At 40.8% G+C, this 72,089-nt stretch overlaps 1 protein-coding gene across 2 annotated transcripts; it reads left to right on the top strand.

Moving 5' to 3' along the window:
• The first annotated feature begins 17,465 nt into the window (after nucleotides 1-17,465).
• On the top strand, nucleotides 17,466-68,638 carry TMEM121 (transmembrane protein 121). 2 transcript variants are annotated; one of them, XM_039326115.1, is made up of 3 exons: nucleotides 17,466-17,903; nucleotides 62,786-62,862; nucleotides 64,841-68,638. In XM_039326115.1, the coding sequence occupies exon 3, from the start codon at nucleotides 65,548-65,550 to the stop codon at nucleotides 66,484-66,486; it is 939 nt and encodes a 312-aa protein (XP_039182049.1). In that variant the 5' UTR covers nucleotides 17,466-17,903; nucleotides 62,786-62,862; nucleotides 64,841-65,547; the 3' UTR covers nucleotides 66,487-68,638. The 2 variants fall into 2 exon arrangements, with proteins under 2 accessions (XP_039182049.1, XP_039182048.1); XM_039326114.1 differs by lacking the exon at nucleotides 62,786-62,862.
• The last annotated feature ends 3,451 nt before the right edge of the window (nucleotides 68,639-72,089 follow it).

Genomic DNA, 72,089 nt, shown 5'->3' with positions numbered 1-72,089 from the left:
CAAAAACCACACAGGATGTCACCACCACACATCCACGTAAAAAGCAAACCCAAAACCACACCGATGAGGCACGACCACAAACCAGAAGCCAGACCACAGCTGCATCATTAGCCACTTTAAACCCCTCCAATCCATACATGAAGCAAACTGACACCACCATGAAGATGAGGCACGACCACGAACGCGAAGCCAAAAAATAGCAATGCAGTTCACCATTTTAAACCCCCCTGCAACTCAGACTAACCTGAGCACAACAAAGCCCCCACCCAAACAGAACACTTCCCCAGCCAATCAGAACACAGCCAACTCCCCAGCCAATCAGAGCACAGCCAAGCTCCTAACCAATCAGAATACACCTCCATCCAATCAGAACACAGCCAAGCTCTCATCCAATCAGTTCATATCCCCACTGGCAGTTAAAAGGAGGAAACAGCTACAATCACACATTGCTCCTAGAAGCACGAAGCCGAAAGCACCAGCCTGAGGATGGCGAATGGGACTTCGTCGAAACGTCACCAAGACACTTCCAATTTTACGTGGGAGAAAACCCGAATAACCAAAGACCTACATACAAACACCCGCGAAAACCTCAGAAAATATATATATATGTTTTAGGTAATAGGTCCATATATATATATTACACCTTGACATTTTTTAACTGCTATACTGCAGTTTTACTTTTTACAATCTCTTTTGCCTTGCGGCCCCCAACTAGGAGCATTAAGCAGGCTCAAGTCGCAACTGCGAAACATTACAAATCCAAATTTCTTTTTCTGACAAAGAATTAAAGAATTAAATTGGGAGACTAAGATGGCCAGTTCGAGCTCATTCTGCTCTCGTCAGTTAGCCACACCCTTTATGGGATTCGAACCTGGGCAGTTTACATACTAGGCAGTGATTTAACCACCAGTGTACAAGATAAATAGTGGGATAAGGAAAGGTACAACTTTACTTGTAATTTTAGTTGTTAAGGTTAATGTTATACAATGATATTATAGTCATATATATTGATTTATAGTTAGAAGTATTATATATATTCTTTATGCAAAAGTGGAGAAATATTATTCAAGTTATAAAAATGACAAGTACTGTAGCTACAACTAAAGTTAGCAAAAAAAACAGTTCCAAATCCCACAAATATAATGGCCCCTCCTTCAGGCCAAAGAATCATGTTGGGGAAAGAAAAAGAAAAAGTAGAATTGGCAATGAACCCACAGAGTTTGCAGATAACACTACAAACGATTCAAGAAACAATGATGATGACCCAAGAGGCAATAGCAAATAATCATGAAGAAATGAAAATACATCATAAAGAAATTAAGAATGATATTGGAAAAATGAGAGATGAAATTAAAAATATGAATGATAAAATAGGTAATATACAACAAACAATGATGGAAAATGAACAAAGAATTCAAAAAGTTGAAACAAAAATGGAGCTTGTTGATAGTAAAATAGAAGGGATGATACAGAAATCTGATCAAGCAAATAGGGAGTTGACTGAATCTATTGCTTTTCTGAAAATGAACAAACCTTCGTTTTGTTTAAGATTTCAAAATATTGTTGAGGAAAAGGAGGAAGATTTGGGAGAAAAAATGGCAGAGATTTTGGCGGTGATTTTAGGCAAAGAAAAATTGGAAGTAAAAAGAGATATGGATGAAACATATAGAGTATACACAAATTATGCACAAAGGTATAGATTGGCGAGAGAGGTTCATATAAGGTTTACTAGAAGATCAATAAGGGATGGAATATATAAAAAAATAAGAGACGAATCAATAATGTATAAGGGTAAAGAAATAATTGTATTAAAACAAATACCACGTAGTATACGAAATCAGAGACGAGAATACCAATTTTTAACGACTCAATTAATTAAATATAAAGTCAAGTTTCATTGGTTAATACCTGAAGGCATACTTTTAACTTGGCAGGAGAAAAAATACAAGATAGATACACTTGAGAAAGCACAGGACTTTTATGAGAGTTACTTTTCACAAGGAGAAGAACAAGAAAGTAGGGAAGAGCCGGAGAGTAAAAGTTATGATGAAGATCTATTAGAGGAAGTTGATTGAGAGCGAGAAATACAAAAGTTACAAGAAAGAGAAAGATTAGAAAGAGAAGCAAAAGGAAGACTTATAGAGACAAGAAGTATAAAACAAAATAAAAACAAAAAAATAGGTCAAGTTAAAAATGGGAGACGTAATTAAGCTCTTGTCTATAAATATTAATGGATTAAATATATCAAGAAAAAGAGTTTAGACGTTTAACAATTTAAGGAAATTGGATGTAGATGTGATGTATCTTTAGGAAGTTTACATAAAATAGGATTATAGAAAATTACTAGAGAAAGTAAAATTTAGAAACATTATACATAATATTAGCATAAAACAAGAAAGGAGGAATTATTATATATGTCAAAGAAAAATAAAATTAAATAAATATACTTGGATGAAAAGGGGTGAATTTTAATGCTGGAAATAGTATTAGAGTAAAAACAGTATATGCACTAAATAATATGAGAATATTTGTATGATCACCATGCTTAGATGGAATTCCGGTCGAGTCTTATAAAAAATATGAGTGTTACTACAATGAATAATGTTGGATTTCTAGTAAGTAGTAGAATATGAAAGAAGGAAAATGTAAATAAGAAACAATGGGGCAATAAGGACAAATATTTCAAAGAAGAAAGAGGGGGGAAATGTAAAGAATAGAACAGTACTGTTACAAACTGCTGTTAACAAAAAAGGATATATTACGTGTGTATGTGTGTAATGTTTGTTGTGTTGTGTTTTGTTTTGTTTTGTTGGTCTGAAATAATAAAAAATACCAAAAAAAAAAAAGAAATTGCAAGAGCTCGAGCCAGACTAGAGTCCCTACTGCGTTAACAGGAAACGACATCCCGAGGAACCTCCCCCAGACCTGACCAAAGAGGAGAATCTTGACCACCAGCTGTGCCAGCCTACCAGGGAGCCAGTAATGTATCACCTGAAAGACAAGAAACCCTCTAACAAGTAAGCACACAAGAAGTCAGGTCCCCTCAGCTCAATGTAAGGGCAGAGGAATTCAGACCAAACCAACAAGGTCCCTCGCACGTGACATGGCAAGATACCCTCAGCAGCCAACACGCTGAAGAAAGTTACCAGCCAGACCTGGCACAGACCCCCACTCCCGGAAACGATGCACCACCTGCACCTAGCTACAGCCCATATGCAGGACCAATGTATCCTCCAACATTCGGTGGAAGAAGCTTGGACATGGCATCCAGAGGTGTGCAAAAATTCTATGACAAACCAGGGAAGGACTATTTATTGTGGAAGCAACTTTTCAAGCAAGCCCTCTGTGATGAAAGGTTGCACCTTGGGGAAGAGCTCGGGCTTATGGCAGCATGACTGGGACCAGAATCCTTAAAGGTAGTGGATGCAATCTTCATATCACGTTTGAGTGACCCACCCATTGCCCTTCGAGTAGCCTGGGAAATGCTCAACAAGCACTATGGGGCACCTTCTTTGACACAGTCCTCATTCCTCAAGGATCTCTACGATTTCCCTGTCATCAATATCAATTATCCTAGTCAGATCTGGAGATTCTCCAACTTACTAGAGCAATTACAGGCAGCACAAAAATGTTGCACCATGCCAGGACTTGCCTGCCTTGACCAGTTCAACACGCAGAAGATTATCATCCAAAAATTACCATGGCAGTTGAAAGATCAATGGTGCAAATAATTCCGGTCCTACAGAAAGCAGGACCCCAGCAAACCTCCACCTTTTGCCATTCTTACAGATTTTGTTTCTGATCAATCAGAACTGTACAATGACCCTTATTACCTTGATGTCAATGACAAACATTTTACGTTGTCAAAACAGACCAGTCACAACTTAGGCACTAACAAGGGTCCTTTCCAAGCCACAAAGGACAAAGCGCCTATTTCAGTATACAAGACAGAGATCACGAACCAGCCAACTGGTTGCAGACGCGCAACTGCCAAGGAGTATTTATTCCAAACCTCGCCTGTCTGAAAAAGGCCTGACTTGTCCAATTCATAAATCTTCACACGCTCTAAACAATTGCAGAGAATTTGGAAGAAAGTCCCTGGATGATCAAAAGGCCCTGCACAAGGAGCTTAGGATATGCTACAAGTGCTGTGACTCTATGGATCACATGGCCAAAGATTGCGCAGTTAGGGTGAAATGCCACCTGTGTAACAGTGACAAGCATCTGGCGGCCTTACATCCAGACTCTAAGAAGCCCTCTGAGGAGCCACAACAAGCAATCTCGACTCCTCCCAAGGAGACAGAGACTCAGCGTGGTTCCACAGAGCACTTAGAAGCGTTTGGGGTGTACTACACAAATATATGTGGCGACTCACCGCGCCCTCCTTCATGTTCCCTCATCTGTCTAGCTAAAGTCTACCCTGATGGGCGACCAGAAAAGGCTGTAAAGATGTATGTCATACCAGATGCACACAGCAAGGTCACAATAGCTAAGCCTGCATTTTTTGACCTCTTCAGCCTCCCGAGTGTACTAAAGCATTTCACAATAAATACGTGCACAGTACCAATGCACACAGCGGGGAGGAAAATCACTGCTCTATGCATAGAATCGATAGATGGGCGTTCACAGTTCCTGTTACCATCATTGTTGGAATGGGAGACCTTACCAGATGTTCGCAGGGAAATTCAACACCAGAAGCGGCAAGAAAAATACCTCACCTAGTGCACATAGCCGATCTAATTACTCCCCTAGTTCCTGAAGCTGAAATCCTACTTATAGTGGGACGAGACGCCCCGGAGTCCATTGGTTCCGATGAAAAACTCAAAGGTACACCAGGCACCCCAGTAGCCATTAAGATGGAACTCGGATGGGCCATTGGAGGGTCAGTCTGTATTGATAAGCTGCGAACTCCAACCCAGATGAATATCTCAAGAACCTCCATTCTCAGCAATGGAAAAGATTCCCACCTAAAACCACACCAAGAACACTTCACGCTTGCGACAACCAAACCCGTTTTGCAAGCAATAGTGTTCCAGACCAGTGAAAGCCACAATGATTCAGCCTTGGCCATAGTGGACAAACAATCTCTCAGCTATGCACGTTCTCCTAAGGCACAACATATTGGGACAGACCGCATCTGCCAGAACATAAACAAGACTGGGAGTCATGGAGTGCACTCCTAAGATGTTTCCAAAGCATACATGTGCGGCACATGTATGTCTCCAGCTCACTCGCCACCGTACAAAAGAAAGAATTGTACACTTCTTCAGATGTGTCAACAAAGGTGAATGCAGCCTTAAGATACATCACAGTCTACAGCGGGGAGAGCCACACTTACATCATTTTGATTGCAACCGTAAGATATATCAGAGTCTACAGTGGGGAGAGCTGCAGTCTCGGCGTTGTCTTTGGAAAAGCGAGACTAACAATACAACAAGGCCACACCGTACCAAAGTTAGAACTCTGTGGTACCATATTGGCTGTAAAGCTCACCAACGTGACAGCAAAAACGATAGTCCTTGAGCTACAGTCCACCACCTTCTACACAGACAGCAAGATGATGTCAAGGTACATCTGCAAACAAAGCAGACACTTCTACGTCTATGTAGGCAATAGAGTAGAAAGGATTGAAACATCTCTAAGCCCTGAACAATGGCAACAAGTGCCAACAGATAAGAACCTTGTGAACCAAGTGAAGTGGCCCACCCTTGCCACACAATTGACAGAATTGATCTGGCTAAAACATCCTGAGTTTTTGGCTTGTCCAGACAGCCTGATGCCACAGAGACAAAAACACTATATGCTTCCAGCTGCAGATCAACATGCCAATGTTCAACCTCAGGCACCCAGTAAATCTCTCAGACAGGATGAGAAAACGATCGTCCATCTGCTTGTCCTCAATGGGCAAAGAGAGAGAGAAACCACTTTCTAGCCAATTCCTAGAACCAGCCAGTCTCAAACCCTCCTTTAAGTGGAGACACCTGAGATTGGGCATAGTATTGATCGTCCTGATCACTTGTCTTAGCATCCCAAGAACTAGCTTTGTAGGAGCCTGCAAGGACTTACAGACTATTGAAGGTATTCGTCATGACCCAGTGATTGACAAATGCCTGAAGGCCAAAAATTACCCTCCCCATGCATCTCACATGGGCAAAGTGTGGGAGCGCATGATTGGCGTACCCCGTAAAATCATGGACTCTATGTCATCAAAGACACCCATGCCCACACATGAAGTCCTCACTACCCTCATGACAACAGTAGCAGCCATCTTCAATGCTCCACCGGTGGTTCCAGATCCTTCAGTTCCTGAGTATCCTATGGTTCCAGCGCCTGCTGTTCCTGAGTTTCCTGTGGTTCCAGCTCCTGCTGTTCCTACGTTACCTGTGGTTCCAGCTCCTGCTGTTCCTGAGTTTCCTGTGGATCCAGGTTCCTTTGTTCCTGAAAAATTCTGGGTTCCAGTTTTTCTGTTCCAGAAGTCCCTTTGGTTCCAGTTTCTCCTACAGGAAGAAGACCTTGTCTTGCTGAGAGACAAGGATGCATACCAGAACTATTGGCCCATGGGACTTGTGCACTGGGCCCCACCCAGTTTTGATGGACTAGTTCACCAAGTTGAGGCCCAGATTGTGAAGCCACGAGAGTCAGATCGTGACTCAAAGATTCTTGCACCAGACTGACGATAAAAGAAGATAACTATATAAGATTACTGAATCAAATAAAACTGGACCTGGAAAAAAATGGAAAAACATTGCAATTGTCGATGTTAGGAAGAATTGCTATGGTGAAAATGAATATATCACCAAAAATATTATTTTTATTCCAAACAATACCTATAAAACTAGAGAAACTTTTTTGAAGACTTAAATTCCCTAATTTTGAAATTTATTTGGCAAGGAAAGAAAGCTAGAATCAAACTGAAAATGTTACAAGAAGCTAAGGAAAATGGAGGTTTTCGCTTGTCAGAGTGACCTTTATATTATCAAGCATCTATACTAACATGAGTAAAAGAATGGATAACTCTTAGAAATAAAAGGTTGTTATATTTGGAGAGACATGATTTACAACTTGGTTAGTATGCTTTCTTATGGTATGGGAAAAATAAAATTCATCAGTATTTTCAAAACCACTATATAAGAAATGAATTACTACTAACATAGGAAAAATAAAATGTAAAATATACTTGAAAATTCCAGGATGGCTTTCAACAATGGAAGCATTTGTACATCCAAACTTAGTCAATTTCGAGAAAATATGGACATATAAAGATATTCTAAATTTTGAAGGGAATTTAAAATCTAAACAAGAGATGGAAAATCAGGGTATTGATCTATCATGGTGGGCATATTTACAAATGCATATTAGATACGATAAAGATGTTAAACTGTACAGATTTTATAAAGAGCAGACCTTGTTTTATCAGACATTATTAACCTCTGATGAGAAATTAATTAAGAAAATCTATAACTGTTATTGAATTTGAAAATGGAAAATGAACAAGTTAAAAAAACAATGATAACATGAGGAAAGAATTTTGGATATAATATAGATTTAGAAAAATGGCAAAACTTGTGGGAAAGAAATTATAAATTGATAATGTCAACTTCTTATAAAGAAATATATAAAATGTTTTATAGATGGCACTTGCCATCAGCAAGATTAGGAAAAATATTTAAAAATATGTCAGATAGATGTTGGAAATGTAAACACAAGTCAGGAGTTTATTATCATTTATGGTGGATATTCTGGATCGTGTAACTCTATGGATCATGTAATTCTATGTAACCCTGACTAGAACATGTAGATCTGTATGTTAGAATATCTGGCATTTATTGGGTTAAGTGCTGTCTCCTTAAGAGATGGCTTATGGGAAATGTAGTTTTAGCTAGTCAGCTATATCATGTTAGTAGGTCAGTGGGAGGAGCCACCAAAGTTTATGACAGGATATCCTAGGCACAAGCCGGTTGGGAAAGGTTCCTTTGTTCATCCAGCCTCATGTCTCCTAGCCACACGGCTTGGAGGTCCTATGCCAACATGTGATGCTTATGCAGAAGAAGAGGGGAAAATCCATTATTAAATTACCTATGGAAATGAGCAGATGAGTAATATACAGAAGAAACAACCAACACAATTGCAAGTATTTCCTCTGAATAAACATATTTATCTGTTTTGTAATCATTTCTATTGAGTTATCCGTCTGTCCTAGATGGGACTAAAAGCAATCTGTTCTGTCTGGGTCAGAACAGTAATTTGATAGGATTAAATTTCCTCTAATCTCCTGCAACAGTTTAAAGGAAGAAAAGTAAAAGACTGTAAACGTTTTATATTTGTGCTAAATTGCCAGTATTTCTATCTGCCAGCCAACGTTTAAAGCAGAAAAGGAAAAGTTAATATTGGGTGCAGCCTAACTCTCAAAGCATTTCTGCTTACTGCATCATTGACAGAACTTCTTGCATGTTTAAAAACTGTGCATTTTCTGCAAACCTGCTGACAAATTCAAAACATATCAAAACTTCTGTTGCCTTTTGTTTAACGTTCAGAACGGGCGATTCAACCCCCTTTCTCACCTCCTTTCTGTCACCACCAGCCAAAGGCAGGCAATTAACTCTTCACTGCCTTCAAAGGGGAAGTGTCTCTCTCTCTCTCAGCCTGCCTAATGAAAATCAAGGATTTGAAATTTAAGTGTCTAGAAATATGTTGAGTCTTTATGCTTGAAGAATAACAAAGCAACAACATATCTGTTTCTTCTTCATGAGTTTGCTAACCAAAGAAGGCTGATTTCCTTTTGCAAAGACATTTTCCCCTTCTGGCCTCAGATGCCATAACAATAAAACCATTTGTTGCTATAGTAACCCAGCATTGATGAGAGGAGTGTTTGTTTGCTTGGAAGCGATCACAGAGATTACGGCCTATGTAGGTAAACCCAATGGAAAGATGTCTTTGTTCAAACAGCTTGCTACCAAGAATGTCGCTTTCTTGAATTCTGTGGGCAGCTAATTTGCTAAAGGAAGTGATCAGGTTAACAGAGAAGGCATTAAAGCAATTAATCTTGTCTTACTAACTCAGCGCTGGTGAGAGAATTTACCCCCTCCCCTTAGAATTCCAACTATGTCAATGAGAAAATAATATGTCCAGAGGTTCCAATAGCAATGCAGTAGCATCCCCTGGTGGCCAATTTGTACATGACACCTTCCTTATGCAATTTTCTTGCAATTTACATGTGGGATTACAACAACTTGATAATTAATTCAGTACATAGTGGGCTTATACCAAGCCAAGTTAAGAGCACCCCCTTGAGGGGAAAGAAGGTACTTCACTACACACACTTCTAACTACGCAGAGTGAATCTGATAGTTAAAGAGCAAGTTATCTAAATTCATCCCAAGCTATCTACACCCCCTAAAGGGCACAGAGTGAACTTCACCTAAAGTAATCACTCACTCAAGCTGATGACCCAGAAGTTCCAGCTTGAGGGAAATTAAGGAGAAGAACAGGCAGCAATTATCCTTGCTTATTATCACAGAGCTGATGACTAAGTAGTTCCAGCCTGCAACTTAACGACCAGGTGGGAGTTTGTAAGAGCTAGTGAAAGCTCTACATTCTCTCAGTGGCCACTAGCAGTAACATGGTAATAGGAGGAGATTTGGCTGGCCTTTCTCCAGCGCCACCTAGTGGTTAAAGGAGGAACTACATGCAAGCCTTTAATCATGTACAGAGAAACCCTCTAGTGGACAAAGGGTGAACCTCGAAGGAAGAGCACCCTGGTAGCTGACCTGCAGGAAGTGACCCTAGTGGTGAAAGCGTGAATTGCGCTGAAGTACCCACGAATGCAGACAGTTAACAGAATTGATCTGGCTAGAAATCCTGAGTTCTTGGCCTATCCAAACAGACAGATGCCACAGAGACCAAAACGCTATGTACTTCCAGCTTCAGATCAACATGCCAACCTTCAATCTCAGGCACCCAGTAAACGTCAACCAATCCGCTTCAAACTCCTGTCTAAGCAGAAGCACTTGAGATTAGGCATAGTTTTGATTGTCTTGATCACTTGTCTTAGCATCCCAAAAATTAGCCTTGTAGGAGCCTGCAAGGACTTATTGACTATTGAAGGTATTTGTCATGATCCAGCGATTGACAAATGTCTGAAGGCCAAAAATTGCCTTCCCCATGCATCTCACATGTGTGAAGCGCACATAGGTGAAGCGTGGGAGCACATGATTGGTGCACCCTGCAAAATCAAAGACTCTATGTTGATAAAGACACCCACACTCATACATGAAGTCCTCACTACCCTGATGACAACAGTAGCAGTCATCTTCAATGCTCCATCGGTGGTTCCAGATCCTTCGGTTCCTGCTGTTCCTGAGTCTCCAGCTCCTGCTGTTCCTGACTTTCTAGCTCCTGCTGATGTTCCTGAGTCTTCTGCTCCTGCTGTTGTTCCTAATTCTTCAGCTCCTATTGTTGTTTCTGATTCTTCAATTCCAGATGTTCCTGAGTTTCCAGCTGTTCCTGGTGCTCCAGCTCCAGCTGTTCCTGTTTTTCCAGCTACTTCGGTTCCTGAGTATCCTGTGAATCCAGTTTACTTTGTTCCTGAGAAATTTTGGGTTCCAGTTTTTCTGTTCCAGATTTGGTTCCAGTTTCTTTTACAGGGAGAAGACCTTGTCTCGCCGAGAGACAAGAACACATACCAGAACTATTGGCCTGTGGGACTTGCGCACTGGGTCCACCCAGTCGATGAACTAGTTTGCCAATCTGAGGTCCAAATCATGAAGCCACATGAGTCAGGTCGTGACTCAAAGACTCTTATACCAGGCTGATCACCAATTTGGTCCCGTTGCTGACAAAGACTGGACTAGAAGATTGAACCTCGAACCATGTATTCTGTTTATGCATTGTTTGATGTAACACTTGCTTATTTCTGTTATAATTGTGCATGTTTTTATATTTACCCTATAGTTATGCATGTTTGATATCATGTTTTACCTATTTAGTCACGTTAGTTAACAATGAGAATTGCATTCTTTAATGCTATGTCTTTTGCTTATTTCGGTTAGTTAGTAGTGGAAATTTAAATTTCCAAGCGGGGAGTATTCTGGATTGTGTAACTCTATGGATCGTGTAACTCTATGTAACTCTGATTAGAACGTGTAGATCTATATGTTAGAATACCTGGCATTTATTGGGTTAAGTGCTGTCTCCTTAAGAGATGGCTTATGGGAAATGTAGTTTTAGCTAGTCAGCTATATCATGTTAGTAGGTCAGTGGGAGGAGCCACCAAAGTTTATGACAGGATATCCTAGGCACAAGCCGGTTGGGAAAGGTTCCTTTGTTCATCCAGCCTCATGTCTCCTAGCCACACGGCTTGGAGGTCCTATGCCAACATGTGATGCTTATGCAGCAGAACAGGGGAAAATCCATTATCAAATTACCTATGGAAATGAACAGATGAGTAATATACAGAAGAAACAACCAACACAATTGCAAGTATTTCCTCTGAATAAACATGTTTATCTGTTTTGTAATCATTTCTATTGAGTTATCCGTCTGTCCTAGATGGGACTAAAAGCAATCTGTTCTGTCTGGGTCAGAACAGTGGACATGTGTTAAAGCAAATAAGTACTGGACAAAATACATACTTGGCTAGAAAAGATGTTTGGAAAACATGTAGATTTTAAACCTGAACTTTTTTATTAGATATAATGCCAAAAAGGTTGATAAATGAAGTATATACTTGATTCTACATGTGATAACAGCGGCAAGAATCATATTTGCACAACACTGGAAAAATGAAGAAATACCACCAGAGGAAGAAATAATTAACAAAATACTAGAATGTGCGGAAAAGGACAGACTTACTTTGAGGTTGAAAGAAAAAGAAGAAACAGAATACTTTCAAACTTGGGACTTATTTTATCAATGGCTGGAGAAAAGAATAAAGGATTAGGAATTAAATTTGTTTTAGTGAATGATAAACTCAGACAACACGTTTGTTGAATAAGTACTACTGAATTGTATGAAAAAATTAATAAAAATGTTATAAAAAAAAGAAAATGTAGATAGTGATTATAACCACCTACAAAAGCAATAGCAAAAGCACTTAGACTTATATACTACTCCACAGTGCTTTACAGCACTCTCTGAGCAGTTTACAAGTCAGCATATTGCTCCCAACAATCTGGGTCCTCATTTTACCAACCTCAGAAGGATGGAAGGCTGAGTCAACCCTAAGTTGGGTCTTGGGTCTGGCTAGTCTAAAGAAAAGAAGAAATAGGGGAGACATGATAGCAGTGTTCCAGTATCTGAGGGGCTGCCACAAGGCAGAGGGGGTCAGGTTTTTCTCCAGAGCACCAGAGGGACGGATGAGAAACAATGGTTGGAAACTGATCAAGGAGAGAAGCAACCTGGAATTAAGGAGAAACTTCCTGACAATGAGGACAATCAACCAGTGGAACAGCTTACCCCCAGAAATCGTGGGCACTCCATCACTGGAAATTTTTAAGAAGAGACTAGACAACCACCTGTCTGAGATAGTATAGATTCTCCTGCTTGAGCAGAGGGCTGGACTAGAAGACCTCCAAGGTCCCTTCCAGCTCTATTCTATACTAAGTTCAGGATCAAACTCCACTATAGACAGAGTTAGTCTGCAATACTGCATTCTAACCACTGTGTCACCACAGCTCTGCACTGTGACTTAGGAAGGAAACTGTATCTTCCTGATACAGGTGAATTTGGTGATGGTTATCTACACCTTGATTGAATCCAGGGTTATCTATTGTAATGTACTCTATATAGGGCTATCCTTGAAAAATTACCTCTAAAGCTGAAGTCAGGAAAGCAAAGGCTCAGCATGAACAAAGACTTGCAACAAAAATAAAAGATAATTTAAAGTTTCTTTCAACGTATAAATAACAAGAAAAAAGTCAAGGAAACAGTCAGTCTACTAAAGAGAGAAGGTGGCAAGAATGTAACAGGCAGCAGAGAGAAAGCAGAACTGTTTAACTCATTCTTTGCATCAGTCTTCATGCAAAAAGAAACTATAGCCCAACCTACCAAAAACATAATCATAAAAGACAGACTAGAAATAAAAATTAAAATAAACAAGAAAATGATAAGAGAACACTTCTCTGATCTAAACAAGTTCAAATCACTGGGATTACATCTCAGAATTCTGAAGGAACTGGCACATGTTATTTCAGAACCATTGAACCATATCTTTCAAAGATCCTGGAACACCGGGGAACTATCTGAGAACTGGAAAAGAGCTGATTTGGTTCCCATCTTCAAAAAAGGGGGAAAAAGCAGACCCAGGAAACTACAGATCAATCAGCATAATATCAACACCTGGGTAGATACTGGAAAAAATAATCAAATAATCAAAAAGCACAGCACAGCATAGCACAGGTTTGTTAAAAATAGATCATGCCAAACCAATCTTATTTCATTATTTGACAAAGTGACTAAATTAGTAGACCAGCAAAATGCTGTGGGTGTAGCATACTTTGATTTCAGTAAGCCATTCAACAAAGTAGACCATAACCTACTTCTTGAGAAGCTAGAAAAATGTGGGATAGACAGCATCACCACTTTGTAACTGGCTAACAAACCGTACTCAACTAATAGTTCCTAATGGTACTACATCTATATGGAAGGAAAGAAGCAGTTGGATACTATAAGATTCCATTTTAGGCCCAGTACTTTTCAATATCTTCATAAATGATTTAGTTGAGGGAATAGAAGGGGAACTCATCAGATTTGCAGATGACACTAAACTAGCAGGAATAGCCAACCCCCAGAAGAAAAGCTCAGGATCCAAAAAAATCTTGACAGACTTGAACAATGGGCCTTATCCAACAAAATGAAATTTAATATAGAAAAATGTAAGGTTTTATGCTTAGGCACGAAAAATCAAAAATACAAGTATAGATTAGGTGAAACCTGGCTCAAAAACAGTAACTGTGAGAGGGACCTTGGGAGTCCTAGTGGACGATCACTTAAATATGAGCTAGCAGTGTGCGGCAGTAGCCAAAAGAGCTAATACAATCCTTAGTTGTATAAACAGAGGCAAAGAATCAAAATCACATGAAATATAGTACTGCTATATAAAAACTTAGTAAAAACACACCTGGAATACTGCATCCAGTTTTGGTCACCACATTCCAAAAAAGATGTTGAGATTTTGAAAAAAGCACAGAGAAGAGCAGCTAGGATGATTAAAGGCCTGGAGACTAAAACATATGAAGAATGGTTGCAGAAACTGGGTATGACTAGTCTAGAGAAAAGAAGGAGTAGGTGACATCATATTAGTATTCCAGTATTTGAGGGGCTGCCACAAAGAAGAGGGGGGGTCAACTTATTTTCCAAAGCACCAGAAAGCAAGACAAGAAACAATGGATGGAAACTAATCAAGTAGAGAAGGAACCTGGAATTAAGGACAAACTTTTTAACGGTGAAAACAATTAATCAGTGGAACAGTTTGCCTTCAGAAATTGTGGATGCTTTATCACTGGAAGTTTTTAAGAAGAGACTGGACAGCCACCTGTTGGAAATGGTATAGGGTCTCCTGCTTGAGCAGGGGGTTGCACTAGAAGATCTCCAAAGTCCCTTCCAGCTCAATTTTGATTGATTGATTGATTGATTGATTGATTAGCTCTAAAAAAAACTGGGGCTGACTTTCTAAGGGTCCATCTTTTCCATTATGAACCAGCTACAACATCTGCAGAAAACTCCTTTTTCAGAAGCCCATCTTTCTAGTGTAGAAGGGGGCTCTGTACTAGGACATCTGAATCCCTTTCACAGTTACTATTGTTGAGCCAGGTACCATCTATTCTAAACCTGTGTATTTGGTTTTTCTTGCCTATGTGTAGGACCTTACTTTTCTCACCACTGAATTGTATTTTGTTGGATAGGGCCCAGTGTTCAAGCCTATCGAGGTCCTTCTGAATCTTAAGTCTATCTTCTATTCGCCACAACTTGGCATTGTCTGCAAATTTGAAGAGTTCCCCTTCCAATCCCCTAATCTAGATCATTTATGAAAATGTTGAAGAGTACTGGGTAAGACACAGCTTTCAGGTATCCCACTGCATGCTTTCCTCCATGTAGATGTAGTTCCATTGAGGAATCAGTGGGTGCTGAATGAGGTTGATCAGCCAGTTGCTAAACCTTTTTGTGGTGGTTTTGTCTATCTCACATTGTTCTATCTTACCAAGAAGTAATCAAATGCCTTACTAAACTTTAGATAAACTAGGATTACCTAGTTAACCTAGATTTTATTTCAAATTTGTAATCCTAGGTAATTAGAAATTTAGGCAAGCCAGGATTAAACAATGGTAGGCAAATAGACTCAATTCAGCTGCTTGTAATCTAAGCAAACTAATATCATAAGGAAGATTACAAGATTCTTACTTAGAAGTCTAAGCATTAGACCTTGCCCAGAGTAAAAGAAATTAAAAGATCAAATGGCATTAGCTGGGTTTCATTACTCCAAACTCAACATAATCAAGTCCTTAAATGGGGAAAAGTAAAGAAACATTAAACATAGTGCTAGAGTAAGCTTGTGTTTTGTATTTCTGTTGTGATGTACAGGAAGAAAAAGATTACAACTGGATGAACATAGTTTCATAAAATAATTTTTTGGACTGTTGGGCTAAGCAACCTACCATGCATAGATAAAGGTGAGCTGTAGCAAATAGTACCTTGTTAATATATGTACATCAGCTGTTTTTTTGCATTTCCAATGCATGTTGTCACAGGCTCTCCAGGATCTGAAGGATCTGAAGGAGAAATGTATATCAAGTACCCCTGGATGACTCTGACTTTCACTGGTTGAATGCACAGACTAAGTGCCTCCATACAATCATTCAAGAAATCTTCTTTCCTGATGACTGTGTGTTCTTAGCACACAAAGACAGTGATCTACAGTTGATGCTGAACAAATTCTTAGATGCTACTATATTCTTCAGCCAATTATCTTAAACACTAAAATATTTTTACCAACCCATGTCAAATATCAAGCCCATAAAACCAAAAATCACTGTTGATGATACCCAGATGACAAATATAAACAGCTTCAAATATTTGAGAAGCATAATCTTGAGTGATGACTCTTTGAACAAAGAAATTGACTCCAAGATCAGCAAGGCCAATTAAGCACTAGGACAACTGCAACTAAAGTGTTTAATCAACACAACATCTGTATCTCCACAAAGCTGAAAGTTTACAGCGATCTGATTATCCCTTTCCTCCTATATGGATATGAGTCCTGAACTCTGTAAGAAAGGCACATCAACGATCTGGAGAAATTCACATGTGTGCTTTCTGTTCTATCCTTGGGATTTGTTGATAAGAGCTTGTCATTAACCTGAAGGTTGTGGATCATGCAGAGTCCACCATCAGCCGCTGATTATCAGAGTGCAGATTAGATGAGCGGAACATGTCATCAGAATGGATGACTGCTGTTTACCTCACCAGTTGCTATATAGTGTACTGGAAGCTAGCAAGAGACTTCAAGGTCAACTACACAAGTGCTACAAAGATACTATGAAAGAAATCTTATGTCATTGTGACATCCAGCCAATGAAACTAGAACAGGGATGGGCATCTATGACAACTTTACGACTTGTGCACTTAAACTGCCAGGATTCCTGAGCCAGTCATTTACCCTTTCAGACTAGTGAGAAAATGTCAATACTTTTAAAATTTTAATGTTGAACAAAATGCATTAAAAGCATATTAGACAAAAAGGCAGAAATTAGTCTAAAACCCAGAGGAAAGGGCAATGCAATTATTTTTACTCACTGTATTTCCTGGGTATCCATTCCTTATTCTATCACCTTTTTGCACTATAGGGAGTCAGTACATTCCCCCCCCCCCCACACAGAGAATGAAATATTTTGGGGAATATTAAAAAAAAGGCAGGATAGAATATTTCCCCTGAAGGGGAAATGAAGAGAAAAAAATCTTAGGCAGAAACCTAAGGAGGCCACTCTTTACAGATGCAGGTTTTTTTCATCCATTCAGGAAGACTGGGGGCAGGAAGGCTGGAGCTGAGTGGATTAGAAAAACAAAGACTCCTAAAATCTACATTCCCCACCCAGCTTCAAGGATAGGACATGACCTCCAAGCCACAATGGGAGTCAGGCAACAATAATTAGAATACCAAAAGGGCACAAGTCAAAGTACGTTGCACAGGAACAGGCACCTCAAATACAAAGCCCCAAAGAAGGTATAAACCCACTCTCAACTCCATTTTGTCAGCCACCCCAGAAACATGCTGCTGTCACTGAAGTTTCTGGCAACTAAATAAAGAGACTTCCTTTCCAACATGCGGCCTGCCTTCAGCTCATTTCTACAGCATCCCCCCAGCTTGGAACAGAACCTGATTTTTTCTTCTGACAGCAGCTTGTCCTGATTTTAATGGAGTCCCCTTATCTCCACGCGCATTATTTCCCGGAGTCTGTCACCCACCCTTCCCGAAGGATATTCCTATCCTTCATTAGGGCATATCGCAGCTGTCGCCCCCTCCCCATCGTTGGCGTCATCCGAAGTTGCGATTGCCATCCTCTCCACCTGCGCGCGCTCCCGCCACTTCCTTTCCTCCACTCCAAATCTCCAAACCTAGCAGCCCCTCCTGCGCAAGCTGTGGCGGTGACGGCAGCTACCAATCTCGCCCCGCTCGTTTCCGCCGCCTCCCGTATTTGCGTGAACGTGGAGTCAAGAGGCATTGCCAGGCGTCCTCTCGAAAAGCCGGCGTGCTCTGGGGCGGGACGGGGGAGAAGCGATTCTTTCCACAGAGCTCGTTTATCTGTGCTAGGAGGGGTCTGGACGATTCCCCCTCTTCTCCATTTCATCTGGAAGCGTCTCAAGCGCGTCGCAGCAGAGGCAGGGAATTCACTCAGCCCCGAAAAATCGAGGTAAGGGTCCGATTATACCATAATCCGATGATGTGCTGTGCTCTTCTCCTTCACGCCCGCAGAGAGGATCTGATGAAATTCCAAGATGTGGGGACTCGGAATTCCTCCCGCCCCTCGATGCCGGCTCAATGCTCTGGGGAATCCTGAGCAGTGCCTCCTGGGGGGCAATCCAGTTAATCGTCTCTTTCCACCCGCTGCACCAAGGAAGGTTTCTACAGCTTACAATGCTGATGGGGAGAAGATGATTGAGCCCAATGGCACTGCCTTCCCACTCGCTCTGGCCTCCACCTCTACTTGCCAATTTTCGCTGGACAGCTGAGCAGACTGGGCCTGCCAGGTCCAATCCCAGCACTCAGAGGGTGAGACAGATGTACAAGCAGGCCAGCTTAGCTTCTCAGTCAAGAAACATCTGGTTTATCTTCTCATTAGCTCACCTGAACTGAAGGATGCAGAACAATCTCCCCCCCCCTCCCACCCACCCCTTTCCCTACCAGAAGAGGGAGAGGAGCAGCAGTAACATTCCTTCCCTCCATCAAGGCCCACAGAGCCCACACCATTGAATGAATTAGTGGTTAGTTCTCATAAGAACAGCTGACCACCTCTATCTGCTAGATTGCATTGTTTCCCTTGGTCCACTGCACCATTAGACCCACTGAACCTAAACGTCACTGCTTTGTTGGGGAGGAGGTGGGGAGGGCAGAAGGGAGACCTACAGGGGGAGGTACCTGCAGGTTTTCTGCATTCCATTCTTAGCAGTGCAAATGGGATCCATTTGCCATTATGCCTCTGAAAAGGGAGCTAGAGCAAGAGGCTGATCCTGAAGGGACAGTTGGTGCCTTCTGCATTTCACTAGATACCAGGAAGGCATACTTTTTCCTTTCTAATTGTTGAAAGTCTCTTGACCATCTAAAATTATTCCAGTTACTGACTGAACACTACTCTGAAGGAATAGATAAGTAGAAAATAGTTGTTGCCCTTTCTCTTAACTGTGCTTTTGCTTTTTGAGCAGCATAACATGCTTTCTTACTCTTTGTACATTTTAAATTAAAGATGCAGGCAACTAATCTGAGACAGTGTCAGCACCTATTGTTTGCAATCACTACTTACTCATGTGCATGTGTGGACATATAAGCAATAGCTCTTTTGTGCTGCTTGATCTTGGGGAAGGGAGAAGAACTGAAGAAGAGGTGTTACTGTTACTGTGTAGGGCACACGGAAATATTTTCACTTCCACATGTGTGTGCGCGCGCACACACACACATGATGCATTGTCTCTCAGGAACAGTTCAGCAGATGGATGAGACTTCTAAGAAAATACAAGTTCAACAGCTAATGATATGGATTCTCTTTTTGCCCTTCTGCAGAAATAGTCCAGATTTAGATGTGAGAGGAGATAGCAGTGAAATGCTTTTAGTATCAAGATCACATGAAGTATTATAAAACCCTAGTAAGACCATACCTGGAATACTGCAGCCAATTTTGGTCACCATATCACAAAAAAGATGTTGAGAGTTTGGAAAAAAATCAGAGAAGAGCAACTAAGATTGATCAAAGGCCTGGAGACTAAAACCAGTGGTGGGATTCAGCCGGTTCACACCACTTTGGCAGAACCGGTAGCTAATTTTTTGTTGCCCAGGCCCAGAATGGACTTCCAGAAGTGGCATCCACACAGGGAACCGATTGTTCACATATCTGAATCCCACCACTGACTAAAACATATGAAGAACGGCTGCAGGACTTGGGTCTGGCTAGTCTAAAGAAAATAAGCAATAGGGGAGACATGATAGCAGTATTCCAGTACTTGAGGGGCTGCCACAAAGAAGGCGGGATCATGTTATTCACCAAAGCACCATAGGGCAGGACAGGAAACAATGGTTGGAAACTGAACAAAGAGAGAAGCAACCTAGAATTAAGGAGAAACTTCCTGACGGTGAGGACAATTAACCAGTGGAACAGCTTGCCTCCAGAAATCGTGGGCACTCCATCACTGGAGTTTTTTAAGAAGAGGCTAGACAGTCACTTGTCTGAGATGGTATAGGTTCTCCTGCTTGAGCAGGGGCCTGGACTAGAAGACCTCCAAGGTCCCTTCCAGATTCTATTCTATTCTATTCTATTCTATTCTATTCTATTCTATTCTATTCTATTCTATTCTATTCTATTTCTCCTTTTCTCCGAGACCACTTACCAATGTTAAGGAAGGCCTTCCATGGGAAAGGTGGGTCAATACTGATTTCTTGCATAATAGTTGGACTCTTGTTTCATATTTAAGGCTACTTTATTCCTGAAGACAGGTATAATTTGGCAATTACATGAAACGGAAGTGAACAAAATATTCTGGGGCCCTTGCCAAACATCTAAGAAATATGTACAAATCTACAAGAGGAAAACAATACATGCAGTGAAGGTCCTTGTATAAACAGTCAATCCATATTTCATTATTGTTATTACTAATTTTTTGTTTATAGAAATAAAATTCTGTAGGAGACATATGTGTAAAACAAAATACAATCAACCAAATCAGACCCATCATTAATGTCCCAAACTGCCTTAAATAATAGCATAACAAGAAAATGAAATATATATGTGATTTTATAAAGAGTCGTATCAACCAAAATCTTTAAAACTTTGCCAATTGTAGAAATAAAAAAATGAGTCCAAGAGGAAAAGTAAATCTGGGTGTAAGGACCCACCCCACTTTGCATCTTAAGAAGATAGAACTCTTGGAATAATTCTTCCAACAGGCATCCTTTATTAAGAGAAAATGGTTGCAGGCATTCTAGACAGGACTTGGAGTCCAAGCTCTCCCATTCAAGGTTTTAAGGGGTTCCCCAGTAGCCCCACCCAATCACCCCCTTCTTCCAGCGACAGTCTCAGGCATTACGCTCCCACCCCCTTTTCCTTACTGCCGGCTGGATGGAGACTTCAGAGAGAACTACATGAAAGGTAATAGCCCCATTCTTATGGTTATTCCTTTTGGCAATATCCACATTCAGTCTCTTTGAAGTGTACTGAAGGAAGTGAGGGCCATAAAGCCCATTTGTTCACCCCCTTCCCTTCACCGTATGGCAGAATCCAAAGAAGGCATAGATAACTATAGTTATCTATAGTTGATAACTAGAGATGAAATATAATTGGATTCTGACATCCTGCCCCCTTAAAAAAAAGACAGATCCACCTGAAGGAAAACAAAACAGGTATAAAAGTTAGTCAGGCTTGTTAGGGTACTCTGTGTGAAACCTCTTTAATAGCTTCGGGGCTCTGACATGACGTTTATGGACCCACTTGTTTTGTGAGGCAGGGAGGTGTTTCCAGGCAACTAGGTACTGAGTCGCTCCATGATATCTCCTAGAATCAAGGATTTCCTTTATTTCAAAATGTTGTTTGCCCTCCACCATGATTGGAGGTGGTGGTGGGGGGATTTTTGGCCATAAAGGTGACTGATGCTCTTTTCAGCAAGCTGCAATGAAAAATTGGGTGTATTTGCCTGAGATTTTTTGGTAATTCTAATTCTACTGTTACTGGGTTTTTGATTCTTTTAATTGGAAAAGGCCCTATATATTTTGGTCCAAGTTTTTTACAGGGCTGTAGGGACTTTAGGTATTTTGTAGATAAGTACACCATTTCTCCTATAATGAAGGATGTAGGCTCAACCCTTTTTTTAATCGGCTTGTGCTTTGTATGCTTGCCTAGCTTCATCTAGTGCTTTTCTGACTATTGGCCAGGTGTTTTGTAATTGTTCCATCCATTCTTTCAGTGATGGAATCGCCGATTCCTGTGGGGTTAATTCTGGCATGGGGTTGAAACTTTGACCAGTGGCTATTTGAAAAGGAGTGTAACCTGTGCTGGAGTGGACTGCATTATTGTAAGCAACTTCTGCGAAAGGGAGTAGGTCCGTCCAATTTGTTTGCTGAAAATTAATAAAACATCTTAAATATTGCTCAAGTACTGAATGACAACATTCTGTTTGTCCATCCCCTTGTGGATGATGGCTAGATGTCAGTCCCTGAATGGTCCCTAAGAGGGGTAAAAATTCCTTCCAAAATGCAGACGTAAATTGCACTCCCCTACCAGAGATGATGTGTTGGGGTGCCCCGTGCAATCTGTAAATGTGCTGGACGAAAAGTTTTGCTAAGGCTTTTGCAGTGGGAATCTTTTGGCAAGGGATAAAGTGCACCTGTTTGGAAAACAAGTCCGTGACCGTCCAGACAACAGTATTCCCATTGCTTTCTGGCAATTCCACTATAAAATCCATGCCTATTTCCCTCCAGGGGGCTGAGAGATTTGCCACTGTTTGTAATAGTCCTGGCGATTTCCCTTGCAACCTCTTTGCAGTAGCACATTTTGGGTAGCTGGCTACATAACTTTCTATGTCCTTTTTTATTGATGGCCACCAAAATTGCCGTTTAATTAAGTGTAAAGTTTTTACAAATCCAAAATACCCTGCTGATTTTGTATCATGGCAAAGCTGCATGAAAGTGACTCTTTGGGTTGTTGGTATATATAACTTTTCCCCTACCCAAGGAAACCCGTCTCTCATTGTGCACACATTTTTGTTTTTCTGGAACCATTCATCTGTTTCCAAACTTTTTCTGAATTCAATCCCAGTTTGGCTGTCCAGTTGTGGTTTTAATTTGGCTTGGGTTCTTGTGGTTACTGGTGCTGCCAGTTGTGACTCTGCCATTATTGGTCTAGAGTCTGTGGTTCATGTGCTGTTATATTGGGGCATGTGCTGTTATATTGGGGCATGCGAGTTCGATCCTGATTGGCTCAAGGTTGACTCAGCCTTTCATCCTTTCTCCCTGGTAAATGTTTGAGCTTAAATTGGAACTGGTGAAAATGCTGGGACCAGCGGGCTTGTTTGGGATTGAGTTTCCTGGGTGTTTTCAGGGCTTCCAAATTTTTGTGATCAGTCCACACCTGGAAGGGGATTTTGTTGCCTTCCAAGAACTGTCGCCATGTGAGTAATGCCCAACGTATCCCGTATGCCTCCTTCTCCCATACGGGCCAGCACTGTTCTGTTTCCGTGAGTTTCTTGGATGTATATGCACAGGGTTGCAATACTCCATCATCGTTTTCTTGTAATAGAACAGCCACCACTGCCACATCACTTGCATCTGCCTGTATTACGAAGGGCTTATCCATGTCTGGGTGCCTTAGTACTGGTTCGGCAGAAAAAAGTCTCTTTAGTCTCTCAAACGCTGCTTGGCACTCCATTGTCCATGTTAGTGGCTGGCTAGGTTTTACTGAGGATGCTCCCTTCGTTTTTAGTAAGTGAGTGAAGGGCAGGGCAAATGAGGGGATGAATTGGCGGTAAAAGTTTGCAAAGCCCAGGAAACTTTGTAGTTGCTTTCTTGTGCGGGGTGGTGCCCAATCTAATACTGCTCTGACCTTCTCTGGGTCCATTTCAATTCCCCGGGGGGATATGCGATAACCTAGGTAGTTTATCCTTTCCTGGTGGAATTCGCATTTTGAGAGTTTGGCATATAGGTGGGCGGCTTGCAGCTTCTTTAAAACTGCTCTGACAAGGTTGACATGTTCCTCTTTTGTTTTGGTGAAGATAAGAATGTCGTCCAAGTAAACAAGGACCCTCTTAAACAGATGCTCCCTTAGAACGTCATTGATTAATTGCATAAAGACTGCAGGGCCCCCTTGTAATCCAAATGGCAAGACTTTGAATTGATAGCACCCCATGGGGCAGTTAAATGCGGTCTTCCATTCGTCGCCTTCCTTAATTCTCACGCGATAGTAAGCTTCCCTTAGGTCTAGTTTAGAAAAATTTTTCCCTTTCGAGAGGTGTGACAGCATGTCTTTCATGAGGGGCAGAGGGTATAGGTTGCTTTCACTGATTGTATTCAGGGCCCTATAATCCACGCATCAGCGTAAAGAGCCATCCTTCTTCCCTCTAAAGAGGACTGGGGCAGCCACTTTAGGCTTGGCTGGCTCAATGAACCCTCTCTCTAGGTTTTTTTTAATGAATCTTTCCATTTCCTCCTTCTCCTTTGGGCTCATGGAGTATAATCTGGGCTTCGGGAGTTTTGCCCCAGGCTTGAATTCAATGGCACAGTCTGTGGGTCAGTGGGGGGGGGAGCTCATCCGCCCTCTCCTCACTGAAAACTTCAGCAAGGTCTCTGTATTCCTCTAGTATTTCTGGTAGTCCCTTTTCCTCTCCCATGGATGCTTTTTCTATTCTTGATTCTGGTAGCTCCCCTTGGGATTTTAAGTCCATAGGGTCCCCCTTCGGGAATTTGATTTCTGTCGTCCTCCAATTTACCCAGGGGTTCCATTTTTTTAACCATTCCATCCCTAGGTTCATTGGGCATTCCATGCCTGGGGTCACCACAAACGTTATGTCCTCCTCATGTTTACCCAGGGAGAGGTGTATTGGTAGAGTGGCTAGGGTAGCTGCCCCCCCACTATGGATCCATCTAACTGGCCAAATGAGATTTATTGTTCCAGTCTCCTTGACGGAATGCCCAGATTCCCCACTAGTATCGGGCTAATGAGGCAGCGGGTGCAGCCAGAGTCTATTAAGGCTTTCACCTTCACGACTTTGGGCATGGGGGGAATTAATATAGTCACTGTCTTGAGTATAGGTGCGATATGTCCACTTACCAGGAGTTCGCCCTCCGAGCTGTCATCTGAGGCATCCACCGGTCCTGCGGTGTAGGCTGGAGTTCTTTCCCCCTGATGAGCAGAGGTGGGGGGGTTCCGCAATTTCCATCATTCTCATGGCAGTTTCTTTTGGCTTAGCTGAAGACTTTCCGGATTTGCTGATTGGGGATCTCTCTGGGTTGTGCTGGGGGTCTTTGGAGCGGCATTCTACAGCTCGATGTCCTTCTCTTCCGCACTTGAAACATCCCATTTGCTTCTTGGCTGTAGCCTATGGTTTCACTGGTTCATATGTCAGCTCAGGCGGGGAGCGGCTCCATTGTTTTCCTCGGCGGTGTCTCTTCAATATGTCGATCTCTGCTTCCTCTGCCAAGACGTACCATTCCTCAAGTTGGTGTGGGTCCCCTCGGGGCAGGCAAGCATCATATAGGTCATAATTTAGTCTGTCTTTGAAATGGCTAAGGAGGATGTCTTCTGGCCAGTTTGGTTTGCTGGCAATGGCCCGGAATTCTTGTGTATATTCAGCTACCGGGCGTTTGTCTTGCCTTATCGTTTTTATCCTTTCGCGGGCTTTGCAATCAGCCAGGGGGTCTTCAAATTGCCTTCTCAGAGAGGACATGAAATGGTTGAAGTCATTGAGCTCTGGGGCATTGGAGTCGTGCAAGTTCACCACCCAATCTGCAGCCGGTCCGTCAAGGGCAGATTGCACGATCTGGATGCGGGCTTTGTCGCTGGGGATGTCCTGCCCGTATTCCTCCATGTAGCTGAGGACTTGGGTTAGGAAAAAGCCCAAGCGTGTTGGCTCCCCTTTGAATTTCACCTCCAACGGCAGACGTCTTGGAATGGATCGGTGCCTCCATTGTTGGTGGTAGTGTCTTCCGTCCAGATCGCCATCTGTGGTTCGGTAGGGGGTGAGGACTACTGGATCAGCAGATGTCCCTGGGGCTGCAGGTTCCACTTCCCCCTCGGTGTCTCTCCCTTTGCGGCTCCAGGAGCTGGGGCGGCCGTAGGGCTCCTCTCCTCTCCTAGGGAGCTGAGAGTTCTCTTCATCAGGTCAATAGCTTTCTCTAGGATCCAGTCTGAGTACGGTGCCCAGCTTGCGTGCAGGGATTTCTCCATCTCCTGCTTCCATTCTGGTTGCCTTTGTTCACCCCCTTCCCTTCACCGTATGCCAGAATCCAGGGAAGGCAGAAATGGGGTTTTCTATAACTGATAACTAGAGATGAAATATAATTGGATTCTGAAGATTCTGGAGAGAAAAGGGTACAGTATGAGCAAACCTTTTGAGGGGGAAGAGTTCCACAGTTTGGAATCACAACCTTGAAGATCTTTCTCTCCATCCTCAATGTGAGAGAACTTAGGCCAAGGTTTCCATTTATCTTAAAGCTCAGATAAGCACAAAAACATGGGAAAAGAATCAAGCCTACAAATGCTTATTAACAAACAAACAACATAAAATCTATATTTTTAGTTATTTAATTAAAGTATAAAGTGAAATTTATATACTGTTTTCTTGTTGTACCTGGGAATTTGAAATTCCAGGAGCCATGGTGGCACACTAGTTAGAATGCAATATTGCAGACTAACTTTGTCACAGCCCGGAGTTCGATCCTGATTGGCTCAAGGTTGATTCAGCCTTTCATCCTTCTGTGATTGATGAAATGCCCACCCAATTTGTTGGGGCAATATGCTGATTTATAAACTGCTCAGAGAATGTTGTAAAGTTGGGGTCCTCAACCTCCAGTACGTGAGAACCCCCAATCCTTGGGAACTGGTCCATGCAAGTAATGGATGAGTGTGCAGAGCTATATTTGCACATGCACAGGATTAGGTTGCATAAGTAAAACCACCCCCTCAACCACCGCTTTCTCTGCTGCGACTGCCAGTCTATGGAGCCAGAAAGATTGGGGACTGCTGTTGTAAAGCACTATGGGGTGGTATTAAAGTCTAAGAGATTGCTGTTGCTATTTAAATTCTGTTGCAAGGATATACGGATGGACTAGAGGTCATTTACAGCATAACTAATTTTTGTTCAGAAAAAAATCCCATTGGATTCAGTTGTGGTTTTGATTATATAAAGAGACAAAATGCCTGTTTGTTTAAAACAAGCTATTAAAAATCTCTATTAAAAATATTAGATAGTAGCACAGAGAGTAATCAGTACTGGGCCAAAAGGTAAAGGTAATAGATTGAATCATTCTCTCTATACAGTGGATATAAAAAGTCTACACATTCCTGTTAAAATGCCAGGTTTTTGAGATGTAAAAAAAATCAGACCAAGATAAATCATTTCAGAATTTTTTTCCACCTTTAATGTAACATGTAAGCTGTTCAATTCAATTGAAAAACAAATCTTTTTGGGGGGAAAGTAACAGTAAAAATGTACAATAACATGATTGCATAGATATGTATAGCCTCTTATAAGTAGGGGTGTGACTGTGTTCAGAATTAACCAATCACATTCAAATGGATGGTAAATAATAGTCAGTATACACCTGCCATCAATTAAAGTGATTTGATGAAGCCCCTATAAAGTTCAGCTGTTCTAGTAGGATTTTTCTGACTTTTACTTAGTTGTCTTTTACAGCAAAAGCCATAGGTCTATAAAGAGCTTAAAAGACATCAAATGATCTCATTGTTGGAAGGTATCAGTCAGGAGAAGGGTACAAAAAAAATGTCAAGTCATTGGATATACCATGGAATACAGTGGAGATAGTCATCAACAAGTGGAGAAGATATGGCATAACAGTGACATTACCAAGAGCTGGATATCCCTCCAAAATTGATGGAAAAAAAACCCCCAAAAGAAAACTGGTTCGAGAGGCTGCCAAGAAGCCTACAGCAGCATTTAAGGAGATGCAGGAAGTTCTGAAAAGTAGTGGTTGTGTACTACATGTGTCAGTAATATCCCATAATCTTCATATATTTGAGCTGTAGGATATGGTGACAAGACAGAAGTTTTTTCTTACAGAGAAAAGCATCAAGTTTGGCTACATTTTGCAAAAATCTACCTCAAGATTGACAAAAGCATGTGGGAAAATGTGTTATGGTCTTATGAGACCAAGGTTGAAATTTTTTGGCCATAATTCCCAAAAATATGTTTAGCGCAAAAACAACACTGTGCATCACCAAAAGTACAATATACTCACTTGAAGCCTGGTGGTGGCAAGCATAATGGAAACCCATTATGCTTTGGGACTGCTTTTTTTCAGCTGGAACTAGGACTGTAGTGGAGGAAATTATGAACAGCTCCAAATATCAGTCAATTTAAGCACAAAACTTTCAGGTTCTGCTGAAATGCTGAAGATAAAGAGGGTTTTCACCTTTCAACATGACGACGATCCAAAAGAATGGCTTCACCAGGAGAATATCAATGTTTTGAATGGCCCAGCCTGAATCTAAATGGAAATCTGCAGAGTGATCCTAAGAGGGCTGTGCATAGGAGATGACCTCACAATCTTACAGATGTGGAGTGCTTGTGCAAGAAGGAATAGGCAAAGATTCCCAAGGCATGATGAGACATGCTGATAGGCATCTACTACAAAAGACTGAATGTTGTCATAAAATGAAAAGGTCTTCAACGAAGTATTAGTTTAAGGATGTGCACACTTATACAACCATGTAATTGTATGTTTTTTATTGTTATTTTTCCTCTAAAAGATCTCAGTTTATTTTTCAATTGAATTGTACAGCTTATATATTAAAAGTGGAAAAATTCTGAAGTTGATTTATCTTGGTCTGATTTTTTACATCTCAAAAAACTGATATTTTAACGGAGTGCATAGACTTTTTATATCCACAAATTACTTGAAAATAACACTATGTACATCATGAAATCATTGCACAAATGATGATCATGTCATTGATTTCTAATGCAAGTGCATCATTTGTGTAATGATGTCACAATATGTATAATCATTTGTCTCTATTATGGATGTCCATAATTCTAACTTTTACCATGTTTCACACATATATTACTTTTTTTCTTTCAATAATTGGACAGCAATTGTGTCAACATCAAATATCTGTTTCCTCATTGAAGACTTCCATGTGGAAATACCCACTTTTCTTTATAAGTCCCAATTAGCTCTGATTTTTAAATTTATATTTTTAAAATTAATTAATCATCATGTGTATTCATATCTAATATTTTTTTAGTTTTTCCCAAGCCCATCATGCATGGTAAAATGTCACTTTGTGATTTTCACATTTCCAACATCAATTCAAAATATCTTTATACATCTTAGATAACTTATGTGGTACATCATAATTGTACAGCAGAATAGAATAGAATAGAATAGAATAGAATAGAATAGAATAGAATAGAATAGAATAGGAAGGAGCCTTGGAGGTCTTCTAGTCCACCCCCTGTTCAATCAGAAGAACCTATACCATTTCACATAAGTGACTGTTTAGTCTCTTCTTAAAAACCTCCAGTAAAACCTCCATTACAGTCATAAGTCAAGGACCATCTCTATTACTTTATACCATAAATGTGAGTGGAAAGGAACGTACAGCATTCAGACAGAAGGGCAACTGAACAGTAGAGGGATACTAGAGAATGGGAAATGTATACAGTGTATACAAGCCTCTGAGTATAGTCTTACTCTACACTCCCTTAATTAAAAGGAGGATGCTGCACTATCAATAGTATTAATACATGATTCACCTGCTATTCTGTATATGACTTTTGTATGCAAAACAGGAAATAACATTGTTTTGCAGCAAAATATGGAGAGCTTGGTTAAGACTCTGTACGAGGGCAATTTGGAAAGAGAGAGGGAGAGGGAGAGTTGGTTGGTTGGGGGAATTCCCACTGGAGAGATGGTGTAAAGATCTTTCTTTTGTACAAGTTTATGGGAGATTAAAGTCCAAATCTTCTATTTAACTTTCTTGAACTTCATGTACTGAGGCATTTGCAGAGTCCGGACACATACCAGTACTAGTTATCTTTACTAATGGTACATTCAGAGACCATGAGCCTCCAAATAGAAAAGCTCCAGTTATAAAAAGAGAGTGACAGTTCTCTTGATGCTGCTTGTATGTATTCCTGAGTGCTTTGACTTAGTTCTGGTGAAACAAATGGTTAAACTACTGGTTCAGTGTAAACCAGTAAGCAGGATATACCTCCCGCTGACACACATTTGAAAACTTGTACTGCTTTTCAATATAAACCCTTTTCTTTACCTCATCTTCAGCTATTCAACCATTTTCATGAAACCTGTCATGAACTTCCTAAACATGAAAGCAAGCTGTCTGAATAACCACTATTCAGTATCTTCTGCTATTGTTTCAAGTTACTTGCAAGATTTATAAATTGTTAGGCATTACATAATTTTTCCAAATCTTCATGAATTGAAATTACCATGGATGGTTTTAGATGATTTGTTGTTAATAAATCAATGCTGATTGCAAATATATCACTCTGTTTTCTTCTGAATGTAAAATTATTATACAGTATACATGTGGTAATTACTTTCTGAGCACAGAACTGCTCGAATGGGTTTTTTAAATTCTTTTTCAATCTTCAGAAAACTTATACACTTCAGTAATTTTCTTCCTTTCAACAACCTAAGATTCACAATTATTAAATATTCATTGAAAAATTCTTTTTCTGTCTTGTTCTTTGTCATATTTTATCGAATTAGTATTTGCAAATGATGCTGAATAGAATCATGTTCAGAATGGGAAAGATTACATTTTAGAGCAGGGGTGTCAACTGCGGGCCAGTTGCATCATGCGGAAGCTGCGCCCAAGCAGCTCCAGCAATGCAAAAAAAGTCACGTGTCGTTGTTAGACACAAAAATAGTCACAAATTGAAATCCACTCTGAGTTACAAATAGAAAAGAAGTTTAAAAAAAATAACGGTTTGCAAAATGTGGATTCAGGAAGGCAATGCAATGTAGCCAAGCACTGAACCACACCCCAAATTCCAAAATCACATATTATTATACATCCTATCGCGACACCCCATTCCCTCCCCCATAGCCCCATTGGCTTAGGCTTTGGAGGTTACAATCTATCAGAAGTGGCTAAACAGAATACATTATACTAATAAAATCCCTCCCCTACTATCCTATATCCATTCTAGAGGAGAGATGTTTCCCATCTTCTACACCTGTTAGATCCAGTAGGGGTACCAGGCACCAGAAGGTACTTAAAAACAATTGATGGTGACTCACACTGGGCCCTATGGTAACTCCTGTTCTCCCCCCTTCCTCCACCTGAGGCTTGTATGTTCCCTATATACTCAAAGCATCTACTCAGGCAATTGATTATACAATAATAATTATAAAATATAAAATATGATTACATGATAATATTAAAAGCATATATTTTTATTTTTAAATTTCCTCCACATCGTGACACATCGCATGACGCGGCGATTTTGACACCCCTGTTTTAGAGGATTGAAGGGAAACAAGGAAAATATCTGAAGAAGAACTTTTAATCATTTTAAATTGACAGGTTTTAATGAATGTTTAAGGGACAACAGCAAAATAGAGACATAATAATGATTTTGATTATGTAGTTGGATTTCAGTTTTTACTGACCACATAGGTCATGGATAGGCAATTAATTTTCCCACGGGCCAAATGAGAAACTGGGACTGTTGTGCAATTTTCTCTTAAATTTTGTGCTTGAGTAAATTTTACATTTCTAACCCAAATTGTCTCCCATGTATCCAGTAAAATTGGCTCTTGGATATTTTGTGCCCATTTAATCATACAATCTTTAACTAACTCCATTTCAGAGTCCAATTCTATTAAAGCATTATAAATTCTTTTTATATGAAATCGACTTTGATCTTTAATCTGTTTTACCAAATTCACATCCTCTAAAATAATACCAACCTTTTTATCTATATTCCACCTCAATAACAATTGATTATAATAAAACCAAGAATATACAATATTTTCTTGCTTCAACTCAGTTAAAGGCTTTAATTGCCAATGCTGCCCAACCAAACTAAGTAATTCCTTATAAGAAATCTTATCCAAATTTACTCCCCTAGATACTCCCTCTATCACGTGTCCTGGAACCCCCCAAATTGGAATTTTATAATTTAACCTATAGTAATACTTTTTCCAGACAGGCAGCAAGGCACTTCTCAAAATATGGGTTTTAAAAACCTGATCCACTTTTTTTATCATAAATTAAATATGCGTGCCATCCGTATAATAAATCCCATCCCTCAAGAGATAGGATATTCTTATTTCTTAAGTTGAGCCAATCACTAATCAAGGTTAAAGCCACTGCATCATAATACAATTTTAAATTCGATGCCTTTAATCCTCCTCTTTCCCGTGTATCCTGCATAATTTTAAATTTAACTCTCAGCTTTTCCCCTGCCCAAATAAATTTATTAATCCCCTTCTGCCATTCTTCCAAATTGGCATCTTTTTTCAAAATAGGTATCATCTGAAATAAAAAAAGAAACTTTGGAAGTATATTCATTTTAACTGCCGAAATTCTCCCCAACAAAGATAATTGTAATTTTTTCCAATCATTTAAATCCTTTTGCACTTTTACCCATAATATCTCATAATTATTTTTATACAATTTAACATTAGAGGACGTTAAATAAATTCCTAAATATTTGACCTTTCTCACTATTTCAAAACCTGTTAATTTAACTATAATATCCTTTTCCTTCATAGACATATTTTTCGATAATATTTTAGTCTTATTATTATTTACCTTAAACCCAGAAACCTTCCCATACTGAAGTAAAATTTCAACCAAATCCCTAACTGAATCTGTCGGTTGAGATAATGTCACAACCAAGTCATCAGCAAAAGCTCTCAACCTATAATCATTCTTATTTATTTTTATTCCCTTTATTCTAGGTGACTCCCGAATTTTAATAAGTAAAATTTCCATGGTTAAAACAAATAACAATGGGGATAAAGGACATCTCTGTCTTGTACCCTTTTCAATTTTAAATGCTTCTGTTAAACCCCCATTAACTATAATTTGTACAGATTGCTGTTGATATATTGCCTTAAGGGCAAATAAAAATTTATCCCCAAAATTCATTTCCTCTACTACTCTGAGTAAAAATTGCAAATTTAATTGATCAAAGGCTTTTTCAGCATCTAAAAAAATCAAAGCCGCAGGGATTTGATTGTTCTTGTCCAAATACTCAATTAGATTAACAATTTGTCTAACATTATATTTCATATATCTTCCAGATATAAATCCAGATTGATCACTATGAACCAGTTGCTTCAAAACTTGCATTAATCTATTTGCCAATATTTTTGAGAAAATTTTATAATCTGTATTCAAAAGAGATATAGGCCTATAATTTTTGGGCTGGGTCAAATCTTGATCCTCCTTCGGAATCAATGATATGAAAGCCCTTCTCCACAATGGAGGTACCTCTGCTCCCAACAGAATATTATTAAAAAGTTCCTTCAATGGTTCTATCATTTCTTCAGATAACATTTTATAATAAATTGCTGTTAATCCATCTGTACCTGGAGCCTTACCAACTTTCAATTGTTTAATTGCCCAAATAATCTCATCAGAAGTAATTAAACCATTAATATCATCTCTTTGATCAGAAGTAAGTTTAGGGAAATGTGATTCCTGTAAATACTTTTCTATATCTAAAACATGTATGTTTTCACTGGCATATAACTTTGAATAAAAATCTAAAAAACTCCTTTTAATCAAATTTTGTTGATAAATTTCTTTACCTTTATAAGTTATTTTTTCTATAATCCTTGATTTCTGTTTCTTTCGTAGTTGGTAAGCCAACCACCTACCAGGTTTGTTCACATTACAAAATATGTTATGTTTCATATACTTCAAATTAATTGCAATCTGATCAGCTATTAACATATTAAATTGCTCTTTAAGCAAACTAATAGAAACCTTTAAGTTATTATCCAGTGGATTTAAGATAAGAGCCTTTTCCTTAGTTTTAATCTCTGATTCCAACTCTTTACGTTTCTGCATCTGTTTACATCTATACACATTATTCATATGAATCAAGACCCCTCTCATATATGCTTTACTGGCATCCCATACCATTGGCATTGAAGTACCCTTATGCATATTCAAAAGAAAAAATTCCTTTAAATAATCTCTGCATCTCTGTACATTCCCTTCAAATCTGAATAAATTTTCATTCAATCTCCAACTCCTTCTATTCCCGTCTTCAGTAGATAACTCCATCCATACAGGACTGTGATCTGACAATATTCTTAAGAATATCTTAGCATTCTTCATCCTAGAAAAAAGATTATTAGTAATTAAAAAGTCAATTCTGGAATACGACTGATACCTGTCCGAAAAGAAGGTAAAGTCTCTTTCTTCCATACTCCGTTAATGCCAAATATCTCGAAGTTCCAAATCATCCTTCAAGTCAAAAAAAGCTTTAGGTAATTTTGCATGATTAGGAGATTTAAAAGAACCCTTCTTATCTTTACTTGAATCTAAAACGCCATTCCAGTCTCCCATCATAATTACTGATTTATAATCCAATTGAGTTATTTTCTGATGTAACATCTTATAAAAATATTTTTGTTGTTGATTGGAGCATATAGTCCAATGACAAGACTTCTCTTGCCATTTAATAATAAGTCAATAATAACATATCTTCCTAGTGAGTCAGAATCAATTAACTTTGGTGATAAGTCTTTCCTCACATAAATAACTACACCTGCTTTTTTCTGCAGAGCAGAGGCTGTGAAATGTACTCCCAACCGGGAGTTAATCAAATATTTTTCATCTTTTAAAGCAATATGAGTCTCTTGCAAACATATAACATCATTCTTGTGTTGTTTCAAATAGTAAAATACTTTCTTTCTTTTCTGTGGTGAATTCAAGCCATTAACATTCCATGTCAGAAACTTTGCCATGTCTCATGGCTTGAAGCCTTTGGAACACTGCATTAAATCTGCAGTTGAAGACCTCTTCGGTCTTGTTCCTCCCACTGGCTCAGAGGTAACCATCTGTGTTGTAACACCAGAATCTACCTTTTGTTGTTCTTTTTCTCTACGTTTATGAGTTGCACGAGTCATTCTCTGTTCTCTTGGGTCTTCTCTTATCTCCAAACACTGTTGCATAGATTCAACCAACAACTCTTCTCCTGTTGGTGACCTAGCTCCTGCAGCCAACTGTCCTTCAAACTTACTTTCATTTCTTCTAGATCTTGGAGATGGTGGTGCACCTGCTTTCAGCACAGAAACAAAAAAATCTCTTGCTTTTAAAATTGTATTTAATCTATAACGTGTTCCAACATAGTTCACCACTATGCCAATAGGTACATCCCATCTGAATTGAATTTGCCACTTCTTGAGCTCCTCAGCCAAAAAAGCAAAATCCTTTCTTCTTCTAAGAATTTTGGGAGGTATTTCTTTTAAAATTATGACATCTTGAGCTGCAATTTGAAATCTTTGGTTATAAAAGGCTTGTATAATTTCATTACGAAGTGATCTTCTAGAAAAGTAGATAACCACATCTCTCGGTAAATTTCTCTGCTTCGCAATCCACGAATTAACTCTAAAGATTTTTTCAATATTTCTCAACATTTCTTCAATTCCACATCCTAAAATGGATGCCAGTTCTGCAGCAATCTCTTCTTTCAAATTCTCTTTCACATTCTCCTTCAACCCTCCTATTCTCAAAGCAAACTCCATGTCTCTATATTGTGACATTACAATTTCATTCTGTGCTGCATCCACATTATTTTTAACTCTTTCAATTCTTCCTTCCAATCTTTCAACATTTCCAACCACCTCATCCACATTACCATCCAGCCTTTCTACATGGGCCGCAAGCCCCTTAAGAGCCAACAGAATATCTTCCCTCATCTCATGATTTTTCTCCTCCAAAAGCTCTTCTGTCTCAGATCTGATCTTTTCTACAGCTTTTTCCAAAGAGTCCTGAACCACATTCTGTATATCTTTAAGTGTAAATGCTGGAGGTGGGGAAGGTGGTGGTGGTGGTGGCTTAGATTGCTGTGTAATCTGTGTTACTGGAGAGGAAATTGAAACTTTAGGCAAAGAAGAAATTGCAGGACGTTTTGAAGCCATTTAAAAGAGAAGAAGAAGAAAAGAAAGAAAAAAAAGAAATGAAGAATAAAGAAAAAAAGCCAATTCTTATAACAAGACAAATTAGAGGAATAATAAAAACAATTCCCCCATAAAAAAAAGCAGAGTCAATTATTTTAGCAAGTTTGTTGCCAAGTAAAAGTGAAAGGTCTCAGACAAGGAAGCAAAATTCCTCCGCAACGATTCCTCGGCCATTTTTTCCTTTCACTCCCTTTGTTAACATAATTAACTGGAGAAGATATTAATTCTTTCTTGAGTTAAAGTAGAAATTCAGAATCACAAATCAAGTCCTCCTGGACAACTCTGTCTGCTTTAAAAGTTACTCACAATTCTCTTTAAGCAGTGGATGTGAAGGCTGCGTCTGGCTTCGTTCCCGGAGAACAAAGGCTTCCTGGAATGCAGAGACTATCCAGACTCCGAAAGAGCTTCACCCTTTGTCTCCCCCCCCAAAAAAAGCTTTGGGAGAATAGAGGAGTTCAATTTCTGTCTGGAAATACTCACCTTCCTCCCTTTGCCCGGGAGGAAAGTTCCAAGCCACAAAACAGCTGATCGTCGCTGTCTTGCCAGCTTTTATACATTTCCAAGACAGGAGGCTAAAAAAAAAGCCTCCATCGAGGCAGCAACACCACAGGAAGTTTGTTGAATTAATAAGATGGTTGTTAAGTGAATCTGGCTTCTCCATTGACTTTGCTTGTCAGAAGATCACTAAAGGTGATCACATGACCCTGTGACACCGCAGCTATCATAAATATGAGTCAGTTGCCAAACATCTGAATTTTCATTCATGTGACCATGGGGATGTTGCAAATATCATAAATGTGAAAAATAGTCATGTCACTTTTTTCAGTGCTGTTGTAGCTTTGAATGATCACTATATGAACTGTTGTAAGTCAGGGGCTCCCACTACTGATATAAAAACATTGCAGGGGTACTGTACACTGGGGTTCTTTCTGCCTTAAATACTATTGTAATTTCTGAATTAGGTCTCTCAGAACAAGGGTTTTCATGACCTGATTTCACAGCCAGGTCCTCTTTCAAAACCTCAGCTGGCATTGCCAGGCCCCAGCAAGGAGAGAGAAACAGCAGCCAGCTCTAACTTGCCACCTAAGACATTGCAAGCACGGAACACAGCAGGAACCTCTACCATCCAGCCTGCAAATAGGAGGAAGGCAGAGGTGCAGAGAATGCTTGAATATGCCAAATCTAAATCTAGCAGGATTACTTGGAGAGAAAACTAAAGCATATCAAGGTCAATTCTGCTGTGGTGGAGTCACAGGAAGTAGCTTTGCTCAGAAAGGGCTGTTAGAACAATGTTATTGTGAAGGCCTCAAGTTAGCTCTCCCTGTGAGAATTTCCTGTTTCCTGAAATTCTGATCTGGTTGATACTTGGGTTACTTTCTTTTCAGCTTCTATATAGCTGATCTAATAAACAAATCTTAACATGTATGAATTTCAGTCTATGAACTAAGTAACAAAAGATAAATCTGGTACAAAGATAAATAATATTTCTTTTTGTGAAGCTCACATTGGGTCCTGAGAATACACAATGGAGCTCTGGAGAAATCTGAGTTTCATTCCCACAGTTGCTTTGCTCACATCCCAGAGTCAGGAGGAAGTCATTTAGCATAAATCCTCCTACCCCACAGTGTGCTCTTAGCACACCTACCAAACGGGTCTGCTGCATTGTTCCCACCCAGCTTCTCCCTGCACATAGCAAAGAGGACTATTTGATGGTTTTCCCTTGGCTGAAACTGAAATAATATCTACCATAGGATAACTCATCAGTGCAAAATGCATTCTGGGATGTCACATAAGGTTCTACTCCATTTTTTTTCCTCCCCCCCCCCTACAAAGGACTATCAACCTTTAAGGACCACTAGATGGGAAAAAAGAGTTCATGCCCATTAACTGTAGCCTGGTGGTCTTTGATTTGCACAGCTCAAATGCAGCTGCTACATAAGTGTTCTTGTCTTGATAATGATGTTCTCTTAGCTATGTTCCCTAAAATAAATTATGAGCAAATAAAGATCAGATATTTGGGGTACCACCTTGTCTAATATCCTCCATATGAATGGACAATGTTCTCAAATGTTGAACATTATATTTTTGAGGATGGTTAGTAAAACAGCAAAGGAGATTTGACTAAGGTCTGCATAATATCCCATACTACCGTATGGGTCAGAGGGAAGAGAAAGACAGAGAGAGAGGCTGGAGAGTTGTTAGACACAAAAATAGTCACAAATTGAAATCCACTCTGAGTTACAAATAAAAAAGAAGTTTATTAGACTTCAGAACAAAGTCTAAAAAAAATAATGGTTTGCAAAGCGTGGTGGATTCAGGAAGGCAATGCAATGTAGCCAAGCACTGAACCACACCCCAAATTCCAAAATCACGTATTATTATACATCCTATTGCGACGCCCCATTCTCTCCCCCATGGCCCCATTGGCTTAGGCTTTGGAGGTTACAATCTATCAGAAGCGCCTAAACAGAATACATTATCTCCGCCCCTGTTTGCTTACATTGTACTAATAAGATCCCTCCCCTACTATCCTGTTTACTCAGACCATATATGTACATGCTTATCAATTCTAAAAGAGAGAGAAATGTCTCCCATCTTCTACACCTGTTAGATCCAGTAGGGGTACCAGGTACCAAAAGGTACTTCAAAACAATTCCTAGATGGTGACTCACACTGGGCCCCACAGTAACTCCTGTTCTCCCCCCTTCCTCCACCTGAGGCTTGTATGTTCCCTATATACTCAAAGCATCTACTCAGGCAATTGATTATACAATGATAATTATAAAATATAAAATTTAATTACATGAGGATAATACTAAAAGTATATATATTTATTTTTAAATATTCTCGCTACTTCCAGTTTTTTCCACAATCCACCCTTTTTCTTTTTACCCATTCTTTAAAAATAAAACATTAAAAATTTTCCAAATTTCTTTGTATTTCTAAGGTCTTTTCATATTCTACAAAATTAGTTTCTTCATTGATTTGTGTAAGGTTATACATTTTTCTCCCTAGTGATTCCTTCTGATTACTGTGTATTATTCCTTCTACAGTACTTTGGACAATATTCTTAATGAGAGGGATGAGACAGGGTAAACACATTAATCCCATAATGATTATTATAAGCATGAATAAAGCTTGCTTCCAGTTTCTAAAAATTCCCCCTAAAAAGCCCCCTTCATCTAAAAGACCAGTCCAAGTCTGGACTGGAACATGTACAAGTTGTCTCATTTCAGTGGTTAATTGCTTCACTACTGTACCTGTTTCATCTATTTGTAAGCAACAATTACTTAAATTAAACTTCCCACATACCCCTCCTTCTTTAGCTAATATATAATCTAATGCTAATCTATTTTGATACACAGCCACTCTAAGCTTATCAGTAGTTTTTGCCAAAATATTTAAAGCAGTATCTATTTTTCTTCCAGCTAATTCTAATACAGCCTGTAATCTTATTATTCTGTTTAACATATAAATGGGAGTTCTATATCCCCAAGATCCATCTTCGGCCCAAGTAGCAGGCCCATAGACGCACACGATCTTTTCTGGTGTCCACTCATTTCCTCTCATTGTTTCAACATTACATGGAATATCTGAATCAATAGATCTTTTATAGCTATCTAAATGATCATAAATAGGGATTACCAGTGTCTGTTTAGTGCTTAAGAGTAATAAAAAGAAAGATGGTTTAATCCATCCTAAAACACATGATCCACCCCAGTTACCAGGCAAACTTTCATAGGCTTGGTTCCCACAAATCCAATACATATTATTTGGGGCTATCCATTTGCTGTTATCTGTTTTATTTAAATAAGTTCCCCATCCAGTGAAATTAAACTTTTCTGGTTCACTTTGATTCCCTACACTTGTCCATTGTTTATATTTACCATCCCAATATCCCAAACATATCAAATCTCCTACCTTTTTAGTTCCATTTCTCTTAAAACAGTTTCTTCCTATTAGATTAGTACTTAGTGTCCATATAATCTGTTGGTCATTTCCAGATCGCCCCATAATATTTCTTTGCTTAGTCATGTTGTTGAAGATCACTGGGTCTGCTTCTAATGCTTCCCATGGCCACTGTTGTCCCATATTAGTTCCTCCACATACAAAACAATTTTCAACGGTCAAGGTTTTGGCTATATCCTCAGCCATATCCATAAACAAGTTACTTGCTTTCTCACTAATATCTATTTCCTTTTCCAATTGTCTTAAAGTATTATAAACTGACCATCCTATTGTTTAACTTCCCCTGCATATATCTTTTCTTTCTTTATAGTAATATAAGTTGATGGATCTAATCCTGTACCATCTATCCCAAATCCATAACTTACTATTTCAGCATAGTTCTTAGTGATTTCCAACTCCATTGTATTAGTTCCGTATATTCTGTTAAATTTGGTGATACCACTACATCCTGGATAACCCCCTCCAGTGTAATCACACACACAACTCCACCCTGAACATTTAACAGATTCCCCCACAAGGTGACCATTGATTGGGGTTCCCATTTGCAAAGTTCAAATTAGTGGGACATATATATTTATGATTTTGTTTATATGCTGAGATCCAACTAGAGTCCCCATACTTTGTGGCGAGAGGAGATAAACTTAATATTGTACAGGTATCAAACCGTATTAAAGCCTTTTCTGTCCCTTTTTCTAATATTTTTGTGGAATTAACATATATTAATCTTCCTTCATCTTCAGGTCTCTGTCTCGCTCCTGTTTTAGCTAGACCTACATATGTACTAAAATTTAAATATGTTGGCATTGATGGATCATAACATTGTATCTTCTTGTCTTCTCCCTTACAAACCGAATATTGTGTGCTATTTAATTTACACATAGATTGAAATATACATCCCTTAGGTACTTGGGTATGATATACCAAGGTTTTAATTACTGCAATTCCTTTGGTGGCGTTCGTAATGCAGGCTTCACATCCTTCTGTTTTTGTTGCTCTCCTATATCGTTCTCTAGAAAGTGAGAGATAGGTAACCATGGACAAGTATACAACACTAAGGATTTGCATTTTAGTCACTCTCGTTGTTCGTCCTGGACTAGTTATCTTTTAAAGTATATAGTATATTCCTCAAAGGTTTCAATTTCCAAAATGTTCTTTACATCTGGTACATCTTACACAGTCAATACAATGGAAACAGCAACAACAATCAACATGGCATTTACAGTCACAGTATCAGCATATCAGGTAAAAGATTAAGTTCTTGTATCTCTCGAGGCTGTTGGGATTTGGGGCACAATATGGATATGAATTCGTTCCTGGTTCGGCATGCAATTACAACTCCTATAAGACAAAGAAAAATAGCAAATCCTAATCCCACCCAGTCATATAGATCTGGTTTGGACATTCAATTATTGTCGCTTGAGAGTGATCTTTAAAGGTTCTGGATTTGGAACACAGGTCCACTGTTCTTTTGGTTCAGCTACTGGTCCCTTCACTCATGTGTAATGGGTCCACCCTTTTTCTTTCGTCCGGACTGCAGTTTCAGAGGTCAGCAACCCTTGGAACGGTCCGTCCCACTTAGGTTGTAATTTTTCCTCCTTCCAACTTCGGATCAGGACCCAATTTCCCACACAGATCTTATGGACAGGAAACTCCAGAGGCGGCGTCTGCGCCAGCAATCCTTGCCTCCTGCAATGATAAAGATACTGGGACAATTTATGCACATAATTTCTCATCACTTTATCTCTGGTAGATAATGAATCCATGCAGATTTCTCCAGGTGGGAATCCCACCCCATATAACAATTCATATGGTGATAGTCCTATATCTTTCCTTGGCTGAGTCCTAATTCTTAGAAGAGCCAAAGGTAAGCATTTGATCCAGGGCATCTTTGTTTCCAAGATTAGTTTACTGATTCCTTCTTTTAATTTTCCATTAGCCTGTTCCACTTTACCACTAGAGGGCTCATGCCAAGGTGTGTGAAACTTCCAGTTTATCCCCAATGCTTCCCCAATACTTTGCAGGATTTTCCCAGTAAAATGACTACCTTGATCACTATCAATTTGGGTTACTAATCCATATCTTGGAATAATATGTTCCAATAGGATTCTAGTAACCGTTTTAACTGTAGCATTCACAGTGGGAAAAGCTTCGATCCATCCTGTTAAATGATCAATGATTACAAGAAGATATTTATAGCTACCCACTTTAGGTAGTTCAGTATAGTCTATTTGTACACACTGAAATGGTTTAAATGCTGGAGGTCTTCTGCCTGCTGGCTGCTTTCTTAAAGCCTGTCTGTTTATTTTTTTACAGACTAAACATGATTCCACCACTTGTGCTGCAATTGTATAAATCCCAAAGCAAGCATACAATTTCAAAATACAATCTACTAGAGCCTGTGCTCCCCAATGACTTCCTTCATGCAAATATGCTATTAATTCTTTAACAATCACTTTATTGATTACTTGTCTACCATCCGGTAGATACCAAACACCATCTTTTCCCTCCTGTCACCCTGCTTGTCATATTCACTCTTTTTCTTTATCATTAAATATTGGAACTTCAATCTTTGTTTTAACTTCTGGTATCAATGTGTCCATAATAATTTCATTGCTTGCTAATTTAGCTTCCTTATCAGCCAATCGATTTCCAATTATTTCAAAGGAATTTCCTTTTTGGTGTGCATTAACATGTACTACTGCAATTCTTTTAGGTTGTTCTAAGGACATTAACACTTGCTTAATTAATTCCTCATGCACTAGTTCTTTCCCTTTACTACTGATCATTCCCCAATCCCTCCATATTTTTCCAAAAGTATGGACTACACCAAAGGCATATCTAGAGCCTGTATATATATTTCCTATTTTACCTTGTAACAATTTCAATGCCTGGTTTAGAGCATATAATTTGCATGTTTGTGCTGACCAATTAGTAGGTAGGCTACCAGCCTCCAATAATTCCTTGGTGTGGCATTCACAATAGCATATCCATTTTTCCTAATCCCTGCCTCTACTCAAGATGACCCATCTATAAACAAAGATGCCCCTTTTTCCAAGGGACATTCCTCCAGATCAGGTCGTATTTTTGTTTGTATCTCAATTACTTCAGAGCAGAAATGCTCCAAATTCTCTTCACTTGTTTGCAATTTATTCACTAAAAATTGAGCCGGATTCACATTGTGATCCGTTGTCAAAACCAAATCATTCTTTTCCATTAAAATAGCCTCATATTTTAGGATTCTCGAATCAGTCAACCAGCGACCTGCTTTTTGCTGGAGAATTGTTCTTACTTGGTGAGGTGTGCTCACAATGAGAGTCCCCCAAAAGTTAATTTTCTGCTTTCCTGTATTAAGAGGGCCATTGCTGCTATAGCCTGTACACAGACTGGCCATCCTCTTACTACAGGATCCATAATTTTTGATAGAAATGCTACAGGTTTGCGTTGACCCTCCCAGGTTTGAGTCAAAACCCCATAAGCTATTTCCTCTTCTGCATTTACAAATAAATGAAAGGGTTTGTCTAGATTGGGAAGGCTCAGCACAGGAGCTTAGGTCAAAGCTTCTTTAATTTGCTTAAAATCTTCTTTTTCCTGATTTTCCCACTCCAAATCCCATGGTTCAGATTCAATCAATTTAGCATACAGAGGTTTGGTTAGGCTAGCATAGTTGTCAATCCATAACCTACAATAGCCTACCAGACCTAGGAATTTTCTCAACTCCTTTTTATCTTTAGGAAGAGGCTGTTTAATCACCCCTTCAATTCTATCCAGTGTTATTTTTCTACTGCCTTTACTTATCAAATGTCCCAAATACTTCACCTCTCTTTCAACATATTGTAGTTTCTTCTTAGAAACCCTCAACCCCTTTTCTCCCAAAAATTCTAGCAATTTATCAGTTGCTTCTTTGACTTGATATTGTTTCTTTCCTGAGATTAATAAATCATCTACATATTGTATCATGTATGTTTCTCCAGGGACCCGGAATTGTTCCAATACCTGTTCCAAAACTTGTCCAAACAGGTTTGGAGATTCCGTAAATCCCTGAGGAAGCACAGTCCATTGATATTGTTGTTTCCTTCCTGTAAAGGGATTCTCTCATTCAAAGGCAAATAATGGACGTGATTCCTCTGCTAAGGGGCAAGCCCAAAATGCGTCTTTTAAATCTACCACACTGAACCACTGGTGTTCAGGTGGAATGTGTCCCATCAAAGTATATGGATTTGGAACTACAGGGTGTCTAGTCCTCACAATCTGGTTCGGGAGCCTTAAATCCTGTACCATTCTATACGTTCCATCTGATTTCTTTACAGAAAGTATAGGTGTATTAAAAGGTGACATGGTAGGTTCTAATAACCCATCTTTCACTAGACCATCAATTACAGGTTGTAGACCTTTCCGACCCTCCATTGACAATGCATATTGTCTCTGTCTTACTACTTCATCTGGATTTGTTAACTCTATGTTTAGGGGTTCAATTTGCAAGCCTCCCCTGTTTCCTTCCCCAACCCACACCTTTGGGTTTATCCTCTTTTCATCTTCTTCTGTTAATACAAAAAGAGGATTTCTTTCTTTCTTAAATGTAATTGTAAGTCCCAATTTTCCTAACACATCTCTCCCTAGCAAATTCACACCTGCTTCTGGTATATACAATAATCTTGCCCCTATACTCTCTCCATTTTCTTGCCCAATTTGAATTTCCTCCAATTCTTTTACATAAAATCCTTCTCCCTTCACTCCAGACACTCTAACTTGATTCTGACTAATCTTCATGGTAGGTATTAAAGTTGACACTGAAGTGTGCACTGCCTCAGTATCAATCAAGAACACCACCTCTTCCTTCTCGGGTCCCACTTCTAAATTTATCAGGGGCTCGTTGTGGGACCTAAAAATAAATGGCCCCTGACACCCCTAGTAAAAACTATCCTCTTCTTCCCACACTGAGTAAACTTGCTGCTCTCTCTCTCGTTTAGGGCAATCTTTTTTAAAGTGGCCCTTCATTCCACATCCAAAACACGTTCTCTCCCTATTCTGGTATCTATCCCGAAATCCTCCAAATCCCCTTCCTCTATTCCCATTAACATACTGGTTCCTTTCATCCCTCCTATATCTTGTCTCAAAGGGACTCTTCTTATCCCCAAACTCTCTTCTAGGAGGTTTTTCCTGCTTCATCACTTGCTATACTGTTGCTACCATCGTCTTACTTTTCTGCCTTACTTTCTCTGTATCTCTCTGAACATACACTTTCTGAGCCTCTTTCAACAAATCATTTATTGGTTTGGCTGTCCAATCATCCAATCTCTGCAGCTTCTTATTTATATCAGGCCAGGATTTAGTCAAAAATTGAACTCTGACCAGTGGTATTGTAACAACCCACCCCACTTTGCATCTTAAGAAGACAGAACTCTTGGACTATTTCTTCCAACAGGCATCTTTATTAAGAGAAAATGGTTGCAGGCGTTCTAGACAGGACCTGGGGCCCAAGCCCTACAGTTCAAGATTTTAAGGGGTCCCCAGTAGCCCCCCCCCATCATTTTCCCAGTGACAATCCCAGGCTCTACATTTCCACCCCCTTTTCCTCACTGCCGGTGGAAGGGAGACTTCAGAGAGAAACAGATCAAAGCTGATGGCCCCATTCTTATGCTTAGTCCTTTTGGTGATATCCACATTCATCCTTTGAAGTTGTACCAAAGGAAGTGAGGGCCATAAAACCCCTTTGTTCACCCCCCTTCCCCTTCATCATATGACAGAATCCAGAGAGGGCAGAAATGGGGTTTTCCATAGTCGATAACTAGAGATGAAATATAATTGGATTCTGGCAGGTACATTGGCATCATCATCTGGATCCATCCCTGTATATTTACGCATACCATCTTTTAGTCTTTGCAAAAAGGCAGCTGGGGATTCGTCCCTCTCTTGTTCTATCTGCAATGCCTTGGTCATATTTTGAGCCTTGGGTATAGCTTCTTTCATTTCTCTGATTATAAGATTTCTCATGTCTTCCATATTTTGTCTTCCAGCCAAATCATTGTTATCGCAATTTGGTCTGGCCAGAGGAAGTTTTACATCTGCCGCTACCCCTCCCCCCCATTCGGGTGTTCCCTAGTCCAAATTGCTGCTGCTGCAGTTCTAATTAATTGTCTTTCTTCAGCCGAAAATAAAGCATTTAAAATAGCCATCAGTTCGTCCCAGGTATAAATGTTGGTTCCAGTAAATTATCCAACTGTTCAGCAGCCCCCAGCAGGTCCTCAATTAGATTTTTCAATTCCTTTTTAAATGCCCTTACTTCAGATGCCTTTAACGGCTCTTGGACAAAGCTTATTCTTGGGGCGTTGTTTCCATCTACCCCATTCGGCACTTCCCTTAAGGGGAAGGCTGAGATATCTGGATGCTTATGAAAGGGAAAATCCTCAATGTCCTTTTTACACTGCTCTATTTCTCTTCTCAAATTTTTATATTTTCTATCCTCCTTCTCTGGCTGTTGCTGGGGCCAGGTTCCAGTTCCTCCCACTGCCTCTTGAGGCATCGCCAGTGGGGGTTGAGCTGAGCCTGATTTGGATTATAGGGTGGTGGACGATAGTCCCTATATCTTGGTTTTGTTTTCCTCTAATTCTTTTTCCTCCGCTTTTTGTACCATTACAGGGACAATTGATAATGTATCTTCCCCAGAGATCCATTTATCTGGATTCCAAATTAAAGCATAATCCAACTCATTATCTAATGATTTGCACACTTTTCTCTGCACATAATCATATAAATTTTGGCACGTGAAATATCATTAGTTCCCATTCGCGGCCATTCTACTTTCTCATCCTCCCACCAAACAAAGCATATTCACCATATCTTCTTTAGTCAAATTTAATCTATCAATTATCCTATTATAAGGCGACTTACCCCAATTACTTAGTAGGAGTCCTAAAGGACTCCCTGTATCTATGCCCTGTATTCTTTCTAATTTTCTTCACACATTTCCTTTCGGGAACACTCCGAGAATTGCCCATACTGGTTTACTGTAGTGTTATCTTATCCTTACCAACCTAGTGAGACCACCTTTCGCTTCTCCAAGCTCCTGCTTCTCCCTTTTTCTCCACCAATCCTCTCATGAGGGTATGGCAAAAACTGAAGGGTCAGCTCCCACACCGTGTTGCTACCCCCTGTGGTACTTGGGACGTCTAATGCACTCCTCTCACAGATCTCAGATTCAAACAGTCCTACCCAGTCCTCCCCCAACTGCCTAGGTGGTTTTTTGTATCTGACCACCCCAGATTTTACTCACCTAGGTTTGTGCACGAAGTTACCTGGTTTTTCCTGAGGCCAGCAATCTCTATTCCTGGTTCCCTCACCCTTCATTTCTATTTGCAACTTCTATTTAGGTTCTTAGGGCTCTAGGGTTCGTTCAGCACTCAACGCTCCTGGAGTTTGAAGCTGGACTGTAGAACTCGACAGGGCATGCCTTCCACATCGTCCTCCAAGTTAGGGAGTCCCAAACGAAATCCCATTGAGTCCCGGGTTTTGGCACCAAAATTGTTAGACACAAAAATAGTCACAAATTGAAATCCACTCTGAGTTATAAATAGAAAAGAAGTTTATTAGACTTCACAACAAAGTCTAAAAAAAATAATGGTTTGCAAAGCGTGGTGGATTCAGGAAGGCAATGCAATGTAGCCAAGCACTGAACCACACCCCAAATTCCAAAATCACATATTATTATACATCCTATCGCGATGCCCCATTCCCTCCCCCATGACCCCATTGGCTTAGGCTTTGGAGGTTACAATCTATCAGAAGCGCCTAAACAGAATACATTATCTCTGCCCCTGTTTGCTTACGTTATACTAATAAGATCCCTCCCCTACTATCTTGTATACTCAGACCATATATGTACATGCTTATCAATTCTAAAAGAGAGAGATGTCTCCCATCTTCTACACCTGTTAGATCCAGTAGGGGTACCAGGTACCAAAAGGTACTTAAAAACAGTTCCTAGATGGTGACTCACACTGGGCCCCACAGTAACTCCTGTTCTCCCCCCTTCCTCCACCTGAGGCTTGTATGTTCCCTATATACTCAAAGCATCTACTCAAGCAATTGATTATACAATGATAATTATAAAATATAAAATATGATTGCATGAGGATAATACTAAAAGTATATATTTTTATTTTTAAATATTCTCGCTACTTCCAGTTTTTTCCACAGAGTCATATTGACATAGTGATTAGGGCACCAGGCTAGGAAGCAGGAACTGAGTTCTAGAGTCACATGAGGCATGAAAGTTGGCTGGCTGGCTGATCTTGGGCTAGTCTTTCTCTTTTAGCCCATGATGTCAGGCTTGGGCAACAAGTTGGTCAGTTAGTTCCTGTCACAGCCAAAGGACCAACACTCACTCACTCACTCTCACTCTCACACACACATATACAAACATGCATATATCTCTTAATTTAAGTCATTTTCTACACAACTAAATAGATAATTAATTTCATAAATAAATAAAAAATTATGCTATCATATGAATTTCATGAGAAAAATTTAAACTCAAGAACATTATCTCATATAATCCAGCAGTACACATTCTTTTTATGGAGTTAAATAAAATAGCACCATTAGTACATTACTAGAGATAATATTTTTAAAAAATGTTTAGAAAATTATAATTAGTAAGTTTGGCCTAGGAAGGGAACTGGATAGTAAGAAATGCACGAAGAGTTCAAAATAGGGGCTGGATATCCCACATACTCCATTTAGTTTAGAGAGTCCACTGTATACTGGCTTACAAGAAAAAAGTTGCCCCATTAATTTCTGAAAAAAATCACTGGGCATTGTATAATTGCTAGGAAGAAAGGGAATGTCTGTACAATGCTCCTTATCACTTTACTTGTACTTTTCTTTGTCTAGACAAGTGGCCCATTTCCAGACAGATTACTTGGCTGGAGAATTCACCATTTCTATTTTTAGTAAGTTTCTTCCAGAGCTTAAAAGTGGCTTAGAGCTATAATGAAAGCAAAATCACCACACAAGAGATAGATATCCTCAAAATGATTCAGTCCACTTAAACAGGTTTCTGCTTTTTCTCTCTATCCATTACTTCTATTCCTTAACCCAAACAAGAAATAAAGCTTTACTTTGGAAGAACTCCTCATCTGTCCCTCCTCCACAGAATGCAGATGTTGCCTACCAAGAGATGTCTCCACACACTGCCATTTCACCATTTCAGCTCCAAAAAGAGAAGAGGCTCAGTAATCCTTCCCCATTTTCATGGGAAGCATCTGCACTTGGATAGAGCAATTTCCCATACCAAGTGACTTTTCCCCCTTCCCCCTTCTCTTGGCCAAGAAAGATAACACATCAGGCAGCAGAGGGAATCAGATAGTTTAGATGAGCACTTTGAATGCTTGAAAACCATTTTTATTTCATAACATTTCAAAATCCATAATTAACTTCTAAAGTAATAAAGATCTTGCACAGAGCATTCCAGTCTTTAATTAGACCTCTAAGCAGGAAGGTTGATGGAAGCCCTTTCAAAAACTGAAGAACATGAAGTGATTCTAAAAGGAAACGTGTTCATTATCAAGTCTCCCATTTGTAATCTACCTGATATTACATGACTTTAGAGTAATGACTGCATTTTGTTAAAGAAACACTAACTATTACTGTTTTTTCCCGAAAGTAAGACCCGGTCTGACTTTCTTTTGGGCTCTGAATAAGCTCTAGGTCTTACTTTCAGGTAGGGCTTACTTTTACCAGTACCAGCAGGTTGTAAGTGCATGTGAGAGGGGAAGGACCTGCGCATGCGGTGGAGACACAACGCTGCGGCGAGAGCATGGTGGCAGACCAAGTACTGGTGTGGGTAGGCATGTGCCCTTTCCATGCCAGCCCAGCCCCTGAAGCTCCAGGGCAGTTGTGCTGGGTGGGGGCAGGAAGGGCATCAAGGTGGGGGAAACCAGGCTGATGTTCCTCTGGCTGGAGCGGGGGTTCTTTGCCCCGGGGATCTGGGAAGGCTGCCTTCCTGGCCTGACTGGGCCCACCTGAGAGGTGAACGGCGAGGCAGCAGCCCAGGACCAAAGTGGCAGGTGGAGTGCCAGAGGCTCGGGGAGGGAGGGTGCTGAAGTGAGTGGGCATCCTGCAGTCAGCGCCCATGCCGGCTACCCCTTCCCCACCTGAGCCAGAATGCTGCCGCGTTTGCCGTAAGTGCCGGTATATGTTGGCCTTCCCTCCGGTGGGCCTGGGCAGCTGTTGGACAGAGATGGGCTCATTTCAGCATCTTGCCACCTGCTTTGCAGCTCTGTTGCAGTTCACTGCCACTGTGGAGCTGGAGAGCTTGCCACACCACCACTCAGATGCCCTCACTTCCCCCAGGAATTGTATGTCTTTGCTTACCTGACTTCCAGCCCTGTCCCGTTTCTCCTTCACGCTCCTCTGCTGCTGCGTGCAGGGAAACAAGTTTGTGGGGGGGGGGAGGTCAATCAATTCCAACTTCACAAGATCTTTCTTTTTTTTCACAAGAAGTTGGAATTGGTTGATTGACTTTTTCCCTCCACAAACTTCTTTTGTTTCTCTGCATGTGGTAGCGGAGGAGCGTGAAAGAGAAATGGGATGGGGAAAAGGCTCCTCGCTCCTGCCGGAGGAGCCTCAACCTGGCTGTCCCCACCTCAGCACCCTTCCTGCCACCACCCAGCACAGCCATCCTGGGGCTTCAGGGGCTGGGCTGGCACAGGAGCTCTTTGGAAACAAACGGGAAAAAATGTTTTTTGCCCCACCCAACTTTTTCCAGTTTTTTTCCCAGGACTTCCCATCTCCAGTTAGGGCTGGGGGGGAATGGGGGTTAGGGTTACTGTAGGCATGGGACACCTGGCTATGGTCTCACATGGGTCAGATGAAGGGGGAATCTGCCAAGCCTCATGGCAGCGACACTGGGCTTAATGCAGCAAATGGCGGAACAAGCCAGGCAGCGGTAAGGGACCAATATACCATTGATTAGTGGGGCGCCTGGGTCAGATGGGGAATCTGCCAAGCCTCATGGCAGTGGCATTGGCAGGTGTGATGCATGATGCGGCAAATGGCCGCAGCTGGCCAAAACTGGCCATGGAACAAGCCGGGCAGTGTGAGAGGTGGTGGTAAGATATACTGCAGGTTAGTGGGGCATGTGGGTCAGATTCCCCCTCCCCCACTGGCTTCGCCTCGTCACAGAGGCACTGGCAGCCTCTGCGCAGGCTCTTAAGTAGGACTTACTTTGGGGGAGGGCTTATATTAGGCCCACCCCCCAAAATCAAGTGGGGCTTACTTTTGGGGGAGGGCTTCAGGGAAACATAGTAATTGTAATGATAAAGGAAACAAAGCCAACTTCAATTGTTAGAGAAGCTTTCTGGGTCCTAGATAGGATAATACTTGGATATCACTAGATCAGGGCTTTTCAACCTTTTCACCCATTGTACCACTTTTAGGATATGGCAACATTCGAGTACCACCAGTTGCCTAGCAAGATATCAAAAACTTGATGACCAAAAAAAAAAGGGGGGGAAAGTGATAAAGTACAGGTAGTCCTCAACTTACAACATTTCACTTAATGATTGTTCGAAATTACAGTGGCACTGAAAAAAGTGCCCCCCAAGGCACAGCCGAGCAAGACATCTGCCTGCCCACCCGGCGGCCCTCTTCCTCCTGTCCGAGGTTTTCATTATTGTGAGCATTTCTGTTGAGGATTGGCAGCGAGGGTGGGGTGGGGGTGTTTGTTTTCATTCCCCCCATCTGCTGCATGGTTGCAGCAGGTTTTGGTCACTTCACATGACCCGGGACACTGTGACCTTCATAAATATGAATCAGTTGCCAACCATCTGAATGTAAATCACAAGACCCTGGAGATGCTGCAACATTCCAGCTGATCGGCGCTTTTTCTGGGCTCAGCAGAAGCACCAGGATCAGTGCTGTTTTCCAGCTGATTGGTACTTCTTCAGGGCTCAGCAGAAGCACCAGGATCAGTGCCGAGCTCCAGCTGGAGCCTGGCGCTGATCCTGGGGCTTCCGCTGAGCTCTGACAGCCCTGCAGCTCCAGCCATCTCTCGCTCAGGCTTGTGTGGTGCTGCCACTGGTTCAGCTCATTCACCTTCCCCACTACCACTTTTCTAGGATGGTCGTGTACCACCTCCCAGGTGCCAATGTACAACAGGTGGTACCCATACCACTGGTTGAAAAGCCCTGCACTAGATGGATAACACTTGGGTGGTAATATTGATTATCTTCTGTCATTTTCTCAGCTGCTGAATAATTTGGATAGTGAGCAGCTAATTAAAATGAAAGGGGGGGGGTTGATGAGGGATTAAGAGATTAGATCAGCATTTTATAGAACATATAGATAAGGTTTTAGAGAGTATTGTGCTCCCCCCGACCCCGGGTCACTGTGAAGCAAGCTATGGGGTGAGCAAGCTTAAGGCAGAGTAGTACAACTCCCTCATGCCTGGCTCTGAGCAATGGACAAGGTACAATGCATATTTGGATTCAGAATCACAGAACCAGAAGGGATTTTGTCCTGCTCAAGACAGGACATTTTATACCATCCCAGACATATGGGTGTCCAATATTTTCTTGAAAACCTACAGCAATGAAATATCTACAATTCCAGGAGAAAAACAGTTCCATTGGTTAATTGTTCTCACTGTCAGGAAATTTCTCAGAATAACAGAATAATGTTATTCTGTTAACACAGTAACAGACAATTAGTTGTCCAATCTCTTCTTAATAACCTCCATTGTTGGAGCACCCACAACTTCTTGAGGCAAGTCATTCCATTGATGAATTGTTTGCACTGTTAGGAAATTTCTCCTTAGTTTTAAGTTGGTTCTTTTCTTGATTAGTTTCCATCCATTGCTTATTTTGCCTTTAGTTCCAATTTGGATCTCTCTTTAATACACTTCCACCCGTTGCTTCTTGTCCTGTTGTCAGCTTTGTAGACTAAGTTTGCCCTCTGTGACAGCCCCTAAATTACTGGAAGACAGCTAGCCAAGGTCTAGGACAACTTGGTGTGGCCAGCTTGGCATGTCCAGTTCACCACCACTAGCTCGCCACCACCATCGCCTCTGCCAACTCACTGGTGCCAAATCAATGCAGGACAACTCAACACAGCCAATTCACCATGGGAATAACTCACTATGGGTGGCCAGAGGGAGAATCAGGCAGGTGAATGAGTGGGTGGGCAGGGCACAGAGTGGCGGCAGCTGGGGGCTTTTCGTTATCACATCTGCCACTACCACTGCCACCACACCAAGCTCCAAGCCATTCAGAGTTTGGGCTTTTTGGCTATGGCAGCAGTGTTTGGGTTGTTTGCAGTGGAACGTTGTGCACGGTGGGCGGTGGGGAGGTAGCAGCTGCTGTGTGCATCCCATTTTCACAATCCCTGTTGCCACTGCCTCACCAAGCTCCTAGAGTTCCTGGAGCTAGGCATAGTGGTGGTTGTGAAATGGAAAGCCCCTGGCTGCTGCTGTTGCTCTGCCCTCCCATTTGCTTGCCCACTCACCCAGCTCTCCCTCTGGCTGCCTATGGCAAGTTAGCTGTGTGCAGTTGTCCTGCAGTGACTTGGTAGTGGTGAGTTGGCAAAGCTAGCTGGTGGCTGAGAGCTGGCCTCGCCATATTGGCCACACCAAGTTGTCTCATTCCACGCTTAGCCACTAGTTCTTCAATTTGTTAGACTAGATATACCTAGTTCCTTTACCTGTTACTAGTACAGTTTAGCCTCCAGACCTCTTATCATTTTTGTTGTTCTTCTCTGCACTCTTTCCAGAGTCTCAGTATCTTTTTTGAATTGTGGTAACCAGAACTTGGAACCAGTACAGGTAGTCCTTGATTTACAACAGTTCGTTTAGTGACCATTCAAAGTTATAATGGCACTGAAAAAAGTGACTTTTTTCACACTTACAACAGTTGCAGCATCCCCATAGTCACATGATCAAAATTCAGATGTTTGCCAACAAAAATTTTGGGCTCAATTGTGGTTGTAAATTGAGGACTACCTGTATTACAAGTGTGGCCTCAATAGTGCAATATAGAATGGTAATTTCAGTTCTTGTGATCTTGATGCTATATCTCTATTGCTGCAGCTTAGGAATGCATTAGCTTTTTTGGCAGCTACAGCATATTGCTGGCTCATATTTAAATGGTCCACTAGGACATCAAGTTCCAAGTTCTCACAGTTACTACTGTTGAGGCAGGTACCACCTATTCTATACATGTGCATTAGTTTTTCCTGCCTATACAGGACCTTACATTTCTCACCACTGAACTGCATCTTACTGGATAGGTTCCAGTGCTCAAGTCTGTCAAGATCTTTCTGAATCTTGAGTTTGTCTTCCAAAATGTTGGCAATTGTCGCCAGGTTGGTGCTGTCTGTAAATTTTGAAGGGCTTAAGACAGAGCCTTGCATTACCCTACTGCATTCTTTCCTCAGTGTAGATATAGTTTCATTGAGGACTACATGCTGAGTGGGGTTGGTCAGCCAACTCTGAATCCATCTGTGGTGATGCTGTCTTCCACATTGTACTATCTTATCAAGATGTAGGCCAGCGATTCTCAATCTTCGTGTGATGGCGACCCCGTCACACAAACGCGGCGCGCATGCGCGGTGCCCCCCATGTGCGGCGCACATGCGCGGCGGCGCCCCCTGGGGGGGGAAATGGCGGATTGCATTGTTTCGCGACCCCTGTAAAATGGTCGATCGACCCCAAATGGGGTCACGACCCATAAGTTGAGAACCGCTGATGTAGGCTGCTGTCTGCTTTGTCAAATTCCTTACTGAAATCTAAGTAAACTATATTCACAGTATTTCTCTGATCTACTAATTTAGTCACTTTGTTAAAGATGGCAGTAAGGTTTTTCTGGCATGCACTTGATTTAAAAGACCCATGTTGGCTTCCAATAATAGCTTTGCTTGTTTCTAAGTGCTCACAAATCTGCAGTTTGATTATCTTTTCCAGGATCTTTAGAGCTATTAATGTTAGAGTGATTGGACTGTAGTTTGCTGGATTCATTTTTTTCCCTTTTTGAAGATTCAATCCAGCATTTTTCCAGTCCATTGTGCTCCAGGAGCTTTGAAAGATTTTGTTGACTAGTTCTGAAATCAAGTCTACCAGCTGCTTCAGAACCTTGATTTGAACTCCTCTACAGTGGATAGGTGTTCTCTTACAATTTTCGTGCCTATTTCAACTCGTATTCTATTATGTCCTATGACAGGGCTTTTCAACCTTTTCACAGATTGTACCACTTTTAGGACATGACAATATTCGAGTACCACCAGTGCTTAGCAAGGTGTCAAAAGATGACTGAAAAAAAAGGGGCGGAATTTTAGATTTTACTGGTTAGATTCATTTGTTGTTATAGAAATGGCTAGTTTATACTACTATGGAAAAGTAAAAAGTTGAGGTTCGATGTTAATGCTTCATTCTACTGCAACAGAGGAAGTCCCCTCCTCCTGACTCTCTTGGTAGTCTCTCATCCTATTGCTGAGGATGCTTTAGTTACAAAGCCGGGTCTCCTCGTATGGAGAGGAAATGGGCCTCCCTCTGACCCACACATTTTGCCCTCCTGCACACACCATGAGCAACCTGGCCAAGGAGAGCGAGCCAAGCAGCAGCAGCCTCAAGGTTCTGAAGCAGCTGACAGACCAGCTTGCCTGGTGATCAAACATCACTTTTGCTAGTAGTTTGTGGCCACTTAAAAGATCGAGAACAAACCAGGCTCAGTTTATCCATGCTTGCATTTAGTGTCCACAGTCCACAGACAACAGTACAGCAAAACTGTCAAAATGGTGGCTGTGATAGTTGATGAGAGCTCCTCCATTTTTTATGTGCAACAGCTTTAGCATTTATGAACAGAGGTAGCTTAATTGCTTTTCTAGTAATACATAATCCTTAAAAGGGATCTCTTGTAGGGACCCTGCCTTGGTCTAATTGAGACTGGAAATATATCAAAGGAAAATATTTTTCCACACTCCACTTTTCCTGTTTTCCCCACTGGAAATGGCTGTTAGCAACACACAAGGAATGGATAGTTTCCTAAGAGCTCACAATTCAAGAATACCAATTGTTGGTATTGTGTAGTGGGAACAGCGAAGCATTGAAGACATGGAGTTGAATTAACAGCTCTTTATTCAGTTCTTACAGAAGCAAGCTCTGTTTTTATATGGACCACCACTAGGCAGCGGCCAATCAATTTAAAGTAATTCCCACCTAAAACAAAGGCTTAAAGTTATACAGACAGTCTATAATTCAACTAGAACAAACAGTTAACCATTTTTATAACAGATCTTATGAATTGCTTAATACATAACACCCCTTCTCCCTAGATCAATACATATCCATAAATTGTACATAGTCATTCAGATAAGTAGGCGGCTTCCGCGATCGTCCCAATCGCCGCGTCTCTGCCAGAGGTTTCCAGTCTATCCTTGGTAGGCTGGGTAGACCAGAGTCTTTTTGACAGCTCGGGTTGGGTAGACCAGTCTCTGTTTGTCTTTTCTGGTCAGGTAGACCGGTCTCCTTTCAGCTGGTCTGTTTGGGTAGACCTGTACACCAGTCTGTGAGTGGAGCAGTCCTTGAAAGGCTGGGAAATAAGTCCTCCAGCATACTCTGATCTGTGGGCAATGTTCCTTCGGTCAGTAGTGATGCAATCATGACTGAGTCATCCAGCATGTCTCCTTGAGTCGCGCAGGACTCTGGTGGCTCAGACACGCCGCAGCTGTCAGGTAGCCCTTGGCTCTCCTCTTGGTCGGCGATGAGGGTTTGATTAGCCTGCCGCTGGCGCAGCTGATCAATGTGGCAGCGCAAAACGCACCCGCCTTCCAGGACCACTTCATAAGAGAGTGGTCCTGACACCTTACAAACCACAGCTACTATCCACAGTGCCCCTTGACCAAACCCAGCCGCTGACTCGCAAATTCCTTGGGGGCTTGGGCTGCGCTGTCTCTGTTGCAACTCTGCCTGGATGGAGACGGTCCAGCTTCGTGGTCAGCCGACATCCCCATCTCAGCTCCATTGGGCTACGACCTGTTGATCATGGAGTTGTGTGTTGGCAGAGCAAAAAGTCTGCCAACCTGTGAATCCAATCATCCTTAAGTGCTTCTTTGGTTGTCCTGACCATCCTTTCTGCTTGACCGTTAGAGGCCGGGTGAAACAGGGCAGAGGTAGCGTGTCTAATCATATTAGACGTTAGAAATGACTGAAATTCTGCAGCAGTAAATTGTGCCCCATTATCTGATATGATTACATCAGGTAAACCGTGTGTGGAAAAGATTCTGCACAGTTCTTGGATAGTCCTGGCAGTAGTCATAGAAGGGACAGGTGCTACCTCAAGCCACTTTGAGTGACTGTCCACTACAATGAGGAACACCTGTCCTTGGAACGGTCCTGCGTAGTCTATGTGAATCCTAGACCAGGGAGTTTGCGTAGTTTCCCAGTGATGTACTGGGACTTGAGGCATTTCAGGTCTGGACTGTTGGCAAACCTGGCATCCTTTAACTTGAGCCTCAATATCCTTATCCAGCCCTGGCCACCACAGGTAGCTTCTCGTGAGTGCCTTCATCCTTACTATACCAGGATGTCTCTCATGCAGAGATTCTAAGACTCTCTCCCTTAATGTGTGTGGGACTATGACCCTACTCCCCCATAGAATGCATCCTCTGTCTGTAGACAGTTCATCTTCTCTTCTAATAAAACTCTGAAACTCTGTTCCAGGACTTGTTCCTGGCCACCCCCTCAGCATCAGTTCAAAACTCAGCTGAGAGTTTTGTCGGAGGCTGTCTCAGCAGCCACATCCCCAGCGTGAAGGGGAGATTCAGGCAAATCCTGACTGACAGAATGTGTGCAGCAGGTGGGAGGTCTGGTTCTAAATTAGACAATGGCAGTCTGCTGAGTCCATCAGCGTGGCCCATTTCCTTACCAGGCTTCTGGATTAGCCTGTAATTGTAGGCTGCCATAAAGATTGACCACCTCAGCATCCTCGGAGACAGGATCTGAGGGGTTTGCTTGTCTGCAGTAAACAGACCTAGAAGTGGCTTGTGGTCTGTAAAGACCGTAAATGGGCAACCATAAATGAAATTGTGGAATTTCTTTATTCCTGCTAAAGCCTCCTTATCAATTTGAGCATAATTTCTTTCCACGGGGGAAAGTGTCCTTGAATAATAAGCCATGGGAGCTTGTTGCCCATTTGCCATTATATGGCTCAAAACTGCTCCTATCTCATAGGATGACGCATCACGTGCAATACTGATAGGCAGTTTTTTGTTAAAGTGTGTTAACTCAGAGTCTGATGACAGCAGTGATTTGACTGCTTTGAAACTGTTTTCATGGGCACTAGTCCACTGCCATGGTGCTCTTTTATCTAAGAGCCTGTGTAGAGGCTCTGCTAAAGCAGCCTTGTGAGGGAGAAAGACATGATAAAAGTTAAGTAATCCCAGAAATGCCTGCAGCTCTCCCTTTGACTTTGGTCTGGGACCCTGCAAAGTACCTTTGAGCTTTGCTTCAGCTGGGTGTATTCTGGCAGCGTCAATCCAGAAACTGAGGAACTATGTGGAGTTGACTCCTATTTGACATTTTTCTTTTTTGAGCTTCAGCCCTGCTTCGCGGAAGCGCTGAAGAACAGCCCTTAAACGTTCTGCAAGTTATCTCTGCTGACTCCCCAGCAATTAAAACATCGTCGAAATAAGGACACACACCTGGAATGTTTTTTAACATGCATTCCATCACACTCTGAAAGAGCCCTGGGGCTACACTGACCCCAAACTGCAGGCGACGAACCTTGAATGCCCCTCTATGGGTAACTATTGTTTGAGCCTCAGCAGAGGCGTCACGCACAGGCAGTTTTGTGCCGAGATATGCCCCCGTTTGCCATATGCTCGGCACACAGCTGCACGGAACTGGCATTCTGAGTGCTGGTGTCATCCTCCGCAGCCCTGACAGCTAGGGAAGACAGCTGCCTTGTCAAGCAGCCGCTGTCTTCTTTCTGGGATCTTCTGCACCCGGTCAATCTCAATGTCTACGTCTGGATCTTCTGTTCTCTCTGACTCTTCATGATGCACAGGCATTTGGCTGGGGAAATTCTTTGAGGGATGTAAAGCCTTGATGGCTCCACCTGTGGCCTCTTCTGCCATCACTTCTTTCAGTGCATCCTGGAATATCAGGGTCTCTTTAGCAAACAGCCTCTGCTGTAAGTCTCTGCTTCTCAGCCACATACCAGTTGGTCCCGAAGCTGGTCCTCTAGGTCAGGAAATTCACAGAGCCGGGATGCTTGGTGTAGGGCGGCCACGAATTCAGCAATGGTTTCACCTGGCTGTTGTTCTCTTTACTTGAATGCGTATCTATATGTGATAATGGGCAGTCTTGGTTCGAAGTGCTCCTTGAGTCTTCATTTCAAGTCAGTGAAGGTGACTGACTCCAAGGAAGCAGTAGTGACTAAGTTCTCCGCTATATCAAAGGTGGCTTGGCCACACACACACAAGGTTGCAACTTTTAAATTATCTTCTCTGACCTGGTTTGCTCTGAAGTAGTTTTCTACTCTTGAAACATATGAACTCCATTGTTTGGGGTGCATCACATCGAACTCTGAAAGCTTGCCAACTTTGGCCATGGCTTGGCAGTTACTGCATCTCCAATGCCTTATGCTGCTAGGGCTTCTGTGAGATTCCTAGGGACGGATCCCAAGGAATGTGCTACCTCCAGCGTTTGCATACTGGAAGGCAGAAGGGGGAAACAAGGTTCCAACCAGGGCGCTGATGCCTGAATTTACCCCTTAGTGACTTAGCTGTTTCCTCCTAGCAGCATAATCCCACCTTCATCACCACTGTTGTATAGTGGGAACAGTGAGACATTGAAGACACGGAGTTGAATTAACAGCTCTTTATTCAGTTCTCACAGAAGCAAGCTCTAGCAGCTGCTTGACTTATATTTATACGTACCACCACTAGGCGGCGGCCAATCAATTTAAAGTACTCATTCCCGCCTAAAACAAAGGCTTAAATTTATACAGACAGACAATCTATAATTCAAATAGAACAAACAGTTAACTGTTTTTTATAACAGACCTTATTAATTGCTTAATACATAACACCAATGTTAGCTTGGATTGCCAACAAAGTTCTATCTGTGACAAAGCAGAACACAAAATTGCTTTCTCCTTCGAACTGGGGCATTTCCAACCAAGTTGCCTCTCCTTCTTCCTTCTCTCCCTCTCTCCCTCTCTCCCTCCCTCCCTCCCCTGCTTCTCTTTCCTTCCTCCGTGCTCAGGAAGGTATGATGGGAGGGGTAGAGATTGCCAGCACTGCCAGTGGCCATGCTACTGCCAGCCATAGCTATCCCACACAGGCAGGGCAGTCCCAGTGAAAAGGAAGCCTGGTGGCTGTGAGGCTAAGGTCAGTGAGTGGGCATGGCACTGATCTAATGGTGGGGGCGATCAAAGCTGGAACGTGCTCAGCCTTAGATCCACGGGGCAGCCCTGGAGCCAGCGAGCCCCCCCATCCCATCCCCTGGGGTTGTACAGAGAAGGTGGCAAGTGCATGAGCACTGGCATCTTGGGGAAAAGGGAAGCACTTCTCTTGCCTTTTTTCTTTCTCAGTGGTCAGCAGGGACGGTTAGCAGGGATGCTGGGTGCTCGCCGCCTCTTCACATGCTCAGGGGGTGGGGGGGGCAGCTTCTTGCTGGCCCTTTCCTGCCAAAACCTCCTTTTATATCCTCTCCTCTTTCCCCCCCTCCTCCACCTTTTATCTTCAGGGCACCTCCAGCTTCCGGAAGTGCCGATCAGCTGGAGCCCAGCACTGATCCTGGGGCTTCTGCTGATCCCCGACAGCCCTGCAGCTCCAGCTGTTTCACCCTCAGGCTTGTGCAGCACTGCCGCCACTTCAGTTCATTCCTCTCCACCACCACCACCACCCCGCTACCACTTCTCAAGGATGGTTGCATACCATCTGCCTGGTGCCAAAGTACCATCGGTGGTACGCGTACCACCGGTTGAAAAGCCCTGTTCTTTGGTACTGTTTCATAGGCTGGACTATTTTTTCTTTTTGCATAAAGGCAGGTATAAAGAATCAATTAAGCAGTTCTACTTTCTCCCCGCTACCCATCACCTCCTTAACATCTTCTCCCATGAGTGGACTGATAGTGTCCTTGATTTCTTTTCTTGGATTTTTTTACATGTTGAAATAAACTTTTTAAAAATATTTTTGACATGTGTTGCTAGCTTAGTTCATTTGAGCCAACAAAATGCAATTCAGTGGTCAGAAAAGTAAGTTCTTATGCTTAGCAGGAAAAACCAAATGTACAGGTACAGAATTGGTGATATCTGACTCAACAATAGTGACTGTGAGAGGGATCTAGGTGTCCTAGAGGACCACCACTTAAGTATGAGCCTGCAGTGTGCTGCAGCTGCCAGAAAAGCCAATCCAATCCTAGGCTGCATCAACAGAGGGATAAGATCACGAGAAGTGGTAGTACCACTTTATACTGCACTAATGAGGTCACACTTGGAATGCTACATCCAATTCTGGTCACCACAATACAAAAAAGATGTTGAGAATATAGAAAGAATGCAGAAAAGAGCAACAGAGATTATTAAGACCTGGAAGCTAAAACATAGAAAAAATGGTTACAGGAATGGGGTTTGTCTAGTCTAACGAAGAGAAGGGCTAGGGATGACATGATAGCAGTATTCCAATTGTTGTTCCCAAAACTGGGTCTTGGCTTGGTGTTGAAGCCAATTGATCACCAAACCCAAGATGTGGAAAGACTTTTATTTTGGTACCAAGAGATAAAAGTGGCCTCAGCTTTGAAAGGTACCAAGGCCGTGATTACAGTTTTAGAGCAGTTTTTATATTCAAAGGTGATTCACATACACCCCTTTGCCTCCTCTCAATAATAAATGCATAACATATAATATTGATTGGTTACCTGGATTGCAGCCCCCCAAAGCTTTCTCACTTGCTATGAAAAATAGCTAAATGTCACGCCACCTGTTGCCCTCCTCAGGTCACGGGTATCTTGCAAAGCTTCTAGATTCCTGTGCCAGCTATGTGGTTTTAGATTTTCTTGTAAGTGAGATTCAACATCCTGGCTAAGTGGTTGAACCTGTGAATCTGTCTTGCTTCATTATCCCTGCATTCCCCCTACCCCCCCCGCAGCCCCCCCCACTCCTGCAACCCCCCTCACACTGCTCAACTGTTAGCAAACGTATGCTGCAAATCCCTCAGTGAGCAGAAAGGAAAAAAGTTGTTAAAGAAAAAGTTGTCTAAGATAAATGTTTCTTCTCAGAATTCATCTTCCTCATTCCCATGTCCATTACAACCATACCTGGGTCCTATCTCCACATATGACCCTTCTTCTGATCCCCAGGGCCTCATCTGCACATATATTCTTTCATCTAACCCTTCACAATATTATAGTCTCCCACTACTTGAGGGGTTGTCACAAAGGGGGTCCAAAGCACCCGAGGGCAGGAGAAAATGGGTGGAAGTTTATTAGAAAGATCCAACCTACAATTAAGGAGAAATTTCCTGACAATGAGAACAATTAATCAGTAGAATGGTTTGCCTCTAGAAATTGTGTGTACTCCATCACTGGAGGTTTCCAAGAAGAGGTTGGACAAAGATTTGACCAGGATGGTATATATACTGTATGTTTCCTGTTTGAGGTCTTTCTCTTCCAACCCTGTCATTCTGTTTTCTATACCTTTTCCGTGCTGTCAGTCACCTTCTTGTCATTTTCTCCCATTAGTCACTAGTGGCCCAATCATTTCCTTGATTTTCTTCTTGTTCTTTACATACTGAAAGAAACTTGTTATTATTGGCATTTTTTTCAAGTCTTAGTTCATTCTGAATCTTAGTCTTCCTGATCCCTGTCATTGTTTTCCCTCAGTTTGTCAGAGAGTTCTTTTTGCAACCCTGCTGTCTTTTGTATTTCTCCGTGTTATTGTTTTTGTTTAAGATGTTATTATTTCAAATTTCCCATCATCCTGAACTGCCTTTCTTCCAGGATTTCCATCTATGGAATTTTTCCTAATGTTTCTCAGTTTCTTGAACTCAGCTCTCTTAAGGTTTAAAACACTGGTCTGACTTTGTTCAGTCACCTGTGCCTGCATTGTGATGAATGGTCACTGTCTTCCAAAGTTCCTGCTACCTCCATTTCCTCAATCATTTCATCCGTATTAATTAGGAGTAAGTCCAATATAGGTGACCCTCTATTCTTACTTCCATTTTCAGGTGACAAAATAGATAGCTACGCATGTCAAAAATCTATTTGATCTCCTACTTGCTGCAGAGTTTGCTTCTCAGCTGATGTATGTATTTTTTGCTAGTATTTCCATTGTTTATGTTGCTTCTTATAGCTTCTATCATTATCTGCTAGATGAAAATAGCCTTCTAAAAGGTTTTTGCTGCAATTCCCCATCTGAAATTTATCATGCCAAAATTTGTTTTGGATTAAAGAGTTTCTTTCATATTTTGGAGATTATATATTTCAAGTATTAGAAATGCCAGTTCTCCAAGGATCCAGTCCTACAGCAATTATTAAAGGGCTTTGATTTGTTACATTGCTGTTGTCTGTGTGGCAGAACCCTGACATTGTGAAGCCTAGCTCAAGAACGACGTAACACAATCCAGTCAAAGTTCAGTTCTTTATTTGCTTTAATATTTAGACAGAATCTTGCCAGACTAAACCTTTACTACCTTTATCCCAATGGATATACCCTGGAAAATTCTATGGAGTGGCTATCCTAACTTCCTTTCTCTTCCCATAATTCAGCTCACTCTGCTATCTCTTGTGTTGCCCACCTCCTTGGAATGTGTTCTCTCCTTCTTGGGAACCTGCTGCATTATTCTAGTCCATTACATCACCTCCCTTTGTAGGCACATTCCACTATACATATTTTTCTTAATATTTTTATTGGCCATGGCAGGATCTTACTTATATGTATTCATAACACTTAAAGCATGTAATGATTATTACATTATAATGAATAATATGCTCCTTTATTCATAAAACATATTGGGGTGAATGCAAATAATTAATTGGGGTCATATGCTGAAATGCATGCAGATTTACAGACTCACACCTATCATTGCTGTGCAGCTAATTTGATTTTGGAATCCATAGTGGAATTGCAGAAGTGGTTCCTAAGAAATATTTGAAAGATTTCTGTAGCTGTTCTTCTTTCTTGACAATAACCATTAGTGCACAGAATTTCTTTCTTATTCTTTCTGGTTATGGCATATTTCCAAAATTCTCTATGGGTTCTATAAATGCACACCTGGAGGATCACAAGAATGGGTCCAATACAACATGTTTTGCCTTTTGAAATACATGTTTCCTGAGAGGAGTTGAGAAAGTGCTGTGAATAGATAAAAAGTTTGAAGCTTCAAAATTGCCTAATTAAATCAGATGTTAGATCAAGATATAGAACAGAGGAAAAGATATCTAACAAATGCAGTGTTCAGGTGCCGGTCAAGAGATCAGATTTTTTTCCTTCTCCCAAGTATAAGGGAAAGGGAGAAAAGAGGTGATTGCTTCAACTTAAGTTGAACACATTCACAGGAGTTTAGTGTTTTGGGAAGATGAGATTATATAACATGGTCTCCTGAAGTCAACTTAAAAAGGGGCTAGCTGAAGTGGTAAAGTGAAGCCACATCAACAGAATGTGATTTGGTTGTATTTTGGAATGAGAGACTTCTAATATCTCTTTTGAGGCAAACTTTAGATTTTTTTTTCTTTTTCTGAATATTACATAATATTGGACAGGTTAAAAGATTTAAATGGACAGAAAGAAGTAAAAAAAAGTAAACAGTATATAGTAATAGTAATAGTAGTAAAGTTGGAAGGGACCTTGGAGGTCATCTAGTCCAACCCCCTCTGTCTTAAACAGAAAGTATCAACCTTAATATAAGATCAGGTATCTCCCTCCAAAAGGCAAGAATTGCAATTTTAGAGAAACAGTTAAAAGGAGGCTCATCGAAGGCAATTGCAAAACATCAGTATAGTGTTATGCTGCAAATGTAACTTTGCCTAAATTTCCTTGATGACGGAGCTTCTTCTGTATCTTCTACAAAGCCAGGGCAAAGACTTGTTTCCCAAAGGTAGGTTATTTGCCCTCCCCCCCCCCCAAAAAAAGTATTTAAGGTGTTTTGTAATACAAGTTGTAAAACAGAAGAGTTGTTCCTTTCTTCTAACTCTCAATATCCATGCTGAAAAAGACAGCTTCTTGACTCACATGACTGAAACTTCCCTCACTTATTTTTTCCTCTGGGTTTTTTTTTTTCCAGCTCAGAATGGATAGTAGCAAGAAAGAGATGCTGGATCAGAAGCCTCTCTTGGAAGTGCAAGTATTACTCTCCATGGATTCTGCTCCGGATAGAGTCATGGGTGGAGGAGCAGAGGGACTTACAAGGGAAAAGATACCCTGGGAAATGATCACCCCTGTTTACAGCTTTTGAGGAGCAATAAGTTTTGACCTGCTATTCTAGCATGCTACTATGGTTGATGCCTGACAATTTTTTTAATTGCTGAAGAACTTGATGAACTGCTGCCAAGAAGCCCATAAGGAAGATTATCTACAAGCCAGTGAGGGCCTTCTCATTCTTCAAGAAGGACATTAATAGCGGAAAAACTAAACAATTATAACTGAAATGAAGGTCTTCTCAAAGATACTATCAGAAATGCTAACGACAGGCTTAGTCAGAAGGTGAATACTATGGGAATCAGCAAAGGATCTTTCTGCTAGTGGAAATCTTGATTCTATATGCAGCAAAAAATTCAGAACCGATGATTGCTGTACTTTTGAGTGATCAGAACTTGAAGGTATCAGATGAAATATCAAGTTCATCTGTTATTGCCTTACTGGAATTTATTTTATAATTAAGATTTACTGCCAACAATTTAAAGAGATTTCATCTGTGACAAATGTAAGGCTGGCCCTTGGAGCAATACCACAAAGTGGGAAGAAAAGGGTGGGTGGTTCCATCATCTCAACATGGTGCTTCCACCCCCAGATAAGCGTCACGTATGTCTTACCACCTTTGTTATTATGACCAGCATGGCATTCATGGATGCTTATCTGGTAGAGCAGAACCAAGGGCCTCGTAAAATTGGTGTCTGCATCATTGTCCTGGTAGGAGACATTTGCTTTTTGATTGTGCTGCGCTATGTGGCGGTCTGGGTGGGGGCTGAGGTGAAGACAGCCAAACGGGGCTATGCTATGATTCTTTGGTTCCTCTATATCTTTGTGCTGGAAATCAAACTGTATTTTATATTCCAGAACTGTAAGGCTGATAAGAGAAATCTGGAGACAGTGGCTAGAAAGGCACTGACCTTGCTTCTCTCCATTTGTGTGCCAGGATTGTACCTAGTGCTAGTAGCCTTGGACAGTATGGAATATATACGTACCTTTCGGAAGAAAGAGGATTTGCGAGGGCGTCTCTTCTGGGTGGCTTTGGACTTATTGGATATCTTAGATATTCAAGCCAACCTGTGGGAGCCACATAAGACTGGTTTGCCAATCTGGGCAGAAGGACTCATGTTCTTCTATTGCTACATACTGCTCCTGATCCTGCCCTGTGTTTCTTTGAGTGAAATTAGCATGCAAGGAGAGCATATTGCTCCCCAGAAAATGATGCTCTACCCTGTCCTGAGCCTGGTGACCATAAATATGGTTACCATATTCATCCGAGCCATTAATATGGTCCTATTTCAAGACAGCAGAGTCTCTACAATCTTTATTGGCAAGAATATAATTGCCATTGCTACCAAGGTCTGCACATTCCTAGAGTACAAGAAGCAAGTGAAGGAGTTCCCACAAAATGCCATTGCACTTGAGCTCCAGCAGAACTCAGTGCCCCACAATCAGACCCTCCACAGTACACAAGGCCTTCCTCATGAACCATCCCCCACCAGGGAGATTTTGGACACATGATGGGTCTCTTCTTAAATATCAGCATTGGTTCTTGTTTTCTTGGGTGGAGGGAAGGGGTGAAGAAATAATTCTGCTCTCATCCCAGCATAGAGAGCTGTTTCCAGCACAAGATTTTAACAAATGGAGGAACATCCCTTGCAACTCAGGTATTTAATAGGGGCCCTTTGGAAAGAAAGCAGAACCAATGGACCTTCCAAGCAGAACCTCATCCACTCCAGCATCTGATCTTTTCTATCTGTTTGTTATCTGTGCTTCAACTTGTAAGGAATGATAATTTTTGTTATTACAACCTTTTTTAAAGAAAGAGACAGGGTGGGATGGGGCAGGATGGGAGAATCAGGACTGGCACTTCAGTCAGCGCATCAATATATTGAATCCTATTGGAAATGCTTATTGTGTTTACAGTTTCAAAGAAAACAAAAACAAAAAAAGATCCCGTAAAGTCGCTGCAGAAAATTGGATTTTGGACAGTTTTTTAAATCTTTGCTAAGTAGATCTTTTGCTCTGTTCAGTTCTACTTAGCAAGCAGCAGCCTCACTCATTTGACCAGGAAAGTTCTAACATTGCCAAAGCCAGCCAGCCCTTCAAAAAATCTTGTTAAACATCACATCTCATATTTTAAGAACATTCTGTTATAAATCATTTATAAAATGATTCAGTGCAAGATTTCTGTTTTTCAAAAAACAAGTATTTCTGTTTCATTCACATGTATGCACACTTCAATTCTGATGGCATGAAGTTCCAGAGTATTTCAGGCTACACTGAGCTGGGGAAATATACAGGTAGCACTATAAATGGAAACTGAGATTTTCAGAATGATGAACATTCACTTTTATTCTAGCAGCAGCTTAATTTATAACTGTGCTGCTTTCATGTGAACTACACAGGCCGCCTTTAAAATAAGGCATGGGATAAATAAGTTATCATTGCCCTTTAGGCAAGAACTATTGGGACACAAAACAGAGCAACAGTTTCCCAGCAAAAACGATGCACAAGCCTGAAAGCAATGCAAGACTACTTTTTTTCTCAGTGATGCCTCATTCTCTCACTGGTTGTCTTGATTACATACCCAACAGATTTTTCCAGTGAATGTCAATTCTGCATCGGAGATATCATTTGGCCATGCTTATCTATTCCTCATTTAGCAACTTGAAACAAGGAATCAAATTTGATCTCTTTCCATAATATCCCCATAAAATATATAGTCAATCTTACAGTGCTGGGATTTACTATATGCTTTTAAAGCTCAGTCTTGTCATTAAGCAACTATATGAACATTCGGCCTATATATCGAAACTATTCAATTTGTTCATTATAGTGGAGAATCAAAGCAAAAGAACTGGCAGAAGAGAGTTTAACATTCCTGCTGTATAAAGTAGCCATTTTCTCAGCCCAAAAAAAAAAAAAAAAACAGTGGAGAGGAATGTAAAGGGAAGAGGCAGTAGGAACTTATGCTTTGAAGATATTACATATCCCGAAACATGCAAAAGGATAATGCAGTCTTGCTCTGCATGGATCTGGGGCAAGGTATTGGGCATTAACCAAGTCACTACCTACACTGAGCTTACTGCTTTTACCAGTTTGCTAATTTTAGACTCCCCAAACATGTTCAGGGTGTTGCTATCCCATGAAGATGCTTAGTGAATTTCATTATTTTGTCAATCATCTGGGATCTGTGTGATGCAGCTCCAAAGAGTTTAGTCACACCTAGGCCTGTGCATTTCATTTTGTTTGAAGATCATTCTCTTTCTATATAATAAAGGGTTCTGGATCCCCACCCACCAAGCATGTTCTTTTACATGTATATTTTCCTTTTGTGGTCATTGTTGCTCTTGCTTCACTACCCAGAAGTTAGCATGACCTCTATTAACACCAAAGGTAAGAGCAATGAGTTAACTTTTGAACAAAAAGTCTTTGTTTTCTTTCTAGTCTATGCGAATATGACATTAATTGATTAGAGCAGACAAGATCCATAAACCACTTTGTGACAGGAAACCCTTTCAACATAAGTTCATCAGAAGAGTGTATGTGGTTCAATAATTTGAGAAGGTACAAAGAAAATAACTGATTCCAAATAGCATTTCATGTGCCACAAAGTAGCACTAAGAAAGGGCAATGATGATATCCATAAATAAGGATTTTATTTTATCAAACCAACTCCTAATTCCATTGGGCTATTGTAGGTTTTCTATGCAAAATATATAATATAATTATAATAAAATATAATAGGATTTTTTTTCATTATATTATATTGAATTATATTTTAATTAAATATATTAAATAGATATGATATGATATGATATATGATATGGGAGGGTAACCAATCTTCACAACCTTTAGGACCTAATTCCAGGCATAAACCACTAGATATCCAGTCAAATAAGGAGGTAAGGAGTAAAGAGAAAGAAAGAAGAAAAATTTAAGTGCAAATGAGATGTAAGAAGCGTACCCAAGGTAAGCCACAAAGGACTTAAATGCCTATACATGAACACTAAAAAGTTTAGGGAACAAACATGGTGACCTCAAAATACTAGTATATGAGGGCAAGTATGCTATAGTTCCCATTACAGAAACTTGGTGGGATGAAACTCATGACTGGAATGTACTAATAGAAGGATACAAACTGTTCAAAAGAAACAGACCTAACAAAATAGGAGGTAGAGTTGCATTATATGTTAGAGATCACTTTCTACAGAGATGCACGCAACAAAGGATGAAAGGCTTCTAGAATGCATATGGGTCAATATAAAAGGGGGGGAAACTGATATTTCCATAGGTGTATACTACAGGCCACATAACCAAGTAGAAGAAATAGATGAACTTTTTGCTATTCAGTTAACAAATTATAGGAAGCACACCACAGTAGTAATGGGGGACTTTAACTATCCTGATATCAATTGGGAGGCAAACTCTGCAGCAAGTGGGAGATGGAACAGATTCCTGACCCACTTAGCTGACAATTTCATCACCCAAAAGGTAGAAGAGGCAACTATGGGGACAGTTATACTGGACCTTATTCTTACCAACAACAAAGAAGTGATAGAACAGATTGAAATTGCAGGAACTTTAGGGGAGAGTGACCGTATCATGTTAAGACTGCAATATAAAACAGACACAACCAACAGAACATAATGAAACCAGTGTCTTAGATTTTTAAAAGAGCTAATTTTAACAAACTCAGACAGCTTGGGAAAGATACCATAGTTGAAAATCTTAAAGAACAAATTGACTCAAGAAGCTTGGTAAACTCAGAAAAATACAATTATAAAAGCCTAGTCCAATTCAACCTGCTAAAAAAGAAAAACAAGAAAACCAAGAAAAAAACCAGCATGGTTGCACAAAGAATTCTCATACCAACTGAGAGAAAAAAAGGATAAGTACAAAAAATGGAAAGAGGGATACATAACTAAGGCAGAATACCAACAAATAGCCCGAACCTGCAAATATGAAGTTAGGAAAGCTAAGGATTTGAACAATGTAAGACTTGCTGTCAAAGCAAGAATATACAGTATTTGCAGGGCTCAGAAGTTGAAGGAACCCAAGATTGAACCAAGGAGAAGAAAAAAAAAATAGCTGTTCCTCTGACACCAGGGGAGCAGAGCTGAGGAAGAATTGCAATTTTGCCCAGCCAGACCGGGAAAACCAAATTAATGCAGGAATTTTGAAAGGGGACGGGGGGGGGGTGAAATTCCCTGGGACAGTCCCTAAAATTGCCTCCCTCCTTCTCCTTCTCCTTCTCCTTCTCCTTCTCCTTCTCCTCCTTCTCCTTCTCCTTCTCCTTCTCCTTCTCCTTCTCCTTCTCCTTCTCCTTCTTCTTCTTCTTCTTCTTCTTCTTCTTCTTCTTCTTCTTCTTCTATGCTTTTGTTTACTTTACAGGATCTGTCCTTGTAAGGGGGGCCGGATGTCAATGCTGCAAATACTGTATATTCTTGCTTTGACAATATGCAAAACTTTCTGGTATTTACTGGGTTAATACATAGCTTAGAGTGGGGGGGGGATAAAAAGCCCAGGAAAGAAAGAGGAAGTAAACTTTTGACCTTCACACTAATTGGATAATGTGACTTGTGACTGCAAGATAAGGGAGGGGTTTAGCAAGAAAAGTTTGATGCCAGCAAGAGGAAGTCAGATTCTGGCATCAAAACGTCCATGATGGTGACTGGCAATTTGTAGCTCTGCAATAAAGACCTTAGGAAACATGCCTGAAAGTTATTTGAAGTGCTTTATTAGTCAGAACCTTGACACTTGCAGCAAATGTCAAAATCAATTTTAAAAGTTTCTTTGAACTCATAAAAAACAAGAAAAAAAGCAAGGAAACAATCCACTAATGGGAAAAGATGGCAAAGAAGTAACAGGCAGTAGAGAAAAAGCAGAACTGCTTAATTCATACTTTGCATCTGTCTTCAAGCCAGAAGAAAACAATGCTCAATTTACCAAAATGAGAATGGTAAATGACAGGTTAGGAATTAAATTTAAATGCAAATTAAAATATGCAAAAATAAGGTAAGAGAACACCTGTCAGCTCTAAACAGATTCAAATCTCCAGGTCCTGACGGACTACATCCCAGAGTTCTGAAGGAAATGGCAGACATGATTTCAGAACCATTGAAACATATCTTTCAAAGTTCTTGGAGCATCAGGGAACTACCTGAGGATTAGAAAAGAGCTGATATGGTTCCCATCTTCAAAAAAGGGGAAAAAAAAACAAATCCAGCCTGACATCAATACTTGAGAAGATCTTGGAAAAAACAATCAAGGAACAAATCTTCAAACACCTACAAGCAAATAAAGCCAACATGGATTCATCAAAGCAACAAGCCAACATAGATTCATCAAAAACAGATCATGCCAAACAAATCTTATTTCATTCTTTGACAAAGTGACTAAATTAGTAGATCATTGAAATGCTGTGGGCATAGTATACTTAGATCTCAGTAAAACATTTGATAAAAGTAGACCACAACCTACTTCTTGGTAAACTAGAAAAATGTGGCATTACCACCAGATTGATTTGTAACTGACTTACAAATTGTACTCAACAGAACTACATCTACATGGAGGGAAGTAAGCAGTCGGATACAACAGGTGCGTTTGGGGCCAATACTCTTCAATATTTTCATAAATGATCTAGATGAGGGACTAGAAAGAGAACTCATCAAATTTGCAGATGGCATTAAGCTGGCAGAAATAGCCAACACCCCAGAAGACAAGCTCAAGTTCCAAAAAGATCTTGACAGACTTGAACATATCTATCTAACAAAATGAAATTCAACACAGATGAAACTAAGGTTTTACACTTGGGCAGGAAAAAACAACTGTATAGATACAGACTAGGTGAAACTTGGCTTAATGCTAGTAATTGTGAGAGGGATCTTGGAGTACTAGCGGACAATCAGTTAATTATGAACCAACAGTGTGCAGCCGTACCCAAAAAAAAAGTAATGCAATTCTAGGCTCCATTAATAGAGGAATAGAATCAAGATCGGGTGAAGTTCTAGTACCGCTTTACAAAGCCTTAGTAAGACCACACTTGGAATACTCTATCCAGTTCTGGTCACCACAATTTTAAAGATGTTGAGACTTTCCAGAGTGGAGAGAAGAGCAAC

The sequence above is a fragment of the Crotalus tigris genome, unplaced genomic scaffold, assembly GCF_016545835.1.
Source record: "Crotalus tigris isolate CLP2741 ecotype Arizona unplaced genomic scaffold, ASM1654583v1 scf7180000024339.11422700, whole genome shotgun sequence".
NCBI classification, from domain to species: Eukaryota; Metazoa; Chordata; class Lepidosauria; order Squamata; family Viperidae; genus Crotalus; species Crotalus tigris.
The sequence above is the reverse complement of the archived record's forward strand: the minus strand, read 5'-3'. Positions and strand labels throughout refer to the sequence as shown.

Coding starts and splice junctions, on each gene's coding strand:
- TMEM121 (XM_039326114.1), top strand. CDS start 65,548: ATGGTGCTTCCACCCCCAGATAAGCGTCACGTATGTCTTACCACCTTT.